The sequence below is a fragment of the Notechis scutatus genome, chromosome 1 (genome assembly GCF_049901735.1).
Source record: "Notechis scutatus isolate UNSWTSFEM ecotype Mainland chromosome 1, rNotScu1.2, whole genome shotgun sequence".
Lineage (NCBI taxonomy): Eukaryota > Metazoa > Chordata > Lepidosauria > Squamata > Elapidae > Notechis > Notechis scutatus.
Window position 1 is genome coordinate 154,244,530 of NC_142009.1, and position 72,089 is coordinate 154,316,618.

General features: G+C 38.1%; 1 long non-coding RNA gene across 3 annotated transcripts; it reads left to right on the forward strand.

Annotated features, from left to right (window-relative positions):
• Window positions 1–24,494: 24,494 nt before the first annotated feature.
• Window positions 24,495–46,382, forward strand: LOC148133055 (uncharacterized). 3 transcript variants are annotated; one of them, XR_015747059.1, is made up of 3 exons: window positions 24,495–24,634; window positions 41,344–41,423; window positions 45,599–46,382. It is a non-coding gene; the product is annotated as an uncharacterized LOC148133055 (long non-coding RNA). The 3 variants fall into 3 exon arrangements; XR_015747058.1 differs by lacking the exon at window positions 45,599–46,382 and adding an exon at window positions 44,981–45,286; XR_015747060.1 differs by lacking the exon at window positions 45,599–46,382 and adding an exon at window positions 43,314–43,473.
• Window positions 46,383–72,089: the final 25,707 nt, after the last annotated feature.

Here is a 72,089-nt window from a genome sequence, read left to right on the forward strand (position 1 = left end):
AACCTGCTTCTGTATGTAGCTGAACTAGAAAACCGGATGATATGAGCAATCATTTTTGTACCCAGTCTTCCTAGGTAAAAGTCAGTTGTCCTCTCACTCTGAATGTCCTACCCATGTGGCAATGATTTTTGCCCATGTGCTGCAGCTATGTGCAAAAGCACCATGGAGAAAAGCAGTTAATATAGGTGAGAGTTTTTCAATCTCTTTCTTTGCCAAATTAACAAGATATTAGCAGCTTTGTAGCAATACTAAATGTTCATTAAAGTATGTTGCATGAATAAATGGGGCTATAATCTTCTGGAGACACAACAATATGAGAGAAAACTGGCTAAGCCTATGAAAAAGCATCCTTTCCTTCTTCAAAGGACATACTGATGGAAGAGAAATTGCAAGCATAAAATCACATGGCTAATTGCATTGGCACTCGTGTTATCGCACAAATGCAGTAGGGTGTTAGAGTGGGGAGAGGAGGCAGGGTTTTAATTGATGGATTACTAGGGAGGGTGTGTTAATCCAACATGTCTTTTTAAATCAAATTTGTTAATTTCCTTTATAAGAAGGCGGGAGGAGGGGGGGAGGAGCAAATGGGAAGGTGAATTCTTCTTGTTAAACATTTACCAAATGCTGGGCTGTTTGAACCCTGGGGAGAAGTAAAGACATTCATTCCCCACTTAAGGTTGGGAGCATTTGGTCTTCTCAGCGGGGCATTCATTGTGGGCTGGAGCTCAATGTTTTTTCTGTACTTAGCAATGCTACCAGCTTTCATCATTAGATTCAAGGGACCACTGACTTATTAGAGCGGGACAATGGCCCACAGTTATAACTGAAGCTTTAGCAGACATCTGCACTATATTCTACCCTGTTACAGCACTGCAGGCTTTTAAAGAAAAAAATGACAATAAAATGAAACAGAATAAAGATCTTAGTCCAGAAATGCCATTCTGAAAATGGGTGGGGGAAGCAAAGGCACTAAGTCAATGATTATAAATAAGAGGCTGATCAATGTTCATTCATTCATTCATTCATTCATTCATTCATTCATTCAATATCTCACCTTTCCTCCAGAAGCTGAAAAAAGTCACCAGACGTCTTTTTATTTGTTCATTTATCATTGCATTTATGTCCCCTTTTTTCTCCTACAGCTGTGTTATATCCTAATTTTACTCTACAGTAACATTCCTATGAAGTGGGTTGAGCAGAGAGATAATGACTAGGTCAAAGTTACCCAGTGAACTTCCACGATTGAGGATGGCTTAGTAACCACTATATCACACAAATATCTAGTGTTGTATGAGCACAGAAATAGTAGACATGATCAGCTGCATTGGACAATATTTATACAACTCCCAAAACTTTCAGTGTGTGTTTTCACATCCCATGATCTTCATGTTAGTGTATCATCAAATCAAGATGTAGTGATAACCATTGGGCTAGATGGCTTTAAAGGAGATAAAGAGAAAATGTTGAATAGTGGATCTGTCTGTCAGGTCTGTTTAGTGCACATCTTCACGGACTCTCTCAGAAGCATTGGGTTCTCTATGGGTGGAAATAGAAGGCTGAATTAGATGGCTCTTTCATCTGATTGGTAGTGCTATGTTTCTATTGGTATGTTCTAGTTTCATGCTACTCAGTAGACAAAGCAATAGTGCTAGAGTATAACATAGCCCCGCTCCCATCCCTCTCTTGGCCAATGCATGCATTTCCCTGTAATCCCATTGCAAGTCCCAGCATCCCTCATCATTGGACAAGCTATCTAAAATTTCTGTGATTTGTAGTTCAACAATTTCTGATAGATTACAGGTTTTCCCACCCCATTCTAAGTATCTTAGAACATCAGGCTACAGAGTCAGTTATTATAATAAGGTATGTGGATCTCTTCCTTTCTCGGACTTCAAGAATTTTATATTATCCCAGTTCACTTAACCTTATCATTAAAATACTTTGCTCTGTGCATAAGGACTGGATAGACAGCACAAGGACTGCACAGAGATGAGGGAGCAGAATTTGTAATCGTAAGTCCCATTGTATTGTTCTAATATGGTGATGGCCCCATATTGAGTAAAAGGTACTTATAAACATGAAGACAGAAAGCAACGCAGAGATGCAAATTTGGACAGTAGTCCCCTTTCAAGTGCCATACCCTTCCACTATTTTTTTTTTAAAAAATAGTCAAATTTCTACTCTTTTCACTATTTAAAAAACAGCAATTTTTAAAATCTGGTCATTTTTATTCTTTAGGTTATGATGATTAGCTTATTCGTTGTTTTGCTTCTTCAATAGTTTTGATTCTTAAGCACTTCCTTGGTTATTTTATTGTGTTGTTCTCAAACATGATATCTTTGAGAGGAAAGGCAGTAAGTAAAAATAAGATCAAAACCAGAACAATGATGATAATATTACTGATACAACTAATAATAATAGATTCTCCGGTCTATTATTATACCTGAAAATGACTTTATGGCACTATAAAACAGAGTACCTGGTGGTCTGAGAGAGTGCCTATTTTACCTGAATTGTGTCAGACATTTGGAAATTTTCTCAAATTTACAGTAACACATTTTACCATGTAAGATCTAAATTCTTCTCCCCATTGCTAACACGCAAATCCCAGGCCTTTGTCGATGTGAGAAGCACAGATCAAAGTGAAACTTCATGTTAAGTAAAAAAAAAGAAAAAAGAAATATACATATAGCATCTCCAGCTTGTGCAGATTGTCAGAGGTTGCATGATTCCCTCCCCCCCCCCCGCCAGCTTTCTTTCCCAAGACATTAGCATCCACTGGATTGGAATGTGCATATCTAAGAAACCCAGCAGTATCTTTGGACATGCAGGGGGAGACATCTTGAAACTTCTAAAGCTGCAACTCAATGCACATTGACCTTAAAGCATGGTCCAGTGAACACAGTCTGTGCTATTTAAAGAAAAGTATCATGAAGGAACTTGCATGAATAAATAAAACATCTTTTCCTCTCCACCCTATTGATATGTATTGAAAAAAGGAAAGTTCTGAGAAATTAGAAGGTTTAAGTTAGGGGAAAGCAATCTTGTACCTGGACCTCAATTCTCCTCATCTCCAGCTATTATGACCAACACAAAGGATTGTGGGAGTTGCGCTCTGAAACATATGGAAAGCATCAGATTGCTTAGTCCTGGTATGGAGCAAAAGAAGAGGGGGGGATAAGGAAATGACTGGTTTTTGTACTTGGCTGCATCCCAGGTTTATGATTTCAAACAGCAATTGTTGCTCAAAGTGTATTGGTGGTTGAAAATCCAAATAACAGTACAATACTAAATATGCCTCTACTATGGTTAGCTTCATTGGATATAAATTATTTCTGCATAGACAAGCATAGGTTTATGTGGCTAATCTAAGTAATATTGATGAGTTAATATTGAACAAAAATCTAATACAGGGAGTTCTACAGAAATAAATGCAATTGCTTTGATTCTACCACCCAATTCTGTGTAGTTTGCTGATTTAAGTCTATTCAAACAGATGGATCCAAGCATGCCAATTTTGTCATAGAATTGCAGCCTTATTCTTCTCCTTCCATGCAGTCATTTCTCTGCCCAACCCCCATTTGTAAGTATGCCTGCATCTGTCTAGGAGTTTATTTTTCTCCCACAAGACTTCCACAGAATAAGCTAGCTTGCACATCTCATCAATTTCTCATTAGTACTGACCTCATGGACGTCTGTCAGTGTCACTTGCTTGGGAGTATGCAGATTTTGAAACTTTGGGCACTGAACGAGTTAGCTGGAAATTCTTCATCTCCTTTTTGAACAGGCTGAATATCAGAATGACAGAGTTGGAAGGACATCTAGTCCAACCTCTTCCCAAGCTTCTGCAACAATGCTATGCATGGAACTACCATTGAAGACTGTGTGAGAAATTGCTACTAGTGGAGAGTTGTTGTTTAAATATTTTATAGTGCTGGGCTGTTAATGTGTGTTGGAATGATTGCAGTTCTTCCAGGAGGCACACTTCTGTTCAAAACAGTACAGAAATATTTTAAATTAATAAATACAATTATTTGTAGGACCCCTCTGTCACTATCAAAACATGTGAGTTAGAGAATTCTCATCACAACTAAAATGGAATTAAATTTAAGAATAATTTAGTTCAAATCTGTGGGGGTTGTATTAATCTTAAGTATAACCCTAGTGATTTCTGTACATTTATTCCAAGTACCTCTAAGAATTTGTTTACCAGAGAAGAGATAACTTTTTTTTTTTTTTTTTGGTTAAAGGCTGTATTGGTTTATTTTATAAGTTCTCTTGGGCTTCTCAGGGTTTAACAGAATTAGTGATGAAATTCCCAGAGGGGAATGAAGCAAAAATTCTGTCTTTTATGAGGGACTGGGAAACTCTAGAATAGATGCTAGGCAGTAGTACCACTTCGGGAGAACCGGTTGTTAACTTTCTGAGCAGTTTGGCGAACTGGTTGTTGGAAGAACTCCTTAGAACAGAGAACTGGTTGTTAAATTATTTGAATCCTACCACTGATGCTAGGTGCTATTCTAGATTCTTTTTAAAGGGAAAAATATCATGCCCCTGAAAACCACTATTTTGCTACCAAATTCAGTGAAGTCATCTGAAGAAGGTATACAGCAGAAATAGATCTGGGAAGGTGCACACATCACTCCTATACTGTGAGTTGTCCAATCTTGACTTATAACCGCTCCTTTTAGTAATAAATAGATTATTACTTGATTAGTATTCTTGCTCACTGGTGGCAGTTTAGTGAGTAAGTACATGCCCCAACTCAACTGAAAGTTCAACTGCAGCATAGATTGGGGAAATTAAGGGTGTTTTTTAATTTACTTGAGGATAAAGGAAATGTCCAACCTTCCCTACTTCAGATTGAATGAACTCCATTGAGCTCCTCCTGAGCTAAATGTGCTGGATGGAGAGAATGATATTACACACCAAGAAATATAAGGAAAATGTTAAGTGCTACCTTTCTGCTCTTGCTGTCATACTAAAATGTGGACTGATAAGGAAAGGAGATCCCTCAAACCAGGTGAACTGGAGGACTTATCCACACTGCTCAATTATCCCAATTTCAGAATGAACTACCAACTATTTTTGGAGGGCAGGAACTCTTCATACCATTCCATTTCCATACATCCCATTCTCATTGCAACTGCAATTTGTGTCTGTGTTTTTTCAAGTACTTTTTTCCCTTTTTATTTTCTCAAGTATCCCTATTGCTGGTGTAGTGTTACAGGCTGACCCTAGCAATTTATAGGCTACTTCCCAGGGGCAGCTTCCCCCACTACCACAGCTGAAATCAATGATGATCATGTCTTCTAGAACTACACATTTATCACTAATGCCATAATAGCACATTATAAAACCTAAAAGTTATAAAAAAATTGCCTTATAAATAGAGAGTTGCTGGTATAATTTTTAATACTACCTTTTTTTCTTTAAACTTCATGCATTCAATGTTTAAAAAATATGTTCAGTAGTGAATTGTTGCATCATCTATCATTTGATAACCCAAATGACATCTTAGAGGATAAAGAAGTTATTTTTTATCTAGCCACATATATAGTGCTAAGGGCTTGGAAAACAAGATGAGATTTTAATATTTCCATACCGTAGCACATATATTGGAAAACTGCTCTAATGAGAAACTATGCAATTCTGATTCCAAGATAATTTAATTTAATTTTTTTTTTACTGTATTGTAAATAACATTAAAGGGGTTCTTTAAAAAAATTGTCTAATTTGAGCTTCTATGGGCCCAACTAGAAACACGTTTGGGAATTTTACTATAGCAAATCTATACAGTGATATGTAGAATGAAATCTATGTTACACATAAATACATAAATTATGAAAAAATGTATTTGTTTTGGTAGGTGGGAACAAAAGTGCAGCTGTACTTAGATTCTAGGTTGACCAAAACTTTCTTTTTAATCTTTTAAAAAATTGTTGAAGAGCTACTATTGTTAATTGTTAGGGTTATTCTCAGCAGAAGATTCATTAAAGAACAGAAAATTCTTCTTCTTTAGGACTACTAGAACAGTCTATATGATCACCCAACATTAACACTGATATAGCACTAGAAATAGATCAGTTTTTTTTTTTTAAAAAAAAACCCATTAAAGGTTGGGGTCAAATAGCAAAGAATGTAAAGGTTTTCTCTGTAAGAAGCTGTCAGCTCTACAAGATAGACCCGATCAAAAAACTGACTACATAGGAATGAATTTGCCTTCATCTGTGTACAGGAATTATCCAACTGTGTTTTATTGAGACAGACTATAGTAATAGAATTTTGCAGGAACTGTGTGTTTGTGTTTTACCTTCCCTCCCTCTTATACCTCACTGAATCAGGAGGGATCCAGCCTGAACTTTTTCCTGATGCTATCTCCTTTCTCAGGGCTTAAGGAAAGCTTCTGCCCTGAATGTATTGAATAGTGAATATTTTATTCAAGGCCATCTACATAACTCACTACTGATGTCCAACATTTTAGATAGAATTGTGGGCATGGTGTTACAGTTTCAGGGTTATGTACCTGATAGATGGTATTTTTGGAATTTTCTTTTGCTATTAATGGGGAGCTGCATAGAACATCTTTGCTTCTTTGTACCCTATGACTATCATTAAGTGTTGTACCTTATGATTCTTGACAAATGTATCTTTTCTTTTTATGTACATTGAGAGCATATGGACCAAGAAAAAATTCCTTGTGTTGTGTCTAATCACATTTGGCCAATAAAGAATTCATTCATTCATTCATAACAATGCGCTTACATTTGTTATCTACAGATAGCTGTTGTTCATCATAGGTATATATCTCATTTTTCATATTGACTTAGTAGTTCATTTAATTACTGTAAATTAACTATATAGGATGCTACAATGACAAATGTCATGACAATGAAATGAAAGAAAGAGAAAGAGGACGTTGTGTATCTGTGAAAGAGAAAGGGAAAGCGTGCATCAGACATGTACCTATGAAAGTGGTCTGATTTTTGTGCAGTACAGTTGATGAATTTATGTAGGAAAGTAGTGATATAAATTTAATTATATATGAATGGGCTAAACTGCATGTCAGAAAGAATAAATGGGTATCATCTAAATTGCCATAGATGTGAATGGAAGTTGGAATACACAGGTCGTGATAGTTCATGTTAAACTTCAGCAATTGGTGATAGTGAAAGTACCAGAAGTGAATTCATGCTAAACGGTATGAATAAATGAGTGGGAATAAAATGGGTATTACATAAAATGTGATTGGATCATTCAGAGACCAAAAAAAAAAAAAGAAAAAGAATGAGACAGATGAACAGTGTCCTATCTGCTTAGGAAAAGGTGGGTCTGAATACATGGTATAAATATGCCTAACCATAAAACCCATAGAACAAAATATACAGCTGATTTATTTGATTGCTTGTGATATAACATGGAGGAAACCATTGAGGAAAACAAAAGTGACAAGTGTGGGGAAAGAGGAAGAAAAGGGGGGATAAGTGAAAGAAATGAGAAGGAAATTAGAAAGAATGAAAGTATGAATTTTGTATGTAAAAGAATTAGAACATAGATGACTGTCCCAATAGAATAAAAATGAAGTGGCTATAAGGAGAGACATTGTGGAAGCTACTCGGCCCAAATTAATTATTAACATGGAGTTATGCCAATGCCAATACTGTGCTCCATTCAGAAGTATGACAAGGGAAGCTTGGTGGAATGATAGAGAAGAAGAATCAAAATGCATTTAAAAATATTATTGGGGATAATATGAGAGAATGAGAGAAAAATATTATAAAGATAGTTATAATAAAAGAGAGCAAGCAATATTAGAGCCATATTGGGTCACAGATTGGATTTTGATAATGAGACCCATGGATATTTACTGTTTTGGAAAAATTCTACTTTAAAAATAAATAATAAAATGTTTTGCTGGAAATACTGGGAGGAAGCTGGGATTGCAGCTTTGAATCAATTACAATGTAATGATTATTTTAAGGACTTTTTTCTTTACTTTGGACTGAATGTGGTTTTCTTAGTTCACAAAAGTAGCAGTATTTTCAATGTAAGCAGGTTTTAATGGTGCACTGTGGGGCAGATTGTTTGGTCTCTCCAAAGGCATCTCATATGCTTCCTTATTTTGGGGAATTCATGACAGAAGCTAAACCGTAAAATATTTTTATCAAAAATTCAAGAATGTTTTCAAAGTAAATGTAACTGGGATATATCAAATATGAACCAATTAATTGGAATATCAGTTATTGCCACATCAATGGCTTTATGTTCTTGAAAATGTTCAAAAGATTTTAACTGATTTGAGATTAATACTGATTAATCAAAATGTATTTAGAGGCTTCCAAAATCAACATAGCGTACCAAGCAGGGGTGGGATTCTACCAGTTCGCACCTACTCACTAGAACCGATTGTTAACATTCTAAGCAGTTCGGAGAACCGGTTGTTAGAAGAAATTACTGGCCTAATCCTGTAAGGAAGGCAGGAAGGAGACATTCTGGTGTTCCTTGCAGAAACTGCCTCTCCATTAGATTCTTGGCAGGACTGAGCTTTCTGTCTCAGGAACTTCTCTGGAGTTTTTTCCCCTCCTTTGCTGGTACTTTGCTTGTGTGGAGTGACCATTCAAAGTTACAATCGGACTGAAAAAAGTGACCCATTTTTCACACTTACGACTGTTGCAGCATCCCCACAGTCATGAGAGGCCAGGCGAGGAGATGCGTCCCTCGATGTGAGTGATATTGAGTTGGCCATGCCCAGCCAATAACATGACCACCAAGCCATGTTCACCCGGTCACATGACCACCAAGCCACACCCACCAACTAAGCCACACCAACAGAACCGGTTGTTTAAAAATTTGAATCCCACCCCTGATACCAAGCATACCAAGTTCTCATGGACATGACTATCTAAGAGCCTTGGTGGAACAGTGGTTAGAATGCAAAATTGCAGACTGACTCTGCATTCCCACTGCCAGCAGTTCGATCCTGATGCTCTCAAGGTTAGCTCAGCTTTTCATCCTTTCGAAGTTGGTAAAATGAGGACCCAGATAACAAACCATTTAGAGGGGGATGTAAAGCACTATTAAGCAGTATATAAGTCTAAGTACTATTACTACTACAAAGTTAATAGGAATCTGCTGGATCACTGGAATTACTGGAATTACATTTTTACCACTTACCTGATGCTATCAGTATAAGTAAAGTAAACATTCAGATGTAAAATATGTAATTCCAGGGGGGGAAATGCAGCTACAAGTGCATTACAAAATTCAAATAATGCAAAAGTTATGCTAGACAATGAAAAATGTGGTTAGCACACTTTCTGAAAGTAAAGGATCTTCAAAATCTGATCAGTTATATTATTTTGTTTTATCATCACTGGAAAGAAAAATCCTACTTACTCTGTTGCTGATTTCTTTTTCTTTCTTTCTTTTTTTGAAATTTTCACAAAAACAAAATACAAATAAAACATCTTTTTTGAAAATAGCGTGGTCCCAGGTTATCACTTCTTCATATAGACACAAAACTCAATTTCATGCTCATTTTTATATTCTATTCCATATCTTATTACCATTTTATATTTTCTACATAGTTTTTCCCCTCTTCTAATTTTCTCAACTTTGTTTTAATTATCTCATCTCAATTCAAATCATTATATTTATACTTTTGTCTGTCCTGTTACAATTTCATATTATCTTTTCTTATTAAACAAATTTTTCCCTGTAGTTACCAATTAGAGTATGACACCTTTATATCCTTTAATTTTATCCATTCAACCAGAGCATAAAATACACATGTATTTAACAAGAGTTGAAAGGGACCTTGGAGGTCTTCTAGTCCAACTCCCAGCTCAGGCAAGAAAACTGAGGATGCCAAACTCTGAGTAGAAATCCTGGGAAAGGTGTCAGAATAATACTTAGAAGGGACCTTGGGGTGAACCCTATGCCATTTCAGAGAAATGGCTGTTCAGTCTTTTCTTAAAAACTTCCAGTGATTGAGCACCCAGAACTTCTGGTGACAGGCAGTTCCACTGGTTAATTGTTCTCACTCACAGGAAGTTTCTCCTTAGTTTTAGGTTGCTTCTCTCTATTCAGTTTCCATCCATTCCTTCTGGTTTGCATTCTGCTTCTTTGGAAAATACATTGTCCCCCTTTCTTTGTGGAAGCCCCTTAAAAGCCTGTTGCCTATCACACTCTTGGGTAAAGCATGTGAGCCATTTCCTCCTTTCAGTGGTCCATGAAAGTACATCTATAGTATGCAGATAATAAAGTCAAAAAAGATGAACAACATTTTTACAGAACTATAGATAAGTTGAGGCTGGGTGACAAGGAATGGCTGGGAGGGGAGGGGCCAGGTGAGGCACCCCTTGATGTGAGTGACATTGAGTTGGCCACGCCCACCCAGTCACATGACCACCAAGCCACGCCCACCAAACAAGCCACGCCCACAGAACCAGTAGTAAAAAAAATTTGAATTCCACCACTGCCTTGACCTCAGAAACTCTCCCATCTGAAATCCCTCAAAGCTGCTGCCAGTCAGTGCAAATAACACTGAAGATTGAAAGCATCATTCAGTGCAGAATCCTGTTCTAGAAACTAGGATTATTTTCCTAATAAACTGTGTGAACTGTCAAACAAACTCAACAGCCAGTTGCATACATACAAGAAAAAAATGGATGGGCATATTGTGCAAATTATTATCATTGTATCTTTCTTTCTAAGAAGATTCTTTTGAATGTCCACAAAAGGGCAATAGTGGTGGCAAGGCAGAACAGTGGATAGAATCCTACAATTTGAAATGCCTGATAGAACTGATACTGCCCATTCAAGATAGTAAAATCAAGCAGTAAAACATGGGTTATTTCAGTGCTTTGCGTTTCTCACTTTGTCCCTTTTTCTATACCATTGTCTTCAACAGACATAAAAGAGTGGAGCAAACCTCACATAACACTCGGGCTATCAGATATAGATCTGTACAAAGATATGGATGCCCCCTAGATGGCAGCACAGAGACTGAGTTTCCTGCATCCCTTTCTGCCAACTAGAAGCTCTCTGGATTTTTGCAGACCAGATCTGATAGGTTGCCACGAGCAGGATGCCACGAGAAGACAGTGGGGACAGGTGCTGCAATTAACTCACTGCTGGGCCTCTCAGCCTCTGCATTCCTGAATGTTTTCCGACATATTTGAAGGACAAAGATATTTCTTGCCAGCCACTTGCACTCTCGTTCCCAGATATGTAGCCCTCATTTCAGTCAAAGAGATTGGAAGGAGCAGGTGCATGTTGCCGAACTGCTTTTAAATTCTGCTTTTCTGCAGAGACTTTCAATGAATTCTCCTCATATTAGATGAAGCATTTGTGTGTGTGTGTGTGTGTGTGTGTGTGTGCCAAGATGCCTATCTCCAAATTGTGTCTTGAATCTGCTGTTGATTGATGAACTCATTATAGAGCTGACCAGGAAGGTTTGAATCTGTGGCTTATTTGAAAGTTGCTTTGAGAGAACCACAACTGCATGCACTGCCAAAGCACCTGAGAAATTAAAGAAGGCTAGCATACCACTGTTCTCCAGCATATGAAAAATAATCCCTTGTTCTTTTCAGTTTGGGTTGACAAATGGGTAAATAATTAAAACACTTTCCGCATCTTACTAGCAACTGCAAAGGTTAAATTTATTTCGGTGCTATTAGGCAGGAAGAATAATTAAGAGGAAGCCGGCAAGTTTATTCTTTGAAAAGATGTGAAAAGCCAAGTTTGGGGAGGGGTGGTGATGGTTGTGCCTGAAAAATCTTTTGAATTCTAAAGAACCACCACGATAATAAATTGTGCTCTTTTTTTTTTTTTGCTGAAAACAGGAAGTTTGGCAACACTGAAAAAGGACAGTTAAGTTCTGGCTGGGCAACTCAAAACATTGTGTTCCACTCTGAAAATATTTCCAGCAACAGCAGCAAACACTAGCAATGAAAGGAGAGAGAAAGAGTAAAAGAAAAAGAGAAAAGAAAAAAAAAAGCTGTCTAAAATCTAAAAAAAAGCAAAAGCATTGTCCAGGTGGCTGGCAGTATTCACTGTCTGCCATGTTGTGTTGGATCACCAACTGGGGTTGCCAATTTTCAATGACTTCTTGCAAACACAACTGGAAGCCTGCATCTCTGAGGCTTCAAAAGTTTGAAAGAAAGAAAGCTCCCCAGGAGTTCTTTTGTTTTGCTTTTCCTCCAACCTGAGCAGGTTACATTCAAAATAAATTATCGATCAAATGAGGGCTCCAAAATTCAGCAACCCAACGCATATTCAGCTTATGTCACTTACATGTGTTGTATCTTGCACACAGGAATGAAGCCTCAGATTAATTCTTAGGGTCAAGTGTTGCCAAGTGCCATGCTTAAAGTCTTGCATTCACAATGCCTTGCCATCCAGTATTCTGTTACATTTAAGAGTCCCTGGAATATGGAGGCAAGATTCTTTCAATGGGTTTCTCCTTACAGTATGGGGATGGGGACTTTCTAAACCTCCACATTTGTTGAACTTAATTGATGCTAATGGAAGGGAGAACATGTGAAGATCCCATCCCCAATTTGAATCACGTTGCTGTTGTTAAGAAATTTTTGCAATAACGTCTGAACACAATCATGATATACTTCATTATGCATTCTATTGTCCTGACAAGCAAGAAGAAATCTTCATTCCCCCACCCTTTTTTTGGCAGTGGGGGTGGGGTGTGTGTGTGTGTATGTGGAGAAAGTCTACAACATCACAATTCTCTGCTGGCCAAGAGAAAAGAAGTCCAGAATCTACAAATGTTAGATAAATTGGAGTTATGTAAAATGGTTGCACGCTTCAAGTTTTTCAAGAATATGTCATCAAACAGTTTGGGTATGGTTAAAAAAAAGAGGAAAGAAGGGGGGGAAATGTGTGACTTTGGAGTCAAAATCTTGCAAGGAACAAGGAAGAACCACCAAATATGCAAATTATGTCTTACCAGGAATTGAATAATGTTATTTTACAATAAAGACTTTTCCAATATTTCATGGGAAGAAGAAGCAAGCTGTGTTTTTTTATTATTATTATTTCTCCATTTTTGGAAATATACACTCCAGCTGTTAGAGGCAAAATTCTTTGTGCCTTCCAGAATAGTGGAAATTCTCTCTTAACTTTTCTTACTGTGCGCGCACACGCACGCACACACGCACACACACACACACACTCATTCAGCTTCTTAGTTTCTAAAATAATGAAGATCACACACAGCTTGCCAATGTCAAGATGCTTATAAAACCTTTCAGACAGGCCACAGTTTTTAGTTTGTCTAGCAGGAGGAAACATCACGGAACAATGGTTTTAATTAAGCATTCTTTTTCCTTGAAATATGATTCAGCCCTCCTACTAGGAAGAGAGAATATGAGAAATAAAAGATTGAATTAATTGTGTCATATAGAGAAAGATGAAGAAGAAATAGAATTATGCATATTGCTAATATTGCATGCAGAGTGAGATCCATTACATAGTCTAAGAAATATGATGTTTTTTTCCCTCCTCCCAGTTGGCATAGGCTTATGCACTTTCTGAATATCTAGACATATAGTAGCTGGGTCAGGATGTTCCAGAGATATGCAGTCTGTGAATTTAGAGAATTCCATTCTTAAATCTTTGCATGTTACATTAAAACCCTAGCGGCTGAAGCCAAACCTACAGCTGTTGGTTTCAGTGTGATGACTATTCTATTTGGAATGTTGTACATCAGGCACCAATATTGGGTTTTTTTTTTTTTGGTAGATAGATAGATAGATAGATAGATAGATAGATAGATAGATAGATAGAGAGATAGAGATAGAGATAGAGATAGAGATAGAGATAGAGATAGAGATAGAGATAGAGATAGATAGAGATAGAGATAGAGATAGAGATAGAGATAGAGATAGAGTAGAGATAGAGATATATCTGTTTTAACTTGTCATCCACTCAGAGTCACACAAGGGAGATGGATGGCTACACAAATTGAATGAAAGAAAGAAAGAAAGAAAGAAAGAAAGAAAGAAAGAAAGAAAGAAAGAAAGAAAGAAAGAAAAGAAAGAAAGAAAAAGAAAGAAAGAAAGAAAGAAAGAAAGAAAGAAAGAAAGAAAGAAAGAAAGAAAGAAAGAAAGAAAGAAAGAAAGAAAGAAATCATAGTAGGATTTTTCAAACTGTGTTTTGTATAACTCTAGAGTTCCAAGATGGATTTCTGGCACTGAACATTTGCTTTTGATCAAGGATTACAGGACTTTTTTTTTTTTTTAAAAAAAAAACACCCTAACAGGGGTCCCTGGCCTGAAAAAAAAGGGAAACCTCTGCTCTATAGCACACAGTATGGCAACTAGGGACTCCTTCAGCCCCACAGCCCAGTTAAATTGGAGCAAAAGCAAAACAAGTTTAAGGAGGCGAGTAGCGTCCTTATTGTTCAACCACAGGGCACAGTGAGGAAAAAACTAAAAACAAGTCATCTGACTGTCTTTGCCTTGTATAACTAAGTTTCCAGACAAAGACAGTAAGGATATGAAGGTTATCCCTGGTGGAGATTCTAGAAGTTTGGTATCTGAGATGCCATACAACACTTATAATATATACTATACTGGAGACATTCAGGTGACAGTGGGAAGAAGTCTCAAGATGTGTTTTCTATCCAAAGGAAAAGGCAAGAGAGGAATGCAAGGATGGCAAGTGCTAGCAATAGCAATAGTACTTAGACCTATATACCGCTTCACAGTGCTTTACAGCCCTCTCTAAGCAGTTTACAGAGTCAGCATGTTGCCCCAACAATCTGGGTCCTTATTTTACTGATCTGGGAAAGATGGAAAGCTGAGTCAACCTTGAGCTGGTGAGAACTCATTTGGTTAGAATTAGCACTTAACCAAATGAGGGTGGTTCTCATACAGAGAAGAGCTGATGGAAGCAAATGGCTGACTTGAATACCAAAGAGTCTATCCAGTGTATGACAAAAGGAGGTATCATATTGTCCCTTGCTGCAAGAATTCTACCATCCTTGGCATTATGAGAGTCCCATGCCCCAAGGTCTTCAAATATGCTTCTTATAGAATTCATTTATCTTATATAGTTATACCTGTTGTTATGTAAAGACCAGTCCTATGAGTAGATGAAAAACAAACAAAAACATTTGAATGTTCAGAATAATTTGAAATTAATCTTCCTCTCCAATATGTATTTTTTTCAATATCAGATTCATGCTGTAGTTGTAGTATTCTGTTGTAACCTTTCTCTATTTTGTCCATTTACATGTTAAAAACTGGAACTCTCAATGTTTTTTTTTTTAAATCTAACTGTGAAAATGTTAATGTTATGGTTTGATTTTGAATGAAAGGATAGAATTATTATGATTAGTTGCACAGTCAACCAGATGTTTAGCCTGGATTTGGCACTTTTATCCACCTATTGAGTCCTTCCCAAACATCTGGGATAGGCAGATGGTATTGCTTGATGGTGTTAAAGTATCGTTATACTAAGTAAGCTGTTCCAAGTAAACTTTCCTTTTGTAACTGACTGATGGGGATTTTGTCATTGCCAATGGTGTTCAAGTAGTGCTCCAGATGTTTTGGGATCACAAACCAAGGTGCTTGTTATTGTTGGTGCTGTCTTTACTTTCTTTTGCCATAGTCATTCTACCTGTATTTTCAGGTTTTTGTATTTTGTGACTTTCTCCAGTTATTTTTCTTCTGGTACTCAGCTACTGCCATGTCCATTATTACTTTTCCATGGTTTAAATTAATAGCCACAATATTATATTAAATAATTTGGTTCTTGTTTTGTTTGAAATAGCTTTCTGTTGGAGGTTTATTGGAATTGGTATTCTCCCCCACTCTGTTTGTTCTGCCGCTATATCATGCAACAGTGCCTTCTGAATTAAAAATACAAAGTAACTACAAAATCACCAATGTTCTTTTCAACAAAGTCATGGAGACTATGTACAATGGCTTCCAAATGCAGGATTAATGTTCTCTATTGAATGTACGTGTCTACAGGCAAACCTATAATAGAGTATTTGTTGGTATTCTTGAAGCGCGTTGAAGGCCTACTGATCTCTATTCAGCAGATCACAAAATGAATGGTACAGGAAATCACACAAAACTCTTATTACAGTAGCTAGTCATTGTTCCTTTTTGAAGTGGGAAATTAACATAAATAAATCACTAACCGAACATGGAGTTTCAAGTGCCCCTTTTCAGTGTTTTTTGCAATCAGAGTCATATTGATGGAACAGCTCAAGGAAGCTGCCACTTTGTAAGCAAACACTTGGAAGAAATAACAAGTTGGGGAATGCAAGCAGAACACAGCTTCTAGAATTCTTCCCAGCCCCTTAACAGCAACTCTGCTCTGGGTTGTGAGATTAGGAAGGAAGAATACAAAAGTCAACAATATTCTGAACTGCTGTTCAACCACCTCTCCCAGAGGGTTGCATTTGGGGATCTTTTCCTGCAATACTTTTCTTCAAATTTCCATCAGGATCCAGATGATTTCCAAATTTAATCTTTCTTTTGCTGGCTTCGCCCCTCCCAACATCCAATTTGGCCCCAGTTTCTTAATTTTTTGGACAACCATCCTGCTGATGGACAGTAAAGCAGATAGACATTTCCCCAAAACTTATTTTGCATAATTTATTTCCAACATTCCCTTGGGTTGGAAACAATTAGAACTGTAGATTTTAGCAGGCTGGCGGTCAAGAATATCATAGTACGTATTTATAAAGAAAACTTATTTCCCGGTCATTTCCCCAAACCATTATATTATTTCATGTATCCCATAATAACCTAAACTGGTAAATATTTACTAATGTGTCCCTCATGTCTATCTGATGAACAAAAGCAACATAAGGGCACATTTAAAATATTGTATCCTATTTCAGGTATCACATTTTAAGAAGTGATAAACTCGTATTTAGAGGAAGGAAATGTGTAAGTGAGGAGTGTAGCAGCCAAGACTACAAAAAAAACAACAACAACATTTCAGTGCACTTTCCAAACAAACATATAAGATGCTAGCACCAGAAAACAATGGTTTTTTCCCCCTCTGATTTAGCTCTTAGCTAAGATTACAGTGAAATAGCTGATGTAACTAGGAAGTCTTAACATCATTCATGCATAAAATAATTTCATCTCTTGTTCCTGTTTTGCACACCAAAACATACCCCCCCCAATACACTAGTTAGTTCCAGTCATTTACAATATGTGAATATCTATGAATGTATTCTATATATCTGTGCAATATTCATATGATTCTATTGTTGATTAATATTCATGTAATTGGGCTCTTGATTAATAGAAATTCACAGAATCTGCATGTGCAGATTTATTGGCTGCAGGACAAATTTTTGGGGGGTATGAGATCTGTAGCACTAGTAGTGGAGAAAAGAGAAAAAGTAGCAGTGATTTTCATTTTCTTTCTGGATTGTGACCCTAGTTATCTTGGATAGACAAAGCATGTTTCAACTTAGATTTCTCCAGATTTTTTTAATAAAAAGAGAAGAAAATTGAAAGCAAGAAAGCCACTTCATGTGGAACCATTTGGCATGTGTGAGTTCATTGTTCACTCGCCTTACTAGATGACTATATTCAATCAACCCATTAAGATGAACGAGAACGTTATCAATCAAGATGAAGACTTCAAAAGCTCTAGGCAAACTGCTTGTCACATCAGTCTTGAGTACATAGAAACCAGTTCCTTAGACACCCCAGGTCACCGGCTCAGGACTGGGTCATGTTAATCGGCTCTTGCTTATAGGAGATTATTGTATTTACCTAAAGGACATCAACTCTGAATTCAAGAGAATTTCCCACTCTCAGAAGGAAGGTTACAAAGAAAATACGTCCTGTATCTCCCTAGGTTATGATATTCTCAGTGGCCCAGGGATTAAATTATTTGGGAGAAACCTTATTCTTCCTTCCTCACTTTCTGGTGACTACCTTATTGAGAAGCAAAATATAATTAGCTATTATAGCATTCTTTTTTAAATACCAGCCATTTGTGGGCTATAGACTTGGATAATGAACTTTTGTAATATTAAAATCTTCCTCTCCCTCTCTCTCTCTCTCTCCCTCTCTCTCCCTCCCTCCCTCCCTCTCCCTCTCTCTCCCCCCTGAGAACTGTAGTGAGAGAAGCCTTTGATCATTTGCTGATTTTTCCTATGCTGTAAATCATCCAGATTTTTTATTTTTTTTTGCTTAACCCAGTACAAGGCCATAATATATAAGGTTCATTAAATCCCCACCTCTCTGCTTTTGGCAAAGTGCAATCCTGTGCCGAGGCCAGCCTCTAAAACTGGAAGATTTCAGAATCTTAAGAAAATATATGACCATCCTCAAAAAATTTTTCCACTGCAACCACCAGAGAGGATACTATGTTTTATTAACCAGCCATGATATGATAAGAAATCAAAGTTCAACATTATCTTATCATCTATCTATCATCTATCTATCATCTATCTATCATCTATCTATCTATCTATCTATCTATCTATCTATCTATCTATCTATCTATCTATCTATCTATCATCATCTATCATCAATCTATCATTTTCTAAGATAAATTTAAATAAATGTATTAAGAATATTAAATAAACACCACATACACTTGAAGCAATTCATAAAGGGTATAATAGGAGCTGCAACAATAAGAGATGTATTAAGACATCAAATTAAAAATATGAAGACATTCCAGTGTATCTAGATAGACATACTGAGATGGAAAGAAAAATGAGAGTCACACTTGGCTTCAGCATTAACTCAGCATGGTGATGAAATGGAGTGTCCACCACAATAGCCGCTAGCTTCCCACACTTTTGCCATTATGGTTAAAGCATCTGCATTTCACTTTGTTGCTGTGAATCAGAAAGATGTCAACAGTCCCTGTCATGTTCTTCCTCCCTGGGCCTTCTCTTTATGATCTCTAAATGTAAGGATAATAACTGCCCTTGGCCTAGAACTGATAGTAGAAACGTTGAGTCAGGTGGCTATTCCAAAGTTCATACTGTTTGCCCACAATGCATATCTAGACCCTGGATAATAACATTAGAAGATCTCTAGAGGTGGGTAACCCTGGGAGACTTGTTATGAGAAGATTCCTAGCTCAAGATGCTTTTAAACCTGAGGCCAGCCCTGGAGCAAACCTGACATAGGAAACATCCTTTCTGGCACCAGAACCTGTGTATTGATCAATCTGAACGTTGGAAAACAAATTGCGGGCAAGACTCAACCTGTTTATCTTATTAGATTATGTTAAACAAATGCAACATACAGGATGTCTGTTTACTTTTTCCTTAGTGACTTAACAAGTGTCAAGAAAGAAAGATGTTCTGCCCAATTTGCCTTTCATAAGAATACAAGTAAGGAATTTGGTTTCTGAGAGAGGGAGAGTTGTGTGGTGCACTCTTTTTTTGTTTTTGTTTTGAGGACAATTCTATGGACATGAACAAATGGTGACTGAAATACAGAAGACCAGGCCCTAAATTTCTATTAATTCATAAAAACTAAAATAGAATCCATTAAGAGTAGTTTGGAATTAGTTGAAAGAAAATGTAAATTATCTACTATCGTGCTTGAAATGCAGCTCCTAATCATGTTTGGCACCAGGCCAGCTACCATTAAAGTAATTATTTTTAATTATCAGTACTTGGTGACATGAATACTCATATTTGTTGATTTACTGGGGAAAGCACTTTAAGTTGTAAATAAAAGAAGCAGAGAAAATATACATTTGGATTTTAGCGTGTACAATAATAATTATTCCTATGAAAGGGGGATTGTTTTTCAAAAGGCAATCCATTTTGCTTAAAAAATGAATCTTGAGTCCCTCTTGTTATAGCTCAAACTACTCACAGTCCAAAACATAGGCAGAAGTCATAACCTACAAATATTATCTCCAAGTACTATTGCATTATTGGGGAGCAAATGGGAAAGGTAGTTTTTTCCCCCTCATCTGCTTGTATGAAATTTCATTATGAGGTTCTTTTAAGAAGAGGGCTGAGGCTATGATTTGTTTTAAAACATGCAAAACAAAGGGACATATCCGGCCAGAGAACCCAACAATGCTTTGTGGAGAAGCCTGTCTAGAACCTGAATCTGCAACTTGATACTTGAGGATACTTCACATAGGTTTTATGACATCCTGGCATTCAATTACCCCCCGCTCCATCTTGTTTTATGTTGGATTCCATTGATTATTATTTAAAAGAAAATCAGAGCAAGTATACTATGAAACTAAGCACTAACCTCAAGCACGACTTCCCCTCCCCCCAATAATTCTTTTTTGGTTTTACAAAAGCATCTTTGGAAAGCAGAAGTGATGTGTCGCTTAAATCAGTGTTTTGTTTAGAAGGGGATCCACCTGATCCCCAAGACCCAGGGCAGCTCTAATCTATCTTATTTGCAGCTCAGTTTATCTTTGCTCAGCTGCTTCTTACTTTACTGCAGCAAGTATCATCCTGGCTTCTTATTAATTTTCAGGTTCTTGTTTCTTCTTCTAAACAATTATTTTTGTCTTGCACATATCCATATAGGTACCCAACTTAATCCAAAATTTACTTGCCAGTCTCATAGATTGGACAGATAGATAGGTAATCCATGTCTGCATCACCCTAAAAGCAAGATCTATTACAATAAAAGAGGACTAAAAAAACCACCTGTTTGTAAACAAGGTATATAGGCTGAGTTATACGAACAGGTGCAATTTGGAAATATTTATTACAACTTAAGTTGAAATATATTGCATCTCAGAACAAGAGGACAATCAATAACTTTACTCAGTGTGTTTACTGAAAGACAACTGAAGATCCCAATTTTCTTTTCTTAAGATGCATTGTGATTAAACAGATTGCTGTTGTTACCTTATCTGTAGCTTTTATCTTAATTCTTCCTCTATTTCATACTGATTCCTCTATTTCATACTATTTCGTACTGATGAAATAGAGAATGAGAATGTTCTCTATGAGAATAGCAGGAAAAAAACGTGCAGAAAAAAGAATGAACATTACACTTGCTTGAACTTGCAAACCAGCTATCTTCTTGAGCAAGATGATCAATTAACATAGGATTTGGTCAATATGTGTGAGCTATGTCTTTGCTTGTGGGAATACTGAATAAACCGACCTTAAATATAAAATGTTTCCATACATTATAGCTGTTAACAGATCATCTATGGCTTCTAGTCAAAAAGACAACTAGAAATAAATATTAAAATGTAAGAAATTATTAATCCGAAATGTCTTTACAATACTATATACTCATTAGCTTAAATGTGCAAGATTCTGTATTTTTCCAACTTGGCAGTCATATAAAGTGCATGGCTCTAGAATCTTAGGCTGATACCACTTCTATGTAAAAGTGCACACCTTTTTTCTGCTTGACAGGTACACATTATTATTATTTTTTAAAAATGCTTTGGCCTTTAAGGGCTACCAGAGGCCAGATGCAAAAAAAATGACCTTTGTGTATGTGTGTTTGGTAGAGACTGAAGAACCAAAACAGTTGTGTTGACACTTAGTTCATGCACATTGACCTTTTATAAAACATGTATAAAGCAGCTCAGCTGGATATCAGCTATTCTGTTGCTGAATTCTCATGGCAGAAGTTGGGGATACTTCAGGGAGGGATCCAGGCATAACCCACAGCCAATGGATGTAAGTAAATCTATACTACTGAAATATGTAAGGTAACATTTTACAAAACTGCAGGTGCCTCATTTTTGTAAAATGTTATCTTACCCAAAGAGTCAAGCTTTAATAATATGTTTTTATGTTGTGTCGTGCCAAAGAGCAATTTCTAATCCTTCTAGGAAAATTAACTGCAAGTAAAAAGCTATAATAACAAGAGCCTAGAAAAGGAGATCTCCAGAAAACTTGTGACAAGATCAGTGGCATAACTGAAACTCATATCTAGTTGTACAGTATGTAAACTGGAACAATGGTATTGAAAACATTTGTTATGAATCAGAATGTTTTGCAAATGAGTCCTCAAGTTACAACCATTCAAATACAGATTTTGATACTAGGGATTTTAAAAATTAATATTCAATTGAAGCCAGAACTTTTCTTTTTAGGCTTAATCGATAAACAGCTAGAAAAAAGCCATGAAAGTATTTTTTTCAATATATGATTAGTCGGCTGAGATTACTATACACACATAGATGGAAAGATTCAACACCAAGCACAATGGAGGAATGGTTGATGAAGTTGACAGATCTTGCTGAAATTTATAAATTGACTTTTTGGTTAGAGGAAAGACATTATCTGCATTTATTGGGGACAAGAAGTCTCATGTGTTTAAAAAAAGAACTTTTGATTTGTAGTTTTGCTGACTAGAGGGACAGATTATAGAAAGTAGTGTAATATGATGTAATTTGAGATTAAAATATACTTGTACCTATAACTACTGTGGAGATTATTGAAAGCCACTTCATTATAATTTTTTTCTTTCTTTCCTATTATTCAATTTTTTTCATTTTCTTTTTGCTTTTCTTTTTTCTTCCTTACTTTATATCAGTTTGTATTAACCTTTATCTCGTTTAAAAGTTTTAATATAATGTAAGGGAAATGGGCAGTTAAAATGTGAAAAATAAATAAAAATAAAAAAATTAATTGATATCTCTCTATATCTATCTATCTATCTATCTATCTATCTATCTATCTATCTATCTATCTATCTATCACATAGCTATCATCTATCTTTATTTATTGTTCAACAATTAGCAACAGTTATACTGAGGTGTCACTCTGGTTCCCACTATTTGCTTGTTTTGTTGCGCTTGTATGATCATTCTGTTTCTCTGTTTAGCTAAGGAAAGATCTCTGAAATGATGACCCAACTGGACACAGGTTGTCTAGTATCTATATTAAGGCAGTAGTAGAGTAAAATATGGGCAATATATTTTATAGCACCTGTTATCATGGACATAATTATCATGGACTTAATTATGTCATGGACATAATTAAGCAGCAAAGGATTTTTTTTGTTTGTATCTGTCTTCCAAAACAGCTAAAGGAAGAGCATTAAATCAAGAAGTGGTGGGATTCAATTTTTTTTACTACCGGTTCTGTGGGCATGGCTTGGTGGGCATGGCTTGGTGGGCATGGCTTGGTGGGCATGGCTTGGTGGGCATGGCTTGGTGGGCATGGCTTGGTGGGCGTGGCAGAGGAAGGATACTTTAAAATTTCCATTCCCACCCCATTCCAGAGGAAGGATACTGCAAAATCTCCATTCCCTCCCCACTCCTGGGGGAAGGTTACTGCAAAATCCCATTCCTTCCCCACCCCACTAACCTGCTTTCCAGCTCCTTTCTCCTGTGAAGGGCAACAAAAGAAGACCCAGCCGATCAGCTGGGACTCAGGAGGCAGAGAATAGATGGGGGCAGGGCCAGTCAGAGGTGGTATTTGCCAGTTGTCTGAACTACTCAAAAATTCTGCTACCACTTCTCCAAAACTGGTCAGAACTGGTCAGAACCTGCTGAATACCACCTCTGAAATTGAGCCAGTGTTAAAGCTCTTCTCAACTTGGATACTGTAATATTAAGTATCTCGCTGGTCTAAACATATAAGATTGGTGGCTCAGGAAAACATTTCCAGGCAGTAAAGCCTGATATTGGTTTTTTCCCCCACATCCAGAACAGGTTGTATCAAAGCCAATACTCGCAGAACTGTTTCCTGGCAAACATATTTGACTAAGTATTAGTGCACTCAGACCTTGTTTGGGGACTTCCCATTGTTATTCTCTTGGTCACTATGAAATCAGAAGCCTACATTTTTAGTCTGCCCCAAAAGACTTTTCTTAGATCTTTATGTTTTAGTAAGCTAGATATCTTAGCAAAGATTTACTGAACCAGGCATGTAAAGTATTTGTTTCAGAAAGGTTTCTACTTGGTTCAACACTCGAAGATCATGGAAACAGAATGTCTTATAAAATTGTACATTCAAATGTATCTTTCTTCACACACCCTCCCTTCCTCCTGTCCCCTTCCAATTTAATTTTTTTTATAGTAGAAAATATTTTGAATAAAAACCACACAATGCTGAACTCATTTTAACCTGTTTTTCTTTAACTCGGTTCATTGCCTCAATCTGTTGCTGGTTACAAAATTGTGGCCTCTTGAATGTTGAGTTTGTTTGGCAGATATTGCCCTTCAAAGGAACGAATCATATATACTTCTGTATATTGTTGAAACATTGCCCTGCTGCAATTTTCTTTGTGAATGAGCGTAGATTAAAATGCCACTTATTCATGGGCCCAGCGGGTGGGGGAAGGCAGCTAAAACATCTTGGCTGAGAAGATTCCCCACTGTCAGAGAGTGCAGAGTTACTTTGGCAGTTTCCCTAGAATCAGCTCTTAAAAACTCAAAGCAGGCTGGGCGTCCTGATGCCCATTGGCAGCAAAGTGTTGGAGAACCTTCTCTTGGCACCCGCCAACCTTTCTGCTGAAGCTGAGTTTCATTGCTTTTCAAGGAGTGGGGAATGAGTATGCATCAAAACAAAGGACCTGCCTCTCTCTTCATTTTCATGCGTAGGCTGTCCTGATATAGAAGAAAAATACTAGTCCCAAGCATCATCTTTATTCCAGAAAATTAAAAACAACAGCTTTCTGTGCTGAGGACAATAACATCCAAGGACAAGGTGGAGGTAAGTTGTACAACATCCTGAGGTCTCAAGATCATTGTGGATAACAACCTCCCCAGTTGGTTTTCTAGAAAATGGGAATTTAAGGAGCAAACCACATTCATTCATCATGTAGCCATAGAATGAACAGGTAAGCTCTATCACAGCAGTGATGTTATAGGAGTGCCTACAACATGTGTTCCCGGCCCTTACCATACCCTTATGATATGTATATGGCCCTTCTACATCATATACATACCCCACTTGTCTAGTATAACTGTATCAATTTGGGCTGCTGAAGTCTCTTCCTCCATGTCAAATCTGGAGGAAAACAAGTGTTTCTCATTAGTGGTGCCTACTCTGTGGAGCAGCTTCCCACTAGAAATCCAAATGGCACCATCTTGTTTGTCTTTTAGAAAAACTTGAATATCAGTGTTTTAATGGATTCAGAGGTGAACCTAAAATTGTTTCCTAGGATGTGGTGCTAAAAACCAGAGTGGCATGGAAGGCCCCTGCATTTGAGAAGAACATAACTTTGGAGTTTGGTAATCCAAACTAAGATAAAGTAAAAAAAAAATGTTTATCACAATTAGCCCTTGGAAGGGAGGCACTGCCCTATTCTAGACATACAAACACAAAGATACACACCTGCAAAACAGATATATCCCACTAAGTTATCTATAGATATGATTTCCAGAAGCAACCATTTCTTGATAGCACAATTCATGGAAAGATGAACCTGAATTTCTCCATGATATTTACAGGAAAGGAATTTTAAATTCCATAACCAAAACACTTCTTTTTGTAATTCATTAGGGTTTGGATCCCCCCCCCACAAGTTTAGATGGTACATGTAAACAGAAGGATGAATGTGTATAAATATAAACATACAGCCAATTGGTGCCCCTTCAGCCTCCTGTGATCATGTTATATTTAGTAATTAAGGTAGTAGATTTGGGAAGAGTTGAGTGTGCAAATTGTCATAGCAGCACTGCTCTGCTGAAGGTTGGCCCAATGTTGAGGAAGGGAGGGAGCCCAGAATCTGGGAGTTGTCATCAAAGGGTATATGTTCCAGTTCTCAAACTCTGCAGAATCCCAGCATTACAAATTGACATTGGACTTCTTGTCATTTCTGTTGTACTGCAGCCGACCCAGAAGTAAATCATCCTAGATACCCATCAGCAGGGATGGGGCATGGCACTAGGTATGCCAAAGCCCCATGGGGAAATGTCCATAAAGCTGGTGCAACTCCCAGTTTAGTTTGATGCATGTCTTTCTCACTCCCGTTCTTCTATGAGCAACAGCAGCAGCAAAAAAAGCAAAAAAAAACACAAAACCCACAGCCTTGACTGATCCAAATGAACTAGTGTCTATCATGCCAGTATATACCTTCAAACTATTTGCCAAACTGGAATGTCCTTCTGACATTCTGTGGAATGCATATTCTTTCAGCAATCTGGGTTAAAAAAAAGACATGATAAGGTATTTATTTCTATTCAAAGACTTAAAAGGAGACTCCTACTCTTGATAGGAACTGGGAACTGATATCCCTTTCTTATTCTTTCAGTACGCTAGTTCCATTTTAGTTTAATGACTCATATATTAAAAAAGTATTTTTTTGTTGAAATCAACATCCAAAACCATTTAATTTTCCATTGAACTGTGGCCTAATCTTTCCTTTGTTTCTTTCAATGTACCAAAACCTGGATTGAAGGTGCAAACAACCCTCTTAAGATGACCAAATTTTCCTAAGCAAAAGGAAAAGGAGAGTTGATTGCAAATGGACTATGAGTTTGAATTGTAGTTAAGTTTATATTCTTTGATGTTTTCGCTGCAATTATTTATGTAATAAGGGATTTACTATTCACTCAGACAATTTGCCATGTTTATCTTTCTGTAATATAAACGTTCCCACTTCAGAACAACTGACATGTGATGCCAGTTTCATGTAACAAAATGAATCACAGTCATCTTGCATTGTGTGAACCTGCTTTAGTGCTCCATACAGCTTGAATTCTTTCAGGGGGTTTTGGTTGAGAGAGCCCCTTGGTTCTAAAGGAGCCATATTACCTCCTGAAGGAATGGTGGATACCCATTTGCCTGTCATTCATTAAAGTTTTACTCTTTTTCATGTTTTCTTTGTGCAGCTTGCATTGAATAGTTCAACATTGTTTTGGGTGGGGGGTTGTCTGTGTGCATGTATAAAAAAAATATTATATTTAAAATTAAGAGACTATACTTGGTGACTAGGCTTTCTTGCTTTGCTGTTTCAGATTAAAACAGTCCTGGAACTGATAAATACTAACAAAGTGTAACGAATGATCAAAGCTGCATTTACAATGCATTGAGCTGCAAATGATTGATCTGGATGACACAATAATGATAACCAGTGAGGTGAGGCTTGCAACATTTCCCCTCCAGGTACTTGACACAGTAAGCAGGCAGGTACCACTCTTACCTCACAAAGTTCATTCCAGTTCCCCAATGAGCAGTCTAGCTATATAAATTGAAAGAGAAGCCCTGAAATAGATTTGGTCTGGTTCTGTTTCCTTGATAGTAATCTGTTGTTTCTGTTCAAAGGAAAACTGGATTTGCCATGGAAAGAGATTGTATGCACAATAGTTAAGTCATTGTTCTGTTTTGTATTTGCTTATTTTTAAATTGAAGTTCATAAATGCAAATGGTTTGGCATTTGATAATTGATGAAGGTTTGTTCAAGTTATGGATAATGGAAAATAGAATCCCAAGGTTTTGGCCTCATTTTATAGTAAGAACAATGTCAGAAGAAATGTTGTCCTGTGTGGGAAAAGAACTGGGACTAATCATGATAGATTATTTCTGCACAATTAATAGGAGCCTAACATGGGATGAAGAGCATGCATTTTAGCATGTATCTAGTGCCTTTTCACTTACTTGGTATGACTTCTGAAAATCTGAATGATTTACATATGGTTCTATGTAATTTTCACATGGACAAGCCATCTATTAAGAAATTAAGTTAAGAACTGCCCTTTGATTTATTTAAATGCATCCACCACTGGAAAATTAGTGTGTCAGGTAGAGAGATGTGGATATAGAGAGCTCTGATATGATAGTCAACACAGATCACAACAACATTGTAATAATATCTCTGTTTTCACAACAAAGGATATCACTTTATTTATTTCTTTACAATAGTTCCCCCCTCCCTATACATATGATTGAAATATCTCAGTGGCAATAAGTCTGTAGAGATTATCAGTCATGGTTGTACCAAAGGTACTTTTTCAGGAAGCAACTGGACTTTCTTGATTTTTCTTTTGAAGATGTTTTGCTTCTCATCCAAGAAGCTTCTTCAGCTCTGACAGGATAATGTGGAATGGAAGGATTTATATTCCTTGCAGACGGCTGGTCATTTGCATCCTTTTAGAGGGTCGTTGAAGCACTTGGAGGTTTATCTGTGTCCTCAGGGTTACCTGAATAGAGCTCCTGGTTCCTTTAGTCTGCAATTATTTCCTCTGGAAATCCATTCTTACTCCCACATCATTCAAAGAGTATCCATCCCAAATTGTATAGCTAAAGATCTGTAGAGATTCTCAGTCATCCAGGTCATGGTTGTCCAAAAAGCCATTTCCCCGTTATCTTGTCAGAGCTGAAGAAGCTTCTTGGAATGTCTTCAAAAGAAAAAAACAAGAAAGTCCAGTTGCCTCCTGAAAAAGCACCTTGGGGATGATCTGTGGCAATAGGTAGAATCTGCATTCAATCTTTAAAATTGACTTTATATCTTTATATATATATATGTGGGCTAGAAGTTGCATCTCCTCACCAGAGCAATAAGGCAAAGTTCTGGAGAAATGTCTACTTTCTGAAAAATGTTAACTGTAGTCATTCCTACCAACAAAAAGTTAGTAAAGTTTCTCCCAGATGCAAAGTTTGGGACTGTGATTAAGCAAGTACAGGGACCAGCAGTTAAGGTTTATCCTCAAGAAATTTGCTCATCCCCAGCATGTGTATGCTTAGAATTTATTTTTACATGAAAGGAAATTTAATTATGCAGACCCTGTCTTCATTTTCATTCTAAGATGTCACATTCCCAAAAGGGCAAAGCATCACTTTCCTTTGCTGTGTGTTTAATTCATCTGAAAGATTTGATTGTTTATGCCATATGCTGGGTTTTTGTTGGCTGCTTGCTGGTGGGCGAGAGCCACCATTCAGATGTAACACTGATGCTGCAGACTCTGCATTAGCGATTAATTCATTGTTTATTTATTTAATCAAGTTTCACAGAGCCACCCAACTCAGCCAATTTTGAGCTGCTTACAATAAAGGCAATCAATACCAAATCATCATCATCATCCAGTAAAATATCAAGACCAGATTAAAATGACAGAAACCAAAAAGAAGTCAGACCTAATAATAACAATAAATTAAAAAAAAAAATCTTCATCCCAAGATCTGGATGACAAAAAAAGTCAGGTCTTCAAGGCTCATTGAAAGGACATTAGGGTCAGGGCAACACATTCCCCTGAAGGGCTGTCATTCCAAGAAGCAGGTGCCATGTCAAAGAAGACACGGTAGGCTCATGGACCCAATTAAAAATGCTCCCTTTTAAGCCTTGCAAGATTAGGCACATTGGTATCTGCAAGACTCTCTCCTTCAAATAGATGCCACCTGGCTAGTACAGGTATCTCAATTTTGGCTACTGAAGTCCCTTCCCCCATGTCAAATCCAGAGGAGAACAAGAACAGTTTGTTTCTCATTAGTGCTGCCTACTTAGGCAACTTAGAATTACGCCGTCTTCGGTCTGACCAAAGCATAGTACATAAAATTATCCATTGCAATGTCTACTTCAACTTCAACCACAACAATACATGAGCACATAATAGATACAAACTCAAGGTAAACCGAACCAAACTCGATTGCATATGACTTCAGCAACAGACTGGTCAATGCCTGGAATACACTACCTGACTCTTTGGTTTCTTCCCAAAACCCCAAAAATTTTAACCTAAGACTGTCTACTGTTGACCTCACCCCATTCCTAAGAGGTCTTTAAGGGGCATACATAACTGCACCAATGTGCCTACCATCCCTGTCCTAATGTTTCCTTTTTATTTGTATCCATTTCATGTATTAATAATCACATTTATACTTATATCTGTTATCTAATACATGCTTGACAAAATAAATAAATAAAAAATACTTTGTGGAGCAGCTTCCCAGTAGAAATCCAGATGCCACCCTCTCTTCTAACTTTTACAAAGGCCTTAGAAATTGTATCATTTAGAAGATCATTTAAGCGCTGTCAACTGCGTACCGCTCATATTTATGATTTCTGGATGTGTCAGCTTAGGAAGTGTTGTCATGGTTTTAACTTTGATTTTATACTCCTGTTATTATTGTTTTGTTTTTATTATACACTGCTATGAGTCCATAGTAACTGTCTGTACATAAATGAAGTATGCAAGGTATTCAGTGACATTCAGTTATCATTGTCCCTTAGCCCAGGTTGTCCTTGAGGGCAGGGAAGAGATGCTGAAGGATGCCTTTGTACATCCATTGGTGAAAATTTTAGGGATGGCAAAAGGTATAACAGGAAACATAGGAAGTTCAACAGGGGATGATGGTCTGGAGCATATCTCATAGTTTAAACTACCATTGCACCACATTTTTCCAACCAAAAATTGATTGTGATTTTGGCAAAAGTCTTACAATTAATTTAATCAAAGAGCTGGCCCTACAGACTGATCTATCTCTAGAGTGTGAACTATATTCCCAGCCACAGATTAGCCAGTCGGTAATTCTGCATCGCTTTCTTTTGGCCTTTCAAATTTGCAATTCTCCATTGTTCAGTATTCATTCAATGGGTACATTGCTATGATAATGATCCTATGTGATGCATTACACATAGAAAGCAAGGGAGAAATGGCCGGTTATTTCCCTGCAGTGACTGGTGATTGAAAACTGGTCAATACAGTCTATATTCTGCAATAATACAAATAAATTTCTCCCTGCCTTTGGAATTCTCCTCCTCATCTCGGGCTAGCAAATGTTTAAAGTGGATGAAAGAATTTTTCCTATAGGCCTCTTTGCTGTCACACAGTCAAAATATATGAGCTATCGTAAGAATGGCTTCACATGCTCTCTGCTGAAATACCAGCTGCTCTTGTACCCCACACCCTCGTTTTCATTTAGTGTGGGAAATCTCATTTTCAAAGCTTTGTGATCATCAGAATCTCTCAGTCTGGGTGGGAACTGAATTTCAGCTGCGGAAACCCTTTAACAATTTTGATAGATGTATTAATAAATCAGTAAACCTGCTTTAAAATTATTAATTTTGCTAGTAATGTCTGTGTATCTTCTTTTAATTTGAGTCCGATTCAATCAGGCAAAAGAAAATGCTGGTATCTGTCCAATCCATCCCATGGACAGTTCGTTCTCTGCTTGGCTGCTGGTTATTGTTACAAAGCAATTCATTTTTAACATTTTCTGTGAGGAGGGAAAAATTGCTTTAATTATTTTTGACCATTACATATTGCTCAACTACATTACATTCAAATGTACAACACAGTAGGGTGTTTTTCTTTCTTTCTGTGAGTAATTAATTAGTACCCTGCTTGTGCTTTTGGAATAAAAGGCAGTTCCTATGTGGGAGTCCCTTCATTTTAATCTGAGAATAACAATCCTACATAGTAGGATGAACTAAGATACAGCAGCAGGTACAAAGTTACACAGAGTGAACTTCAGGTTCAGATGAGGACTTAAATTGGCTTCCTTAGTCCAAATTGAATACCTAAACTCTTACATCACATTGAAATGTGAATATGAACTCCCCCCTCTCTTTCTCTCTCTCTCTCTGTCTCCTTTCTTGTCTCTCTCTGTATTTGTACATTCATGTGTATGTGTATTAATGTAAGTAAGTAAGTAAGTAAGTAAGTAAGTAAGAGTTTATTGAATAGTCATACGACCTTATCAGTAACATAACATAAATATATAATAAGACAAAATACAGATAAGTTAGATATATAAGAATACAGTAATAAAAACATGTATTAATGAATCCTAATCACTTAGATACAGTTAATAGGGTGAAAATAATACCTAAACTTATTTGTAGAATATAGCTTTTTCCCTTCCCAAATTTTGAACTAGGAGAAGATTATCTTCTCCTACAGTTATTCTCACCACGATCATCATCGTAATCATTTCTTATCGGGAGTAAGCACCACTTGAAGTTGCAGAACTTATTTTTGAATCAATACCTGTAAGATGAAACCAGCAAAGAACCTAGATAAAAATATAATATTTCTTTCCTTTACTTTCAAATATTGCAAATTATACTTTCAGGATATCAACTGCAGTATGACGAATGCACATATTGTTCAGTGTGATGATTGTCATCAAAAAAGTCCTGGGACAGTGCCTTGTTATTTAATGGGTCATCTTTTTTCTGTGGTATCTGGCATTTCTATATGATCTGAACAGTGAGCATACTTTGAGTCCTGCTTTTCAAGCAATGTCATCCAATGGGAATCAGATGTGTCTTCTCTGTCATAGAACCTGCCCTCCCCGAGAACGGCATTTTTGGGAGATCTGAACAGTCCCAGTCCTATTCTCTTTTAGATAAACCTTCAAGGCATAGTTTTGCCCACAGATGTCAGGTTAAGAAATGGCATGGCTCCTTATATGATGCTTTTGTCTATCAACTTTCTCCCCCCCCCCTTTTATACTTTTGATTGATACTTGACTTTTTAAAAATGTTTTTAATCTGCATGCCATCCAAGTTGCTCTGAGTGGGCAGCCTATAAATGTGACAAACAAATAAATAAATAAAGGGCAAGAAGCATTTTGAAATGTCTTCGACAATGTGATGAAATTTCAAATCGTGTGCCTCCCACACGTAAAAGCACACAGACAACAAGAGAGAGAGAGAGAGAGAGAAAAGGAAGAAAAGTTGATATTTTATATTAATCTCAAATGAATGATGATGGTATTTTGGAAATGAACTGAAAGGTATTTTTTTAACCCATTCCTAGCCCCGCATGCTTTTTCTTCCTTACAAGACTACAGTTAAGACAGAAAGGTGACTTCATGGGGTTTATTTCTCAGTGACCCACCATAACATTGTTTTGTCAGGCTGCTCCCAAAGTACACTGTCCCTCTTCTCTTCTTTAAAAAACCATGTGGAGAAATAATATGAAACCCTGGACCAAAGCATACCATCTAGAGGTGGTATTCAGCAGGTTCTGACCAGTTCTGGAGAACTGGTAGTGGAAATTTTGAGTAGTTCAGAGAACCAGCAAATACCACCTCTGACTGGAGATTTTACAGTATCCTTTTCCTGCCATGCCCACCAAGCCACACCCACAGACCCGGCAGTAAAAAAAAATTAATCCCACCACTGATACCATCCTCACACCCAATCAAACTCTCTAGTTTTTGTGTGGTTGCTATGCAAATCTAGTTTTCGGGATGTTATAAAGATTCCCTATCATTTCCCTCTATTTCATTTATTTATGTATCTATCAGTTTTATGGACCACTCAACAAGCAACAATGCTTATGACTTAGAAGATCAATCCTGATTTACAAGCTAAAACATCTTAGAAAAGATATGCATTTGAAACGGGCAGATATCTGCAGTGGCGCAGTGGTCAGAGTGCAGTACTGCAGGATACTTCTGCTGACTTGCTGCCTGCAATTTGGCAGTTTGAATCTCACCAGGCCCAAGGTTGACTCAGTCTTCCATCCTCCCAAGGTGGGTAAAATGAGGAGCCAGATTGTTGAGGGCAATATGCTGATTCTGTAAACTGCTTAGAGAGGGCTGTAAAAGCACCGTGAAGTGGTATATAAGTCTAAGTGCTATTGCTACTGCTATCAGAAATGGATATAAGAAAATGCAATATCCAGCTCCCTAAAAGATTTACGCAGGAGCAAATGCCTTTCAGTTTGCTGGGAGTCACTTCTAAGTATGTTTGTACTGTATGCATGCTTTTTTTAAAAAAATCACTTTACCCATACTGTAAAGTGATAAGACTAGCTGATAATCAGGAGACTGGGTATTATTCCAACCTAGGCATGAAGCCAGGTGGGTGACCTTGTGTTAATTACTCTCTCTCAGCCCTAGAGAGAAGAAGACAAAGGCAAGCCACTTCTTGCCAAGAAAATAGCCAGGACTAGTCTAGGCATTTGCCAGGAAGCAACATTGACTCAAAGGCACAAATAACTTCAACACTAGTAAAGTCCTGAACATCCTTCAGAATAAACTTCCACAGGGTTAAAGCTGCATGTGTTGCACCTTTAATAAAACAGAATGCAAAGCCTTGATGAAGCCCAGTTCCTTTATGGCTCAAATCCAGTGAGAACCTATAGCACGATATCACTTCTTGGTTAATCCAGTTACCCCGTTTTCTCAGACTGGCTAATTCCTGAGCCATTTGAAAGCCAAAGCAGTTAAATGCTTAAATGGAAAGAAAGGGTGCAGCTTTGTTTCTTCATCATACTATTTTATCATAACGGAGAGTCTGTGAAAGTTGTTTTAAAAACACGATGGATGCCGTCTCTTATCACCAGAGGATTCTCTCCATATAATCAGCCTTTGACAATATTGATGATTCCACCTTCTATACCCCTCCAATGATCGATTGATTCAAATCAATACTGTTCATGCTAATGTCTCTTCATCCTCTAGATACTGAAGAAAATAGAGTGAATCCCTCCCTTCCATATTTTATAAGGCAGCAAGTTGGACATGTTAGTTCAGAAATACACTCCACGTTATATTCAATAGTGTTTAATTTCAAGCAAGTCAATCAGCAATAGGGCCCAAAATATGTGAACCTACTATATTCAGTATGTAGAACATAACATTGGCTATGGACCAAATTGTCAGTCAAATACAATGTGCTCTTTTAAAGCTGTAGGCTTCAAATATGATTTGCAGAACAGAACGATTGTCCTTTCTCCCAGTGAAAAATAGCAAGACGGGGAAATGCCGGTTTTTTTTTTTCCTGATGCCCACAGCCATTAGAAGGTGGGATCCCATTAGTTAAAGGGGAAAGTGTCGGCAATGGCATTGATTAAGTTAGTACAAGCGGGAGGGTCAACCTATTCTCCAAAGCACCAGAAGGCAGGACAAGAAGCAAAGGATGGAAATTAATCAAGGATAGAAGCAACCTAGAACCAAGGAGAAATGTCACGAACAATTAATCAGTGGAACAATTTGCCTTCAGAAGTCGTGGGTGCTCCAGCACTGGAGTTTTTAAAGAAGAGATTGGACAACCATTTGCCTGAAATTGTATAGGGTTTCTACAGAGTTTTATTTCTCCAGAGAAAGAGCCATAGAAAAGGTCACCTGCATCTATTAGAGGCTTTCTGCCATTGCTGTTAACAATGTCTGCTGAGCTGGCCCTATTCTACTTATCATTGCTGACATACCAACAGCTTGGAAAAGGCAAAACAACTGGTCAACCACATCTCACTGCGGTGGTGCAGTGTGTTAGAATGCAGTACTGCAGGCTATTTCTGCTGACTTCTGCTGCCTGCAATTTGCCAGTTCAAATCTCACTAGGCTCAAAGTTGACTTAGCCTTCCATCCTTCCAAGGTCAGTAAAGTGAGGACCCAGATGGTTGGGGGCAATATGGTGTCCCTGTAAACTGCTTAGAGAGGCTGTAAAGCACCGTGAAGCAGTATATAAGTCTAAGTGCTATTGCTATTGGTTAATGAAAAGCAATGAGCAAGCTCAAGAAAACAGCCAAATGCAAGGAAGAAAACGTTTCAATTTTTAACATCCTACTCAATGTCTAAGAAATAGAGGAAGCAGAGCCACCAGTGACATTGCAATCCAGGAATGCGATGTAACCAGTGCAACATCATTCATCATATTTCTTGCTAGCATTCCCATAATGTTTTTCTCTCTCTAGAACTGTTTAAAATAATTGTCCATATGGGAAAAGAAGAGAAACACTACTTTTTCCATAATAAATCCACTTGTTTTTAAGGTGTTGAGCCCCATACCTGGTGGCATGTGTGCTGTGGTACTTCCCCCCCCCACTCAGGTCTGGCCTTGGACCTTTGAGATAAGAAGTTAGTTTTAAGCCAATACTGTAAAGCAAAATTTCACATCCATATTTTCCTTGAGAGGAGGAAAGCCTGCCTTTTGAGATTTCAAGTGTTGTTAAAACTTGATATTCTGTTACTTGTGATAAGAACTTAAGTAACAGGACAGCAAGAGCAAGCTTTGATTTTTCTTTTCTTTTTTTTTTGCTTGTTTGGATTTCTTTTATGATTTACATTCTGAAACAAGTAGATCTGAATAAGCTGTTTCTACAAGAACCATGTAGGGTCATGGGTGAAACCACATCTGGGAGAACACATCTCTGGTATCAAATACTTTTCAGAAAATGATGACATCAATGGCTATAGAAAGCTGAAAGGAATGTGCATTTTCTGATTGGCTTCCAATTATGTAATTCTTAGACTTGCATTGCACAGTAAATGAGTTTTTCTTGCTTTTTATTTTTAGGCATACATTCCCTTTACTAATAGAACCCCAAATCCAGGTATGTTTCAGGTTGATTCACACATTTCTCAGAAGCCACAATAAAACCATTAGAAAAAAGAAATATTTTTTAGGATTAAAAACTGATGACTGTTCATATCTCTGATTGTTTTTCTTTCTTAATTTCTTCATATTTCATGTCAATGATTTTCCCCATAAACTTTGCACAAAACCTCAATGTTCATATGAACATCTCTCCTAATATATATTTTGTCTACAGTTTGGTCTAATGGAGGCATTCTCCTCCTCTAATTAAATTTTGTATGCTATATTCACTAACATACAAAGTTTGAGGGGGAAATATTAGCTTAATGTTGTACATGTAGTTTTGTATGCCTTCTGAATTGGAGAATTACCATGCAAAATTCAGAGAAACATGCATTTGAAAGAATATGTGTTTCAGTTCAAGAACTGCTCCTTGCTGTTGTCAGTTGCTTACCTGCAACTCATTCTAGCAAACTGAAATTTAGTATATGTTTCACATATGCTTCAGCATGGACATCTATTTTGTGATGAAAAAAGACACAAGCATAATGAGAACATATAAGGAGTAGACAGTAACAAAAAGTGTGGGAAGTTTTTCTTTCCATAAACTACAATAAGGAGATAGCAACTAAGCCAACAGTGTCTGCCAGTTTAAATTCCTAGCTAAAAAAGGAAAATACAGTGCAAAAATCCCTCCCAACAGAAGTGTAACAGGTGCCAAAACTGCAATATTTGTTAGGTCAGATCAAGAGCATTCTTGTTTGTCTGAACATCTCAACTGTTAATATTGTCAGCTCATGTTTGAGCTATTCCATATTGATGCTGTTTTATTGCTTACTGTATGTTACATAGTATATGACATTTATGATTATGCTGTTGTACTGGACATCTTGACAAATTTTAAATAAATGGAAGAAGAAAAACATTCTCTCTAGGGACATAGAGAAAACCTTATTCACCATCTGTTCCTTCTGACATTAACTATGCATACCTATGCAGGTTTAAGATGCATAAATCAATCCGTATATATTTTGTGGTGCTTGTTAGAACCCATTCCTAAGGACCTAGAGTGTGCCAATTGGTTTATCATTTTACACTACTCTTTAAGATGATGTTTCCTTGACATTCTTTAGGACTGGGAAATTCCCAAAATGGGATAATTCAATATGAGTGTGAAAATATATATCAAGTCAAACTTCAGGCAAGGTATTTCCTCTCAATTCAATTTCAGCCATTCAACCCACTTAGTTTTGGCATGGTTTCACAAATGAAGTATCAGGATTCACAAAATTATTCCAAATACCCCACAAGTGATTTTTTTTAATCCTTTATTATTATGTATAGCTAAAGTTGCCTCATTAATGTAGTTATATGGAGTGCAATTCATATTCCTTCCCCTGGAATCAATGGCAAAACATTTCACTGACTTTAATAGGCTATATTGTACTCTAGATTCAATTTACTTAGGAATCAAAAACCACTCCTAAATTTATGAGAAAGTTAAATCCATTCAAGTTTTCACTTATCTACACCCATGTTTGCACAGGTGTAAAAACGGAAAGCCAACCATATATCATTAACTATGCACAAAATCTGGTTTCAGTCCTATGGAAGTAGCGACTGTCCATGTTAATAAATACACATACACACACACACACACACAACTGAAATACTGTCTGTTTCAGGCACCGTAATAAGGTTTGAAGAAGGAATGATATGTTGATATCAACTAAAAATAAGTTTACCTAATGTTGGAGTAATATTTTTTTTAAAAAAAAACTAAAATACCTTATTATGACAGGAAAGGGAGGGTTAAAGTGCACTATTTCAACAGTTGCGCATTCTTTTTAAAAAGTTTGATCAAATTAGCAGTAACAAAATTATTAAAATCCAGAAGGATATATATGAGGAATTCCTTCCAATGATGGAATGGAGAATTTCTTCTTATGCTACTTTCCAGAGTATGACAATTGATCTTTCTGAAATTCTTTGCTGTGATTCCTACTTTTCTGTGATCACACACACACACAAAAACTGGGACACAGCAGACTATGTGATATATAATGCTGACCATCAAGAGAATGATACCCACATCTTTCTTTGGAGTAATTGTCACAGAGGTGGAAGATTTAAATGAAGTGGACTCTAATCCAGAAGAGTTTAAACCAGTATAAATATCCCATTCTCTAAGGAATCATGAGACTTGTTGCTACACAGTTTTAATAATATTGCAGTAGAAGAAAATCCATGGAAGCTTTCAGTATGATTTATATCCTATTACTGATCACATAACCCTTCCCCCAACCACATGTACCTTCTTCAAATTGTACCAAATCATACTCCAGAACTTTTAAGCCTAAATCGTTAATATTTCAAAGTGTTTTTTTGCAAAATCTCAGGCATGTCTAATCAGAAATCAGCTAGAATGAATTCAAAAAGACTCCAGGGTAAAGATGGGACCCTAATTTATCAATACGGAAATGGGCAAAACAATTTATTATCTGCTTGCAATAGTGGGAACATACGTATAAATCTGTTCCATTCAATTACTGCATTTACCTGTAATTCTATTTTATATTTTAATCTGCATAGAAAAGTTTGCTTAGTTATACAGTTAAACTTGTTCTACTTCAGTATACCTATTTGAGCACATGTTGATATATACAGGGAATGGAGAATGTCTTTGCAATAGAGAAATGCAACATTTTATCAATAACTATGTTCCCATCTGCGCATGAATGGAAAACATTGAATTCACTGAGAACGAATTATTTGAGCAACCTTAATTCTTCCAAGAGAAGAATTTCTTCTCGTCAACTAATACCTATTACAAGCTATGCTTCTGACCCCTTTAAATATTGTTGGGAAGCCATTCTTTCTCTCCTAAACATCAGCCCTGTTTTGCCTAGTGTTGCGTAGAGCAAGACTTCAAAGCATTTTATAGGCTCTGTTCTACTGAGCATAGTAATGGCATCCTTTTAAAGCACCTGCAACAAGTCATGGTGTTTCTCTTCCATTTTTCACTCTGCCAGGAGATTCCAGGCAATCTCTAGTGAAAATCCATATTCCAGCATCAGGGTGCTGGAAGGACCGTTTGCTATCAAATGAATCCACCTGGAAGAAATGCAACTTCTCTGGAGGTGGATTGTAAACGTCTTATCTGTGACTGTTAGAAGTCAGAATGTTTGTGTGTGGCTTATTTTTTGTGTGCTTTAAGTTATCAATCAAAACTGTCCCATTTCAATGGGACTTCTGGACCTAAATTGTGGTAGGTCTATGAGTCGAATAAAATTCATTTAGTTGGTTTTTCTACTGTTTCAAGTGTTGAACAATGACATTTTATGTTACTGCTGTTTAATTTGGCATATTATTCTTGGCATTATAATAATTGCATTAATTATATTTGGGGTGATATTTTGCACACTTCTATATTGTACATTTATGGCATTTTGGTCTTTGAGTTACCTTGAGTGGAAGAATGACAAAGGAAAGATTCCTCTCCACCTCTTTTAGCATGATTTTTAATGCTTTTCTTGAAAGCATACACATCACTGCTCCAAACCACTCAGAAGACTAGTGGGGCAAAGGTGACGTTTCAAAAACAAAACTTAGGATGAAAACATGACAGACCTATTAAGCAGCTAAGATAGGAAAACGAGACAAACTCAGGAGCAGATTTTTTTTTCCATCCTAAGGGTCCTTCTCATAGGTGTAATTTTGGGAAAATGGGAGTCAAAAAACATGATGATGTCTCCGGCTTGGTCCTTATGCCCTGTTTGCAGTCTCCTCTTCTCTTCTAAGTGTTTGTTGCAGAAGGCAACATGTTTCATCTCGCCAAGGAAAGGCCTTCTCTGGAATTCCTGCAAGATGACTGAATTTCTCTTTCTGAAAAAGAAAATGTTATTGTGAGCACCTTTTGTCTCATCCCCTCTAGACAAATGACTATGAGTTGGGTGTGATGCTTCCTTGAAAAATGACCTATGATTCAAAAGTAAAGTAGCAACAACAAAACCAGGCAGCCCAACTTTCCAAACTGAGTTGGTTTATAGCACACATCTACAACCGATGCATGTAAGAGCTTGCATAGTCATAGCCAGCTCTGGATCTGGCAAGATGCCATTTGCTCTTTTGCGTGCATCTCTGATCCCTTTAAATTTTCCTCTGGGTTACAGCATTAGAACAGAAAGAAGCAGACCCAGCAGTAGCTAGCCTGGCTCCATCAGGGTTTGGTCCTCCTGCAGCAAACCCAGCAGGCAGTGGAAGAAAGAGAGACTAAGTTCCCCATTATTATGGGGACCTCATTATTGTTATTTCCTTTTCCTGCTGTAGTCCTTGTTCCTTTTGTGTCATGGCATGCCCTTTTAAATCATCAGTCTGATGACAAATCTCTTTTAATTGGTCTGTAAGTGGTACTGGATGGATTTCCATCTAAAATATAGAGTAGAAATGCAGAAAATATATACAGTATAATCAATCCATCAAGTTTGTATATCAAAGATATGCAAAGAGGTCTCACCAGTATAGGCTATGAGAGATCTCATTCAGCAATAATGTTCTACCTATACCTATACCAGAGGTGGGATTCAGCAGGTTCTGACCACTTCTGGAGAACCGGTAGTGGAAATTTTGAGTAGTTCAGAGAACCGGCAAATACCACCTCTGACTGGCCCTGCCCCCATCTTTTCTCTGTCTCACAAGTCCCAGCTGATTGGCTGGGTCTCCTTTTGTTGCCCTGCACAGGAGAACAGAGCTGGAAAGCAGGTTAGTGGGGTGGGGAGGGAATGGGATTTTGTAGTCACCTTCCCCCAGGAGTGGGGAAGGGGAGATTTTACAGTATCCTTCCCCTGGAGTGGGGTGGGAATGGAGATTTTACAGTATCCTTCCCCTGCCATGCCCACCAAGCCACATCCACAGAACCAGTAGTAAAAAATATTGAATCCCACCACTGACCTATACAGTCTGTGGGGATAGGATTGGATAGGTTAGAATAGGAGAGGAGGGGAGAGGGTATAGGGAAAACTGTGATAGAAGGTCCAACATGTGAATGGGTAATTCATAAAATAATTAATCACACTTTACATTTCATTTTTCTATCACACGAGGATGGCTTGCTTACATTGTTATTCTTTTCTAAAAAGGACTCAGGTGCACCAAGAGAATAATAGTACTAGAAGAAAATCCTTTCCTTAAACTTTCTTTCTTTCTTTAGGGCAAATCCAGCTGTAGGTTTGCCACCAGTCAACCCCATGGCCCAGGCTGCAGGACAGGGAAGGACATTAGCTCAAGCAGGTGAGTATGTGCAGGAGGTACAGGAGGAGGTGGAACTACTATTGGCCAGGTATGGGGGGGGGAAAGGATCCTGACCAGAGATATGCAGGACTCTTTGCCAAATCAGTGCCTCCTGGGGAAAAGCTTGCAGATCTCTTTCCATTTTGAGTGGGTGCTATCACTTTAGCCATGAAAAGCTCTGTTTACAGAAAAGTAGTTCATGAGGAGCATATAGGATAATGTTATATTTAGAAACCGACACTGTGACACTGTGATTAAGGAACTCTCTCTAGGGAGACAACTGCTCACAGCCTCTATTTTAAGTTAGATTTCTGTTTTAATGAGTCCCTTGATTTACTGCACTTTTTTAAAAAATAAATAAATAAAGCTTTTAATTGCATTTTTTTTTTTGTTTAATTTAGAAGCTTCATTTGGGAAGGCTTTTTTTTTTTTTTCTAAAATGATTCCTATCTCCCACCTCCCACAAAAAGTTACTAGGCAGCTAACCAAAGCAACCCGGCCTCCATTTAGCCACAAATATGGTATCATAAGCTGAGAGATGCTGCCTGAGTATCCTGGCTATTTAGAGGCCATGATCTTATCTCAGTAATTTAGGACTGGGTCCATTTTCCCCCCAGAAAGTTCTATTTGGGTTTTGGCTGGCCAACATGTTGACATTCCAAAGAAAGGGGGAGGAAAGTGCAAGGATGGGGAGGGAACTGCTTCCATAAGATTCCTCAAGGACTTGTTCCTGCAAGCAAAGGAGGCTGTGAAACGCCCCGCCTGTTCGTGGGAGACGAGGCCCTGCATGCAGAGGTATATGCTCACCCTGCCCACAGGCTTCTGAGTGCTCTTCACTTCATGGGCTCTGCCCATTTTTAATCCCTGCTCTCCACAATTCCCTTGAAATCAGCCATTGATCAAACCCCATCCTCTCCACCTGCTTTCACAACCATCCCTCAATCCCAAGGCAGCTCCACCCCATGGGAGAAAAACATTTGACAAGACACTGGAATCCAAGAAGCCACGCAGTCATAAATTACTTTAAAATGGAATTTAGCAATAACTGGTTCATACATCTCCATGCAGAAATGGCACACCAGAGCTTTCCCCCATACAATATAAATCTTCTCTTTGTGTCAGGCGAGCTACCATGTGAAACCAATGTCCTATTTATGTATAAAAACAAACGGCAATAAAAAGGGTCTGCGTGCAACAGCATGCCTAGGTAAACCCAACTCTTAGGAGCTCTGGGTCTACGCATGTATTCCTTGAACTCTAGTAAAGTAGAATAAAACCTATTTCAAATATATTATTTGATGAAAGCAGATGTCAACAGATACTGCCTATGTAATTGATATTTGATTTATTCAAGATTTATGCATGCTGTGCCTTAGATTTATTAATGATAATCCTCTGCTCTTGTGTTTAATATAGTGGAACCAAAACATAATTTGCTGGGATCAGTCAGAAATGCATCAAAGTGATTAACTCTACATGCAAACCATTATCCAGTGACATCCCTACTGTGCATAGTGCAAAGGAGGCAATAATACAATAATTGGCTTCACTTAAGCAAGTTGGGTATTTGTAATGTTTGCTGGTGAAATTGGTCCCTTTAATCTCTGTGACTCTGTAGCTTGTCAGCCTCCATCCTCAAGCCTTCTTTCTCTGTTTCCCCAGAGTCACTGACTCTAACACTGATACCAATACTGAAAACTGAGAGGGTGAAGCAAGGCTCGAAACATATAGGCTGGATTAATACAGTACATGCTGCACCTTGAATACAGTTCAGGAAAGTGGGCCGTTCTTGGTTCAAGCTCCCTGAACACCTCCCACCTCCCTACCCCAATCAATTATCTTTGCTAAGTATGTGTGACCTGCTATGCAATCTCCTTTCTATTTACACAGAAAGTGATTGTGAGCTAACAAATCCTGCACTGGCTTACTTGGTTGAGAAGCTAGCATGAAAGGAAGAAAACATCCTATCTTTGGCAAGATCAAAGACCTTGGGTTTGCTCCTCCTTACCAGAAATCTTATCATATAATAAAATAGCAGAGATCCATACATGGGGCAGGGGGTAGATAATTTCTCTTTCTGGACAAGGGAATGAGGTGTGACTAAAACACACAAAGAAATGTCTTCCTTGTGCTGTCAAGGCTTTTGTTTCAGAGTAATAAATCTGGGACAGCAACTTTTGGTTCTTTTGTCTACTACCAATAGACCTTTTCCTTAACACCTTTTCTTTTTTAATTTTTTAATTTTTAATATAAATAGAAAGAGCAACATATTCAATATCCATATAAAGAGTGTGTTGTCTGGTTACAATTATTTTGAGTAATACTCATCATAGTAATGATAATAGTAATCATCATCACCATCATCATCTCTAGTAGTAATTGTGTAATAGTGCTTTTCCTTAATAATATTAATACATATTAATACTAATCAAAATTAATGTTACAATAATCAACCCTAATAATGAAATTAATTCTTCCTCTTGTGATTTTAGTAGTTCTAACTTCGATAGAACAGATCCCACATCTCAAAATATTCAGCGTCTTCCTTTTCTTTAATTTCAAGTGTTAGTTTATTCATTTCTGCACATTCTAAGACATGATACCTTTTCTTGCTTGCCTATTTCTAGCATTAAGGTTAATTCTCTTCTTTAGCCTGATTAATCTCTTGCTAGGGAAGAACATGACAAAACTTTCGCTCAGTTGGCAAACAGGACTGGCTGTTGGAATTTGGGCATGATGCTGATTTTCTAAGCACCATGAGTACATTTTTCACTGAAATAAGCAGGTGTTTGTTTTCTTTTTCAAAGAAAATTACTTATAGAAATATTAAAAATAGGAATGGTTGCAAGGAATAGGCAGAGGGAGGTAGCCACTTTAGAAGGCTGGTGCTGATGGTCAAAGAAGGTCATTTATAGGTGGGAGATGTTGTTTTTATTGATAGAGAAAATTTAGGGAAGGCACAGTAATCCTGGAATTTATGCTTTGTGAATGAAAATGCCAGTTCCGATATTGAAAAAGCCGCTGAAGGGAGAGGGTGAGGAAGCCTCTTTCCACATGTCTGTCTCCTTCCATTTAGCTGCAGCCTGTGTGGGCTACTCTGTACTTTCTGCTGTGACAAAATAGCAGTGGAAAATATCACGGAAGCCACAGAATTCATAGCTCAAGCTGGAGACAACCCATGACAAATGGAAATAGAAAGACATGCTTGAGGCCATGAAGAAAGAAGACCAGAAGACTCTTCCAGCCAAGTCCAGACAACAAACGAACATGATCTAAAAACTAAACAATTTGTTGACATCAAAGCACTAGTTACTGGAGACTGACGAGAAGTCTGTTTATGTCTCTCTTGCTGGTTCCTTTGGCTATAGCAAGCCAGCTCTTAATTGACAGCTCTGTTCCCTTGGGATCATTCAGTTTTGACTACATTATAGTTGGCCAGGCAACCAGACATGTACCTTCAAGCAGTTGTCTTGCTGCCTTTACGGCTCCCTAAAGCCCTTGGCATTGGTGCATTATGCTATTAGACCTTAATGTCATGGAAACTCCTTTTCTTTTAGGGACCATCAAAGCAGGAGATTTCTCCTGAAGAATGTATTAAAACAACAGCAATAACTCCCCCTGTCAACGACACCATTTACAGCTCAAAGGCATCTCAGGTTTGAAAAAAACACATTGCTACCAAGCTCATCATTAACTATAATTAAGCTTAACTGAAGCAAGATTACATAGGAACTCTGGATGTTTGTTTGAATGCAGCTGGGAGCAACCAAAAATGTCATAAGGAAAATCTGGCCCAGCTAGAAGGAAGCCCCATTTATATCATAAGACTGTGTAATGCAGAGAATGCCATCATTTTTCCAAGAACTGTGCTCGGTTTATTAATGCCATATGACAAATGACCACTAGTCTCTAGAGACTGGCACATGAGGAAGACATCTGTAGTAGGAATGTTACATCATTTCAACATGGAGCATGTCCACTAAAAAGAAAATGGAACTATACAATTGCATGGTATTTGGTCTCAGAGACTAATAACATATTGCAGGTTGGATCCAGGCTTAATTAAGCTTTCCATAGATCCACTGAAGCCAATAAAACTTAATTAAGTTAGGGCCTGCTTAAGGGCTGCTGATTCTATTAGACCTGTTCTAAGTACTGTAAATCTTCATTTTCAGCTGTCTATTTTTGTTCTTGTCTGCTTCCTGCCGCTTGGTAGAGATATGCCTGGCATCCACCACTGAGATTACAAAGACCCTAGCAGAGGCTAGTCTATTCAGCAGATGGAGCTCCTGTCCAAGTTGACATGACTGTTTATGAACATTCGTAACTTTATATCCTAGGGGTTTGGGGCACAGCTATCTTAACTGGCACACATTTTAAAAACAATAATATAATATATATAAAAACAAACTTTATAGCTTTATGGAAGTAAAGCTGCAAAGGATAACGGTCAAAAATATGTAAAATCTGCACTAAAGAAAACCCCTTGCAAAATTAAGCTTCATCCAAATGACTATTTTAAAAAGTTTGTTCCAATAAAAAGAGAAAGCACGTTTCAGTTCCTTCCCTCCACCCATGAGATGTGTCACTGGGAGGATTTCATTAATTTAGGGAACTTTGAACTAATTTGGGGATATTGGATTTGGAAGACAAAACAAGAACAGAGCTGTTTTCCTAAAATATGTAGGATCTTAGCCATTTTTGCCTCTACTTTATTATTCCCCCCCCCCCCGAAAAAAATCTGATATCTTCCTCAATTTGTCCTGAACTGAACTGCAGTCACTAATAGGATCATCCAGTATTATTGAAAAACAAAGCTAATGAATGCTGTCTGAGTTGCCGCCCAGAAAGAAAGCATTCTGCTGCTGCATTTCGCAGTTCCAGAACATATTTTTAAAAAACAATATTAGAGCTGCTCATTTCTGAAATTAAAAAGTCATGGATAGCGGTAGTTCCAAATTCCACTTTTTCCGATAAAATTAGAAGAAAAATACGTGGAGGAAAGTTTCAGTTCTCCAATTCTCCAGTTCCGATTTGTCTGAAATGGTATAGGGTTTCCTACTTGAGAAGAGGGGTGGATTAGAAGACCTCCAAGGTCCCTTCTAAGGTCCCTTATTCTATTAATCTGTTAATTCAGCAGGAGATGCAACTTTTTAAGTGTCCTTCTTTATCTCTGTATCATTAAGGTTTTGGGTTGGGAATTGCAGTATTAATAGCTACTAAATGTCCCAATATTGACTGAAAAGTGAAACAGTTGATCTTAGGGCATCTGGGTCATGGTATAAACATCATAGGCACTTACCCCTCATACTCTTCCTTTTCTGGGAAAATAGTACAAAGTATGGAAAATAAGTAAGCAGAAGTAAACCAAATATTAAAAGCAGGAAACAAAATTTAGAAATGAAAATTTGGTTTACAGTAATTCTATTAATCATGCCTCTCCATTCTTTTCTTGCTATGCATCCTTGGTTCTAATATATACATACACCAATCATCTTTCAATATGATAAGATAACCTTTATTGTCATTTTTTTAATTGTGAGCACACTGCCAACAGTAAAAATGAAATTCTGTTGCCTGCTCTCAAAAGAAAATCCATATCTACCCATATACATGCTATATACATACATACCTATACATGCATACCTTTATTTATTTATTTATTTATTTGTCAATCGCTTACAAGATAATAGGTATAAGTATAAACATAATTATGAATACATGGAATGGATACATATAAGAAAAATAAAAGAAACAATAGGACAGGGACAGTAGGCATGTTGGTGCGCTTATGCATACCCCCTACAGACCTCTTAGGAAAGGGGTGAGGTCAACAGTAGACAGTTTAAGGTTAAAGTTTTTGGGGTTTGGGGAAGAAACCACAGAGTAAGGTAGAGTATTCCAGACATTGACCACTCTGTTGCTGAAGTCGTATTTCCTGCAATCAAGTTTGGTGTGGTTAACTTTGAGTTTGTATCTATTGTTTGCTCTTGTATTGTTGTGGTTGAAGCTGAAATATTCATTGACATGTAGGACATTGCAATGTATGATTTTATATACTATATTTAGATTGGACCAAAGGCTGCCTAGTTCTAAGTTTTCTAGGTCTAGAATTTCGAGTCTGGTGGCATAAGATATTCTACAACGAGTAGAGGAGTGGAGAACTCTTCTAGTGAAATATTTCTGGACTTTCTCAACTGTGTTAATATCAGATATATAATGGGGGTTCCAGACTGATGAGCTGTATTCAAGAATTGGTCTAGCAAATGTTTTATATGCTCTAGTTAGTAGTGTGATATTACCAGAGAAAAAGCTATGTAGGATTAGGTTAACAACTCTTAATGCCTTCTTGGCTATGTAGTTACATTATGTGTGTGTGTGTGTGTGTGTGTGTGTGTGTGTGTGTGTGTGTGTGTGTGTGTGTATATATATATATATATATATATATATATATATATATATATATATATATATATATATATATATATATTACCAATGGGAATGAATATGAATGAATGAGGGCCTATCATGTGTGCGAGGGCTAAATTGGTTAAAGTTATATAAAGGCCAACATCTCTGTAATGGTAGCTTAAAACTCTGACTATGTCAGCAGAGGCTGATGAAAGCTCAGTAAGTACATTAAATGTAATTTTAAGTTCTGGAGATCGCAGGATGTCTGTTTCTTCTTTTACAAATATACCTGGAACTCGTATTTTAAGAATAGTTTGATATATATGCAGCACAGCCAACCAGCCCAGTGCACCAGCCCCCCGCCCCCACCAGTATTTATAGAGAGACGGCAGCTCCGATCACACACTGCTTGCACTGGCATGAAGCCGAAAGCACCAGCCTGAGGATGGCGAGTGGGACCTCGCCGAAACGTCGCCAAGATACTCTTAATCTTACACGGGAAAAGACCCGAACACACCAAGACCTGCATATATATATCATTTTGAATATATAGTGGAAAGAGGTAGCTTGAGAGTTCACAAGGTTGATGCTTTATGGAACAAAACTGTTACTGCATCTGGACTTTCTGCTTTGGATACCAGGAAGCCTGTCTTTGAGGTTCTCTGTAACTCAATCCAGCCATGGTTTTCTCCATCTTGTCCTCAATCCATTCACTTGCCTTCTAGCATTTGTTTGTTGTTTGATCCTCACTCATTTTTTCTGTATAGCCAAACTATCCTAATGCACTGCTGTTACATTGGCCACTGTCTTTGACATTCAGTCTACATACCTTCATCACTCATCCTTGAATTGATTGCTTCTTGCTTTACCACATACATTGCTTAAGTAGCTCACTTCCACTGCATTCAACTTAGGTTTTATGTTTCTCCTGATATACCCAGCTCTTACTTTCATATAATAAAGTGGCCAAAAACACACTCTTACACATAGCAATTTTCACAGCCTGTGACAAATTTTTCATTCCTCCTGACAATCTACATATTATCCGTTACCTTTCTAGCAACATTTGCACATCTTAAAAGTTGTCTTTTTTTCTTTAGTAAATATTCTATCAAGATATAAACATTCATTTATTTGCTCTATTTTTTTCAGCAATTATATATAACTTGCACTTATGCACTCTGTTTTCCCTGCAAAACACATTCATCTTTGTCTCCAGTGCATTAATTTTCAGATACATAGTTTTCATAATATCATTCAATCTAATATTCACTAGAAATCAATCAGGTTTTGGCATCATCTGCATACCGAAGTGCTTATATATTCTTGTCCTTAACAGACATAACTTCTTGCTATTATAGGCAAACCTTATCCACAAATGCATTTTAAAAAGCCAGTGAGACATCATATATACGAATCTTATTTTCTACTCAGGATTGAACTCTTCAGCAGTAGAATTCTAAGAGGGAAAAGGTCGACTCTATGCAATATATTAGAAGTTAGAACATCTGCATATTTCTCCTTTATCCGGAAAAAGGGTACTGGCCCACTGCAGCAGCGAGATTCTGCCTTTTAATAATTCCAGTGATGAAATATGCTGGGAATAATAACTTAACAATATCTGGATTCCATTAGGGGTAAACACTACAGGTTTCCATTAGGGGTAATATATAGTCTTCTCCAATTGATTTATTTGTTTACTTTATTTGTACCCTGTCTTTCTTTATTTTTACAAACTACCTAAGGAGGCAAACATATTCAACATGATTTCCTCCTCCTATATTCCCCACAAAAACAATCTTGTGAGGTGTGTTGGGCCGAGAGAGAGAGGGAGGGAGGGAGGGAGAGAGGGAGAGAGAGAGAGAGAGAGAGAGACACTGGTCCAAAATCACCCAGCTGGCTTTCATAGCTAAGGCAGAACTTGACTTCATGGTCTCCTGCTTTCTATCTTGACACCTTAACCATTAAATCAAGTTGGCTCTTTTATTAAAAGTTTTACAAAAAACATTTAAAAATAACACAAACTAACTAAGAGTAAAGGGAGAAAGAAAGAAAGAAAGAAAGAAAGAAAGAAAGAAAGAAAGAAAGAAAGAAAGAAAGAAAGAAAGAAAGAAAGAAAGAAAGAAAGAAAGAAGGGAGGGAGGGAGGGAGGGAGGGAGGGAGGGAGGGAGGGAGGGAAAGAAAATAGAGAAAAAGAAAGAATACAGAAAGAGAGAAAAAGAAAGAAGAAACTTCCAATTTCTTCTGCAGCAAATACAGGTACATTTACATTTACAAATTAACTTACTCTATGATTACAAAGAAGGGAAAGTACAACTTTCTGCTTTTGTGCTTACATAATCTACCATTCAAAATTTTGTCTTGATCTTTTATTTTATTTTTATTTATTTTATTTTGTCAAGCGATTATAAGGTAACAGGTATAAGTATAAACATAGTTATGAATACATGAAATGGATACATATCAGAAAAATAAAAAGAAACAATAGGACAGGGACGGTAGGCACATTGGTGCGCTTATGAACGCCCCCTACAGACCTCTTAGGAAAAGGGTGAGGTGAATAGTAGACAGTCTAAGGTTAAAGTTTTTGGGGTTTGGTAAAGGTAAATTGGAAGTATTTGGTGGAAGGGGCAGTGTTCTGAAAATGCAAGAACAATGTGTTTATTTCATGCGTTTATAGCATGGGATTTTCATTCATGGCAATATCACTATTTCATACCTGTACCCCGTCCATCATCTTGCATTATTCAATTCATACATTATTGAATTACCATTCTTGTTGCCTTGCCAGAAATGGGCATGCTTCCTTGGCTCAAGCGAAAGCAGTGTGGCCTTATTTGAATAAAACTACATTCCTGCTCTGCCAGGCTTAATTGTCAGAAAACTCCATTAGGCAGGTAGCGCCGTACGGATGAAAAGTAATGAAACGGGACTTTTCAGCCAGACGTTGTTCCCCTGACTGCTTTTCATGACAGCAGACTTCCTCTTTGGCATTGATAAGACAACAGCAAATGCAGATAGCAACCCGAGAGCAAAATCATTCTTTCTAATAGGTTCCACCTGTGCCGACTGCGGCTCATTTACATGGGCTGCAGAAAAATTAGAAATCATGCAGCAATTAGCCTGTTCTAGATTATGCACTCTGTCAACTGATACCACTCCAGAGAGCAGTAGTGCTAAAATGGTTTCAGAAGATAAATCTACCAGCCTATACAAACATTTTTAATTACCTGGAAAACTGAATTGCCTGTTTAGAAACCTCCACTGTGAACCTAGGCTGCCCAAACAGCCCTGGCATCAGATGTCAGAACATCCAAATGTTTATAGAATTGACTTTTACAATGTTTGATGACTTGTTGAAACTGAAATTATGTCTCCAATTCTGCTGCTTTTGTACAGCTGAGTAGTTAAAAGAAATGCCTGTTCGGGGACATGGAGGTGCAATATGTTAGAAAGACACCCCCTACCCTTTCTCCCCTCTCCTGGCCTAAATATGTTTATTCCTTGTAGTCCTGGACTTGAAAACCTAATCAGGGTAAAATGATCCCTTCCATCCCAAAGCTCTATGTTGCCCAATGGCAGACAATATCAATTAAAGTCTCTGTTCTCTTTGGGAAATAATTCCTCATCTAAACAGGGCAGCCCAACCGAAGGAGAGCAAACTAAGAAAGGCCACTTTGGGCATTTGTGTAGAGAATAGAGGGGATCCTATCGTGACGTAGACCAAAAATCAACCTTGAATGCGGCTACCAGGATTTCTACAAGCCATCATCTAGGAGGACGAGGAGGGCATCAGATAGAGAATGAGCTTGAAGGAGAGAAAAAAGAAGGGAGAAATGGAGGTAGGAGAAAGAATAAAAGGGCTATCAGGTATCCCCTTGGTTATGATTCCACTCAGTGCTGGGATTCAATTTTTTTTTACTACTGTTTTTGTGGGCGTGGCTTGGTAGGCGTGGCAGGGGAAGGATACTGTAAAATCTCCACTCAGAGGTGGGATTTGCTGGTTCTCCAAACTACTCAATATTTCCGCTACTGGTTCTCCAGAACTGGTCAGAACCTGCTGAATACCACCTCTGGTTCCACTCCTTATTTATTTTAGCCCAGTCAGTACACAGTACTCACAAAGAGGAAATCTGGTCTTAACAAGTAGAAATGGCTGCCAACGGCTGTTTCTAAACTGGACAACAGGCCTGTTTATTCAATTAGTCCTTTCTACCAGACCCTTTTTCTCCCCAGTTCAAAAATGACTTTCCCCCCAGAGTGAGTGTCACAATTACATGCTGTAATTTTGGATTTGATGGCAATATAGCTTTGACTACATGAGTGTTCACTAAGGTGTGTGTGTATGGAAGGGGAAAAATAACGAAGGCCTGAGTCCAACTATGTTATTCTCAAACACCATGGCTTGCATTACATCTCAGTGCATCATCATTCACATATAGCCTTTTTGGAATCGCTTTAATATTAATCCTATCAAAATAAATTTATTGATCTTATGATTTATTTGCAGACTTGGTTGGACTTTCCCCTGCCTGACAGTTAGACCTTAACTGAACCCAGTAAGGGCCCTATGACCTTTTCCCCTAAATTTTTGCTATTTTCCTTTCACTGAAATCATAGAGTCGTCCTGTTCTGTGAATATAGTAAGGAAGTGAATCAGCCAAAATCCAATTCAGATTTGAAATTCAAAGCTGGCAAGATTCAATTTGAACTTATTCATGATTTGGTTTGAGAAATGATTTTAGCACAGGCTGAAATGGAGAAGCATCTGATTCTGAAGCCTGCAGCAACTTCATATTTATGGTGGATTGCGATGAAAACAGAAGGAATGATAGACATATTCACATTTTTTTAACCCGCTGACTGAAATAATATTTTGAATTAGTTCCTTTTTGCCTCTTTAAAGGCAAAGATGACAAGGATGAGAAAAAGAACAGAAGAAAATCTATAAACTCTCCAAAATATAACCATTAGGGAAGCTACACTTCAGTTTAGAACTAAACATTTAACAAAAAACTGTTCAAAGAGTAAGATTTTACAAAAGATCAACATTTCCAATTACTCATTTTTGGGGATAGCAGATTGTTGTTGTACTGATACCATAGCAGATACAATTTATTGATAGCACTAACGTTTTCTAAAACGATGCATGTAATTGACAAGGATTTTTTTTTTAAAAAAATAATCTGACAAGTATGTGTGTTATCACTACTGCACATGTAACAAAATGATATAATGCAATATCAAAATTATATGGAACTACTTAAAAGTAAGCATATTTATCTCAAAACTACTCACGCAGTGAAGATGGTACACACAGTACAAGATAAGACTGAAATTGACAAGTTGGTGAAAGAAAACAGGAATGAAGAGGGAATGAAAGGCAAAATTGAAAGAGCTAAAGATATGCAATACAAAGACATTAAGAATTGTTGAATAAATCAGACAAATAGCCTGAGAGTTAAGGAAGGATTAGGATAAAAGGGAATGATTTTGGGTAAGATAGCCACAGATAGATACTATTAAGAATAATTCAGGCTTTCAAAATTCAGCAGAATAAATCCAAGCCTCTCTTTCTCTTTTTTCTCTTCAAGTATATCTGGCTCAGAAAATTCTGTTGGACAAGTGAGATACATGTATCCTCAAACTGTTTCGGGTTTATTAAAAACTGGACATTTTTGATGGAATCACCTTTCATTTTAAGTAGCCCTCAGAAATTTGCACAGTTTAGTGTAAAAGAAACACTGAGCAAATATCACCCTTTTGCACCACAACTTCAGGCTTGCCTTTGAGATCAGTCAGTAAGGGTGGTTGAAGCTGGTGAGGAAGGAGCACCTGATTGACACGCCTAGGACCAATGCAAAGAGCTTCCTGGAATGAAAAGGAATGGGCAAAAATCAGTTAAATTGATACAGCCAGAGGAAGAGGCTCAGGGTTTGAACCTTTGGGTTAGCTGAGTGATAGAGGGAGAAAAGCAGGATCCCTGTGTAGTTCTTTGTGTGTAATGGATCCCTATTTCTTGCAATAAAACTATGTATCTCTCAGACTTGAGTTATAGAAATCCAGTCACAAGATGAGTGAGACATGAGTGACCATCATCAATGCCTCCTCATCTAGGTAAGGCTGCAACTGGATCTGAGCAAAGTCTCATAGCTAGTCTCACATGTCTTCAACGAGCTGAGAGTTCAGGAGAACCCCAAGTTGTGGGCTTATTCTCTTCTGGAATACAGTCCTTTCAAGAGTGAATGCTGGTATTACACTGGGTGGGCTTTATTTATTATGCACTTATAACTAAGCACAGTATAGACAGAATAAAATAACAATTGGTACGGTAATATATTGCAATCAATTATAACATCAAACAGGCTTTTGGATCATTGCTAAGTTAATTGACAATTATAGTATAGTAAAGTCTGCCATTCAAAATTCAGAATCAAAAGATTCTAAATGAACAGCTGCCCCATCTTGCTTGGATTGAGCCTGTTTTTCCTCAGAAGCTCTGTCACCTCTCCCTTTGGCTTGGGATACAGATCCCTAGCTGGACATCATCAGCATATTGATATACCTTACTCTGAACAGTAAATGTTTTTTGCCAGTTATTAAACTGGATTGGTAATAGGACCAATGGGGTCCTATATCCTATGGGGCATCCACTGATGAAATGCCTGGGGTGTGGATACCTTACCATTGCTACCATCCATGGAAACCATTCATTTCCAGGCAGAATAACCACAAAAGGGTGTCTCCAACTTCCAACCCCCACAAGTGGCCCCAAATGCCTCTGCTTGTCAATATATGAATATTGCTAAGAGATCTCACATCTATGACAGCAATTTCTGCCCAGACCTGAATCCTGCTTGCCAAAAGTTAAAATAATCCATACCCTCACCCCCCACACACAACTTTGTATTTGCCCCCCCCTTACCACTTTCTCAACAACCTGCCACAGAAGAGGGAAATTGGAGATAGGACAGGTCATTGTGAAAATGGAGATGGCTTACCTGTTCACTCATTGATGTTTTCTAGAACCATGATTTTCCAAATGATTTCATCCTGGATAGAGACCAAGAACTCATGATGTATATTTTGGAAAATTATTTCATATGTTAGATGTATGACTCATTCCCAATTGGATGGCAAATCAAAGGGAAAAAATACTACTTTGGAGCAATACCTTCATTGCTACATTATTTAGTAACAAGACAATTGGTTTAATCTTCCATCTATATATATATCTGAGTTGGCTTATAATAAAACTCAGAGAGAAAGCAATTGTGCAGGAAGCATTTTAGTTTGAACATACAGAACTGCAAGATAGCATAGATAAAATACAATAACTTATCCACACAAATATTAATAAAACATAACGCAAAATTATGAACATTAAATCTATGTTATAACCCAGTGCAAGAATTTATTTCAAGGCATGTATGGTTATCGCCTGCACTTGTTCCCTAATGCTTGCCAGCCTTTCTCCGTGCTTAGAAGCCTCCTGTTATCTCCAAAAATTGCAGACTGCACACCAACTCCCTCAAAGATCCTAATTGCTAAGCCTCCTACAAATATTCTGCTGACCTATTCTTCCAGGAGAGCATTGCTCTTGTAGACCACATTGTGTTTCTTATCATTATATCCCTTAAGAAGCTGGATCACTGTAATATATCCTGTAGTTGCCTTTTTGTCTGCAGTTTCCACCCAAGCTGAAGTTACATCCTCTTTTCCCAGGATGTAGCCATGCTTTTTGGACATTCAGGAATATCCAGTGAATTGGAACAATACCCAAGAAACAGATCACAAGAAGCTGCAGATGAGATACAAACCTATGGCCCTTTTAGTAATTTCATTTGGAGTATCCTTACAAGACCAAATCATGTTCAGATTTTAACTAATAGTTTTGATTCTGAGGGGATTGATTAAAATGGGGGATTGAGATATCACAGTGAATACAGATGGGGACTAGAGGAAGTTATTTGGGAATGTCTGACAAGGGTAGAAAAGACTATAAAGGGAGATTCTCCAACCAGATAAAGAAACAGCTGTTCAGTCCTGAGATTTCAGCCAAGGAGAAAAAAGGGTTGGAAGAGGTGAAGGGTAGAAATTGTGAGCAACCTTTCTTATTGAAGCCAGAAAAGAAATCAATATAGCTGGGGGTGGGGGGGGGGGACGACTTTGTCAGCTTCAGTTGATTGTCTCCAATGGATAAAGGGAGAGAGAGGCAGATATTCCTGGACAAAACGCTTCTCTCTCCAAAAGAGGAGTGGGAGATAAAGATAGAGAGATCCATGGGATCAAACTTAGAGCTGGTGAGACAAGTGCCCTTGATTCTCATGCCAGAGAGCTTTTTTTTTCCTGCTCCAAACAAGAGACAGCTGAGCAAAGATATTAGGCTTGGAAAAATGCAGCCAAATGTCCTTTAACTTAAAAATACAGGAAGCGGCCTAGAATTTAAACCTTGGGACTGACAGGGGACTTCATGTTTCTGACTTTTTATATTTATTTAGCGTATGGCACACAGTGTCAGGGAAATCTGTACATGGTAGACACCCAATGCAGTTCTGACAGCCTAGAATGCTAGTTTATTCTGTTCTGCATTTACACGCCCATCCTTAGTGCAGGCGGCAAATGACCTTTACACCAATTAACTTGTGGTGCTCGTGTTGTTTCTCTGTGCCTGTCTCGCCTCACCTTGCCAACTGTTGTGATGCCTCATGTCCAGCCAAGTCCAGCACCATGTTCCACTCTCCACACACACAAACACAGCTAGGTTTTTCCCACTAAACTGATACCCATTTATCTATTCACAATATTGCATACTTTCAAACTGCTGAGTAAGAAGAAGCTAAGGGGTCAAGTGATGGGAACTCACTTTGTCTCACAGATCATGCTTTCATACTGCTGGAGTGCAGACCATTTTAGCCAGTGGTTCCAGCATCATTAAGCCTCTGCACTACCATGTGCTCTGTGTTTCTGACTGGGAACATGGCACTGAGAAATGGTATTTATCACTGTACTGACTAGTATGGAGACTTGGCTCCCAATCTTCCAGGTTCTTATGCTAATCTCAAAAATTTAAATGTGTGAAGAAGGAGGACTGATCCAGTGAAGTGCTGCCCATTCTTTTCCATTCAAGCTATTGATCATGAGACTGAGACGTCACAATCTCAGATAATACTTGCATTATCTGTTAGACCTAGTGGTAAGCAAGGTAAATTGCTGCCATAACATCCACCTGGCTCCCTATCAGTAATCTTTCTTGAGCCCCTGGATCTCATAGCTCAGCTGGTGTTGGAATCATCTACTCTTTGGGGTAGAATATTGATCATGAGAGCAAAATTAAGTTCTTGAAGTAAATTTGATCATTTACATCAACAAATGATGTAATCCAATGGGTTTTTAATAGTTCCTTATTGGTAAGAAGTTTTAATGGTCTCCTGAGTTGTACAGTTACCTGATATAATTGACACCCCTGCAAATAAAATTGATTCATCCAAGGCATAATACACAAGCATCTTGTAAGAGACAAATTTTCTTAGGTAGGACAGAGAAAATATTCAAACATATCCTCATCTTTTCAAATAGACAGAATATTCTATCTTTTTAAAGAAAGTGATATCTTCATTCGAAAAATTCTCTTTTTATAGGCTTCCATAGAATTTCCACTATATTCCAGACTTTGTTATATCCTAAGAATAGTACAATGCAGACTGATGCCAGTTCATGCTCTGGAAAAGCTGTTGACTCCAAGCAATCTTAGCAGTCCTTTCTTCCTGTCAAATCTGATATCCATTGTTACAATGCAGAGGAGGGAGTACATGAACTAAAGTCCAGATGTTATTCTCTAACATCATTGTATGTTACACTAGGTAAGACTGAATCATCTTTCTATACCAACAATTGATCAAATTAATAGGGCATCACAACTCTGATATGCTAGATAGATACGAAATAATATTTAGACAAAATACTTGCATTATCTGTTAGACTTCAAGGTAAACAAGGGCAATTGATGGCATAACAACCACCTAACTCCCTATCAGCAATCTTTCTTGTGCCCCTGGATCTTATAGCTCAGCTGGGGTTGGAATCTTCTACTCTTTGGTGACTCCAATCTCCATGCTGTGGAGTAAGGTTTGGAGATGTTGTTCCCTTCATGGCAAGTGTAGATGGTCCCAGGTAATCTTAGAAACTGCATGCATAAAGAGTCACATGCTAGACCTGATTTGCTGATGAAAGAGCAGAAGAGATGCATTGAGGAACAATGGCAGAAAACAATAGTGAAGATGATCATACATGACTGCAATGGCGACAGTATGCAATGCTGATTAGAAGAAGGCTTCATTATTACTTTTTTGCACTTATTGTGTATCTACAGATTCTTGTCCAGTGGTCTTATTCAGATTTAGGGGGGTGGGGAATCTATACCTGCAGAATATCAGCCTTAGAATTTGAAACTGACTCCACCAGCTATGATCAGAAGCAGGTGAAGGAAATGTCAGCTTTCAAAGATCCTGATTCCAAACCACAGCCTAAGAGAAGTCCAGACAGCTGAGCAGAGATACTTTTCTCAGGTTCTTGAGAATGGCAGTGGCCTTCATTGGCCTACAGTACATCATGCTAAAGCAACCACTGGTTGTTGACTTCTCCAGTGGGAACAACTATTGCAATCTCAGCAATGTGCTCTTAGATCCATAAATCTTGTGGACTTCTTGAGTCTTGGTGCCTTGAACTCAGAATAGATTAATTACATCTACATTCTCGGACTCTTTCTGGACTATGCTACCCATATAAAGATTCTGTTTAGACTATATTTGCTCAGGCAAACTCTTATTTTCTTTGGAGTGTTTTTGGTGTAGGCTTGGAATGCATGCCAGTGCTTTGCTTGCCCTTGTAACTGCTTGCAATCCAAAATTGCTGCACAACTTTGCATACAAATGGGACAAACTGTATCTTCTGAGAAAGTGGAGATAAAGATATTCCAATGGTCACTATCACATGTGAGATTATTCTGAGACCTATAGGGAGATTCACAGAGCTCCCAATTTGATTAATATTTCCAAGATTGTAGAGACCATTTGTTATAGCTGTAAGTTAGAGGATGGATGCCCCTTTAATACATTTTGGTTTTCTTTTTTAAAAGAGTCAATCCATTTTACATTGAATTGATTTTATTTTTATTTTTTTATTGTTTATTGTTTTGGTTTTATGCTAATTGTAAAATGTCTTTGCCTTGGAATTTGATGTTATATAATTGATATTTAAAGAAGCAAAGTTTACATAACCTTTTAAGAACATTACATAAAAACAAGAGCATCTAAAATTATATATGGTAATACATAAACAGTGATATTTTCTTAAATAAAGAGCACAAATAAAATGAATTAAAAGACTCTTGCAGGCTGAATCTTACAATATTAATATATAACTCACTAAAGCCTTTTATAAGATTGATACAATATTTATTTTACTATTGAGTTGATCCTCAATGGTCATTTTTTATGCTGAGATTTATTTTGAAGAAAGATGGTGATTGGAATATAGGAAGCCTAAAAATTAAATACATTTTCATGGCAGCACCTTAAGTGACATTATCTCATGGGATAGATCTAATTTAGTATCTTCCCTGCTCAGCTTCTGGAGGGTCATAGAAATATTCTTTTTTTTTTTTTTAAATAAATAAACTTTATTAATTTTACAATTAAAACAAACCGACAACACACATACAAATGAAAGAAAAGAAAAGAAAAGAAGGAGAAGCAAATAGAAAGAAAAAATAGAAAGCAGTTAAAAACATTCTCCTCTTCAACAGTTTGTAAGATCTCTCTTTTTTTTTATAACCCTTAATTTATGTCATATACACACACCTAATCTTTACATATATCTGTATGTCACTGCTATGGGTTTATCCTGTCCTCTTTTGCCTTATAGTGTAAAATCTATCTTTGGTTTATCCATTTGTACCAGCAATTCCAGCTATTGTAGTATATTAAGGTGTCTTTATTTTTTAGTGCCAAAGTTAGTTTGTCCATTTCTGCACAACTTGAGATTTTTTGAATGATCATTTCTTCTAATGGAACCTGAGGCTGCTTCCAACATTGGGCGAAGACTAATCTGGCCGCTGTCAAAATGTGTATTATTATGTATTTCGCTTTTTTTGATATTTGTTTGTCAAAGATCCCTAACAAAAAGGACTCTGGTTTGTATTCGATCTGCTCTTTTGTCATTTCTTCTAGCCAAATTTCAATTTTCTGCCAATATTTTTGAGCCTCTGTACAGGACCACCACATATGGAAAAAAATTCCTTCTTTTTTTTTGCATTTCCAGCAATTCGGACTTATATTGGGGTGCATCTTCGCTAACCTCAAAGGAAGAAGGTGCCATCTATAAAACATTTTATAGGCATTTTCTTTATATGCTACTGATTTTGTAATCTTATTGTTTCTACCTCAGACCTTTTCCCATTCTGTTAAGGTGATGCTACGTCCTACATTCCTACTCCAAGCAATCATGTTCCCTTTTACAATTTCTTCTTCTAATTCGACTTCTAATAAATAATTATAAAATTTGGTTATATTTTTTTTGCCTGATCCTAATAAAATTTTATCTAATTGCTGGAGTTTATTGTTGATTCTGAATTCTTTCTTGTCCTGTTTGTATCTACTTTGAATTTGAAGGTATGCCCACTGATAAATTTTTTGTCCTCGCTCTTGGAGTTCTTGCCTCAATTTCAAATTTCCTTGTATATCCAATAGGTCCTTATATTTAATCATTTTAGTGATATCCAGATTATTTGGGTGGATCATCGTCTCCATTGTAGAAATCCAGGTTAGTACTTTTATATAGTGTTTTTTCCATATTTTCTTCCAATTAGTTAATAATGAGTCTCTGATTAGATGTCTGTGGAAATATTTTTGACTAGTTTTCCCTACATCCTATAAAAAAGCGTGCCATCCCCTCTGCAGATCATGGCCTTCTAAAAATGATATTCTCTTGTTAGTTAAATTCACCCATTCCTTCAACCATACTAAAGAGGCAGCAATATAATACAACTCCCAATTTGGAAGTGCCAGTCCTCCCCTGCTCTTCATATCCTGCATTGCCTTTAAATTTATTCTAGGTTTTTCCCCTTGCCAAATAAATTTAACAGATATTTTGTTGAGTTCTTCAAAAAAAAATTGTGTAATTTAATTGGGATCGTCTGAAATAAATATAGAAATTTTGGAAGAATATTCATTTTGATGGCAGCAATCCTGCCTAATAATGATAGTTGCAGCTTACCCCATGATTCTAAACCCTTCTTTACCTGTTGCATCAATTTATCATAATTATTTTCTTTGAGTGTCTTACAATGTGCTGTCATCCATATTCCTAAGTATTTAACTTTCTTTGTCACTTGTATTTCCATAACTTCTTCTAACTGTATTTTCTGTTTTTCTGTTAAATTTTTAGTCATTAATTTAGTTTTCTTCCTATTAATTTTGAGTCCTGCTACTGCTCCAAATTGTTCTAATTCATTCATCAATTTTTGTCCTCTTTCTATTGGTTCCTCAATGAAAAAAATCATATCGTCTGCGAATGCTTGCAACTTATATTCTTCTTTCTTAACCTTTAATCCTTTTATATCTGGGTTCTGTCTAATTTGCATTAATAATGTCTCTAATGATAATATGAAGAGCAGGGGTGAGAGTGGGCAGCCTTGTCAAAGGCCTTCTCTGCATCTAAAAACATAAGTGCAATTTGTTTTTCGGGGTGAGCTTCATAATATTCTAAGACATCTAGTACTGTTCTTAAATTGTTCCTGATTTGTCTAGTCGGGAGAAATCCATTTTGGTCTTCATGTATATGCATGTTTATCATTCTTTTTAATCTGCTTGCTATAATAGAAGTAAATATTTTGTAGTCAATGTTTAACAATGAAATCTGCCTATAATTGTTTATATATCGGGGATCCGAATCCTCCTTCGGGATCAGCGAAATCAATGCCCCCCTCCATGAGTCCAGCATCCTGGCTGCCAATAAAACATCATTAAAAACTTCTACCATAAGAGGTCCAATTTGTTCTGCAATTGCCTTGTACAGCTCCCCTGGGATCCCATCTGGGTCCGGGGTTTTGTTGTTTTTCTGGTTCTCTATTGCTGATTTCAATTCCACCCAAGTAATGTCTTTGTTTAATAGTTCTACCATTTCTTCCCCGATTGCTTTAGCCTTCACTTCATCTAAATCAGGGGTGGGCAATTAATTTCTGTCGGGGGCCACATGGAAAATCAGATCTTATTATATATAAGAAAAAGTAACACCGCGGCTGCTCCTGCTACTACTTTCCACGCTTTCCAAATGCGAGTCCCAGGAGAGAACAAACAGCAAACCGTGCTCAGGAGCATCCAAGCTCACCTAAAGCTAGGCCACTGCTGGTGGAGCCTTGCCCTCCCTTGGTGCCCCGTTTCCCGGCTCAGCGGTCCTGCTCGGGCGGCACTTTAAAAGCCTGCTCCCAGCACCCGAGCAACTTCCCAGCAACTTTCGGCTTCCTTTTAACTCGCTGGGCGCTCGAGCCTGGCCCTGAGCCACGCGGTGGAGGAGAAGCCTGGGCAACGCCACCGGGTCGCCTCCTCCAAGCAGCCCGCCACCGCCGGCTGCCCGCGCGGAACCCTGCAAACTTTGCCTGTGAAAAGTTTAAGCCTGGAAGCCCCGAAACCCGAGCAACTTCCCAGCAACTTTCCGGCTTCCTTTAACTCACGGGCGCTCACGCCTGGCCCCGACCCGTGCGACGGAGGAAGCCCGGAGCGCCGCCGGGTCACCTCCTCCAAGCAGCCCGCCCGCACGCCGGGCAGAACCCTTCCGCTCCTCGGCGGGAAGACACTCCCTGCAAACTTTGCCTTTGCAAAGTTTAAGCCTGGAAGCCCCGGAAACCCGAGCAACTTCCCAGAAACTTGCGGCTTCCTTTTAACTTGCGGGCGCTCGTGCCTGGCCCTGAGCCGCGCAGCGGAGGGGAAGCCCGGAGCGCCTCCGGGTCACCTCCTCCAAGCAGCCTGCCCACCCGCCGGGCGGAACCCTTCCCACTCCTCGGCGGGAAGATGCTCCCGCCTGCAAACTTTGCCTTTGCAAAGTTTAAGCCTGGAAGCCCCGGAAACCCGAGCAACTTTCCAGCAACTGTCGGCTTCCTTTTAACTCGTGGGCGCTCGCGCCTGGCCGCGAGCCGCGTGGCGGAGGGGAAGCCCGGAGCACCACTGGGTCGCCTCCTCCAAGCAGCCCACCCGCCCGCCGGGCTTCCCTCCACCGCGCGGCTCGGGGCCAGGCGCGAGCACCCCCAAGGAAAAGGAAGCCGCAAGTTGCTGGGCAGTTGCTCGGGTTTCCGGGCTTCCAGGCTTAAACTTTGCACAGGCAAAGTTTGCAGGCGGAGCGTCTTCCCGCCGAGGAGCGGGAAAGGTTCCACCCGGCGGGCGGGCGGGCTGCTTGGAGGAGGCGACCGGCGGCGTTCCGGGTTTCCCCTCCGCTGCGTGGCTCGGGGCCAGGTGCGAGCACCCGCGAGGAAAAAGGAAGCCGCAAGTTGCTGGGAAGTTGCTCGGGTGCTGGGAGCAGGCTTTTAAAGTGCCACCCGAGCAGGACCGCCAAGCCGGGAAATGAGGCACCAAGGCAGGGCAAGGCTCCACCAGCAGCGGCCTAGCTTTAGGTGGCTCCAAGCAGCCCGCTCCAAGCAGCCCGCCCGCCCACCGGGCGGGAAGACACTCCCGCCTGCAAACTTTGCCTTTGCAAAGTTTAAGCCTGGAAGCCCCGGAAAAAAAAGGGGGATCAGTGGGGACTCACCTTCGGAGAGGTCGCACTCGAAGGTGATTTCGAACTCCCAGCCGAGGCCTTTGCAAAGTTCTTCTTTTCTTTCCTACCCCGAGAGTGCTCCACACTGTTTTGCAGCTTTGGGGGCCATGTGGCGCAGGGCAATACGCCACGCCCAGCAATTTTTTTTCAGGGGCAGGCCGGATTGGACAGACCAACGGGCCGAATGTGGCCCGCGGGCCGTAGTTTGCCCACCCCTGATCTAAATAGTTTCTTATTCTATCCTCATTAACATCTTCCTTTTTATATAAATCTTCAAAATACTTATGAGCAATTTCTTTTTTCTGTTCTATCTCCTGCTGTATATCCCCCTTACCATCTATTAGCTGATATATCAATCTCTTTTCTTTCCTTTTTTTTAGTTTATAAGATAGCCATCTTCCTGGCTTATTAGCATGCTCAAAATAAGTTTGTCTGGTCAAATTCAAATTTATAATCATTTTCTCTTGTTCAATTAAATTCAATTTATGTTTAGCTATCATTATCTGATTTTGCAATTTTGAATCCTTTGGGGTACTGTGTAATTGCATTTCTAGTTCCTTAATTTTTTGTTGTAATTTATTTTGCTGGGCATATTTTTCCTTATTCCTCTTGGCATTATAAGAGATTGTTATACCTCTTATTACTGCCTTAACTTAACTTAACTTAGTGTTTGATACTTGATTCTTTTCTCATAGAGATTCTAATCTAATCTTCTCATGGAGATCCATTTGTTTTGCTCTTTACTTTTGTGTTAATGTACTACTTGAAGCTTGTTTAGGACAAAAAGGGAGGTTACAACTATTTAAACAAGGGGAAGCAAAGATAAATAAAGTTTCATTAAGCAGGATATAGAGAACAAGTTTGATGTAGCGGTTAAGGCACAAGAATTCTAGCCCCTCATTCACCACAAAGCCATCTGGTAACCTTGGTCTAGTCCCTCTCTTTCATCTCTAGGATGGAGGCAAGGGCAAATCATTTCTGAAATCTTGTCAACAAATTTCAGGGACTAGTCCAGCTCATCATCAGAAGTCAATCATGACTTTAAAAAAAAAAAAAGTAGGATCAGACCTATGTTTCCTGAGGCTAGAGAACAAGCTAAAAGCTCATTCATTTGTGGGCCATTGTGTTGAAAATTAGTTAGCGCCCATTTTAGAAAACAGTTTTGTTCATCTTAACAAATATTTCTAGAGCCCTTAAAACATTTTTTTAAAGCTGAAGGGTGAATCAAATTGGTAGCACAATCCAATTTTATATAATTCCCTTCAAAGAGTTAAAGGCCTTCATGGTTATAGCAATGAAGAAGAGAGCAGAGATACAGAAAAACAGCTGAATATAAAACTGCGAGCAACTATCCTCAGTTCAGTAGAAGAGATTAAAGGCACTGAGAAATTGAGCAAGCTATGTGATAACAACATCATCAACAACAACAGAATGTGACATTATTGAAGAAAGAAGTCAGAAACAAATAATGTTATATAGAAATAATCCTTTAAAGATTTATATCTCAGAACTTCTATTTAAAGGGAAGTGTCCTATCTGCAGTCAATGTCAGTTACATTAGACAGACCATATCCATAAACAGATGCCATGGAAGACTAAAACCTACTTTTACTTAGATTAGCTATAGTAAGAGAATCAGGCAAGTTTGATTTTGCCTCCCCTCTTCCATACTGATGTGAATTAAGGAAGAGTCTGCCCGAGAGCTTTCACAAACCTTAATTCTTTAGATTTAAGCCATGTTTAGCTCCTTGTCACTTTGACAACAATCTTGCTTATCTCCCTCAAGGTCATCTTCTTACCTCTCAATAGGCAGACTGTTATTTGTCACTAAAGAAATTGAAAATGAAATTATGACACAACTACATGTAATAGAAAGTGTCATAAAACATAAGTTATGTTGCACTGCACACTGGACTCTTATTATATCTCTATATTTTACCTCTTAGTGTCTTAGTAGTTGAAAGAGGAGAAGGAAGAAGAGGAAATCATAACATCATTAATATGAATAGTACATGCAAAATCCTGTGAAGTGAAGAGAAAACAAAAACTTACTACGCCTATGAGTTGTGAATGTGACTATCCACTTGGACTATATTCAACCTAGAATTGGGATGGAATTTACTTTTTTGATTAGAGGAAGAACAATATTATTTACATTTATTGGTGATTATGGACTTTTTGCATAAAAGGGGGGAAATGAACTTGTAATTTGTGATTTTGATATTTAGATTATACAAAGAAGCGATGTAACTTTAGAGAATGGGGTTAAAATATAATTGCACTTGTAATTGCTGTGAAGAATATTGGAAGCCACTTCTTTGTATCTTTTTCTTTTTCTACTTTTTCTACTTTTTTCTTATTGCACATATAGCCTTTTTAAATATCTCTCTTTCCTCTCTATATATAAAGAATTGGGATGGAATTTGTATTAATTTGTATGGCAATACCTAGCCATACAAAGTAGAGGGAAGCCTAGAGAAGGACTAAAACTTTAGTTAGATTTTCAGCTGAAATGTGTCTCCTAAATCCACTAGTTGAAGCTTCTCTTTTGGGTCTGAAAGATTTCTGTAGTTGCCACTGGAATATATACATGCCTACTTTTAGGACAGATGCTAGATTTTAAAAAAAAGTTAAGTTTCATCTGAAAGAAACTTAACTGAAATCATTAATGCAATGTAATCATTGACTTAATTTCCACATAGGAAGAGATTCTGTGTCACAGAAGAAGCATTAAATAACAATAGCAATAGCACTTAGACTTATATACCACTTCACAGTGCTTTACAGCCCTCTCTAAGCGGTTTACAGAGTCAGCCTATTGTCCTCAACAATCTGGGTCCTCATTTTACTGAACTTGGAAGGATGGAAGGCTGAGTCAACCTTGAGCCTGTTGAGATTCGAACCGCCAAACTTCTGGCAGCTGGCAGTCAGCCAAAGTATGTATGTATGTATAAATAAATCATACATACATACACGAACACATACATACATACATGCATACATACATACATACATACATATTTCGATCTGGCTGCTTGTGTTGTCAGGGAGCCCATCACACACCTTTGTTTATCGAAAGGGTAGGGTAGAAAGACAAGTAGAAAACTGTGTGTATATGTGTGTAAGAGTTCCAAGAAGATGGGATGCTCCCTCAACACAGAGCAGGCACTGACCTCATACTGGTAGTTAGGGCTTCACTTTTATATTCTGCTTTTGGGGTTCCAGAGATTGCAAGGGGCAGGACACTGAGAGAGATAGTGACCAAAATATCCACCTTATTTATTTTGAATTCTGATTTTTTTTAAAGGTTCAAAATAGGTTTGTTGAGACTATGGGTGCTTTACACACACCTATTTTGCAATTCATTCTGTTAGGAAAAGTCACCTCAAACCATATACAAATATAATAAATAAGTAATAAATAATTCCCCCCCATTGATATAATTGTGGGAGGCTCTGGAAGTTGACTGAATCATGGAATGAAAGATTGCTGGTCATTCACAAAACCAAAGCAGCATTAAGGAAGACTGATACTCATTCACTCTTCTGCACTTTTTTATTTTACCCAATTACCGGTGGAAAAATCACCACGTATCTGGAATAATTTAACAGTGAAGAACAATGGTGTTAATATGGAGACTGAAATTTAGAATCTTTCAAGGAGAGATGGAACTTTTTTCCATTCCAAATGCACATTTTGTAGGAAACTCAAAATCCAGGGAGGAGAAGGGAGCTAAAGGCAGACTCCTGATAGTCTCAACAAGTCAGTGATTTAGTAGCTGTATCTTACGGAGAATAAGGGCAAGATTTAAAACTCTCCGTGCTCGTAATCTCTGATTTGGAGGAGAGCAAGGAAACCTATTGGGCCCAGCCTGCCTTAAGGCATAACATTAAACTGGGGAGAGACATTTGGTTTAATCTCTGGCATGACAGATATTCTTAAGGGAATTTTATGTAAATATGCAATGCAGTCTCTCTGCCCACACCTCTACCACCTCCTTCCTTCCTTTCAACCAGGGAGATGAGTTCCTGCAGTCACATCACAGTACTGCACATTTTGCTCTGCCTTAAAGGAGTCTCAGTTCAGTTTAATGTGCCCCTTCGGGATTCTATTGTACAGCAAACCCCTGGGCCAGTGTAAATCTGGGGCATTACAGGAGATTATTTCTCAAGGCTATATATATACATACACACACATACGCGCACACGCACACACACACCCTTAAGAAGCATGGGCATGCACACACATGCACACACACATGCCTGCCTGCCTGCCTGCTTGCCTGCTAAAAGATCTCCTGCTTCGAAATCGAAAGTCATTTGGAGGTTTCTATCAACACATCTTCTAAACTTAGAGGTCCAGCCACTTATCAGCTTTATATCCCAGTGGCCACAAGGATCATTCTGTGTCATCCTAATTTTAAAAGAAGCTCCTATTGAAAATCTCAACCGGACAAAATATTTATTTTGGCTCTCTCTGAGAACTTTTGCTATGCTATGGCACATGCTCAAGAGATCTACATTTTTTTAAAAAAAATGAAAACTGTGAACAGACTCTAGGAGAGCATCTAAGTTCAAGGGTGACACCAAAAAAAGTGGGGGACCTCTCTAATATTTAAAAGGTAATCTGTACATTTGTTTTTGCACCAATCATAAATTTCCTTTGGCGGGGTGGGGGGGAGAGGGAATTGCATTTAGGTTGCTTTTTGATCTGCAAAAAAAAAGGCATAATCAAAAAACTGTACCATCAGCACAAATATTCAATGGGTACTGGATTCACTAAGCCTAGGTAACCGATGGATTTGAAGGGTTATGTCAACTATGTGACATGTGATACATAAAAAGCCACTTTACCTTTTATTATATTGAATTTTCTCACTTCTCTGCTAACTGGACTGGAACAAAGAACAAATTACAAAGGATATATAGTATTCACAGAACTGCATTCCATTTGCCCCATCATTATGTTCAGAGGCCTTACTCTGACCTACACACACTATTTGGATAGCAAGAAACATATTTAAATGTCATTCTTTTTTAATTGTATAACTAAGTAAGTTTACAGTTTCCAAAAGGAGATTCTAGACTTTCCAGTTTCACAGTAATATCTGCATTAATATCAGCAAGGCTGCCTTTTGGAAAAAAAAGTTCCTTCTCTTAAAAGGCATGTTATTCTGAGCATTTCAAAGGAGAATATTTCCTTCTTCATCCAACATACAAGGAGAAAATAACAAAGTAGTTCAACATACCTGAACTGAAAGGGATAATTTCTTGGGCTTTTAAACAGTTCCAAACAAAGATAAATTCTAAAGAAGCAAACATAAAGTAAAACATTAAAAGAACTACAAATCTTTCTTTTAAAAAAATTCAACCCACATTTTTTTAATTCCATCACATTTGTTATATCTAAATCTTAAGCAAATTTACTTTGGAAATAATGCCTGGTTCACAAAGTCACTTTTCTTCTACATATAAACAGCCACAGTTAATCCTCAGCCACCTTTGTGTGTACAGTTGTATGAAGAAACAAACTGTAGATAAGAATGGTGAACCTGTGACCCACCCAGGTGTTGTGGGACTACATTTCCCATCAATCCAAAATCTTTGGCTATATGAAGTGGCTGAATGCTGGAAATGTAATATCAGGCAAGTTTTCCTGTCTTCTGGGGTTTTCAACTCATAATCCCCAATTCCATATTCAGTTAGCATCTTAGACTCCCAGAAGATCACGCTGCTGAAATGTGATGGGAAATTGCCAAATGTATTTTAAGGGAAAAATGGGTGCATTAAACCTCCAAAGCTCAGTCCAAATTGGAGCAGTGGAATGAGACTTTGGGGTTGATATTATAAATTAAGTCTAGGTACATCAACAAGAATGGCTGAAAAGCCAGGATAGCTTTCGCACAAATGTGGAAAGGTCCTAATACTCCAACAGAGGACTTAGTCCTACAAAAAAATATAGAATGTGTGGAAATGGACATGCTTATGTTAAATGCTGTTGAAACCGGGAATATGATTTGTATTGGTGGAAAACAATAAAAATATAACAACAACAACAACAATAATAATAATGATAATGATAATAATAAGGCTGAAAATACAGTCTTCTTGGTGGAAAAGGGTTGCCTGTCCTGGGATCATCACTAAAGAACTGGGAACTTTTTCTGTGATCTTACATATATCAGCAATAGGGAAAATCCCTATGTAATTGAATGAGGAGCATTCCCACCCTGGTGGTATTTTGAGGAGGAATCAAAGTTACCATTAAAATACAAAGAAGGTTACAATCTTTGTCCATGTTGAATGCTTGACACCTATTGGCTTCAAGATGCTTATAGTGATCCTAGATATTGCTACTCAGAAGTATTTTCCATTGGGTTCAAAGGGATTTACTCTCAAGCAAGTAGGTATATAATTTCATTCCTAATTAAATATAGGCAGGACTGCAGCCAGCAAACCAGGAGACGCATATTCATCACAGTTCTGATATATTGATCCAATTTTATTAAAACAATCTGTTGGGTCTTCTGCACTCACATCAGGATTCTTGACTGCTAAGGGACTCAACACCATTCATAATTATAAGGATAATCAGTGAAAGGAAAGGCTCTTCATTAAGAATACTTTTGGGGATGTCCTTTTTGATGCAAAACAAAAGGCAAGGCCAGTTCTTAGTGGAGCCAAGTCAATAATTCAAAGCAGTTTAAATGAAGGTTCATTTTATAAATCCTCTGTTCACGTGTCCATTGAAAGATCATTACACATAGTGCCATTTCTCAGTGCCTTATTAGAAAACATTGTTTTTCAAAATTCTTTTGTTGTAAATTCCTTAGGAATGAGGATATAATAAACTGTTACAAAACATATAACACAGAGAGATCATTAAAACAATATGAGTTCCTATTAAAATCAGAAATGTTTAATTTTATTCTACAGTATGCCATAAAATGCATGCTATCACAATAACTAATAAGCAATGCTAAATCCCACATGTCAGTTTCCCCTGCCCCCATTTTTCTTCTTTTAAAAATGCAGATGTTGAGGGAATAAAATATAAACGTATTTATAACTGGTATAAAGATTGGAAAATGTTTCAATATATTTATTTTTCTTTCTTTTCTCTTTTATTTCTTATCACTTAACTTTTTTCCTGGAAACCTGTACTGTTTTTACCATTGTACTATGTAAAAAAATATCTTCAATAAAAATTATTAGAAGTTGAAAATGCAGATATTACAAGACTTCAGCATCCATAAGAGTGCAATACAGGAGGGCGGAGCTGGCGTCACGACGATACGGCATGCGATCTTGGAGGTCTGACGGCTCTGGCACGGCCCTGGCAGGATGAGCGGAGGGTCCGGCGGGGAGGCAATCGCTGCCCGCCAGGGCCGCGCCAGAGCCGTAAGGGCTGGGCAAAGCTGGGAAAGTGAGCCGCGGGTGTGTGCGTGCCTCCTCCTGCCCCTCGTTCCCAAATCTCGCCCGGGCTGGCGGGCGCTAACCTCGCTCGTTCTCCCCGCGTCGGGCTACGGGTGGTGGCTGTTTCCGCTGCGAGCGGCTCAGACCCGCTGCTGCTGCTCTGCAGCCGCCCGCCTGGCCTTTCTTTGAGGTGGAAGAGCTCGCTGGGCTGAAGGGAGCGGCGCGTCAGAGGCGCGCAGCGTAGGGAGGTCGGGGAGGAACGGAAGAGGCCCCGGGAAATTAGCCTCCCACGTGGCTGGGCTGCCCTCTCGGGCAGGGGAGGCTTTGTAAAATAATTCGCTTTACCTTCAAAGCAAAGGGAAGACGGGAGCGCCTGAAGCCAAGTGTCTCCTCAGGGCTCCGGTTGCAGGGAGGAGCCCTGACTGGCCGCACGTGGCTGCGCCAAACGCTGCGGCAGCAAGGGAGAAGGGGCAGCAAGGGAGAAGGGAGAAGCAACGGTGGAAGGTCTCCCGATATGAAGTGCCCCACCAACGTAGGCAGCACCATATCCGGGCATGCAACAAAGTACTTACTAACGGAAAGCCCCCCGCTCTCCCCCCCCATTTCGCATGTTTAATATGGGGCTTAATTTGGGGGGAGGGGCTTAATTTGATTTTATGCCAATAAAACATGGTGGGGCTTCCTATTGGTGGAGGCCGTATTGTTGGAGAAACACAGTAGCATTAAGAAATACTAGATTGTTGACATTAGGAGGACATGTTCTGTTGTTGGGGTGGCATGCTTTTTTATGGTATAAAGGAACTAAAACACAGGGGTACTTTAGAAGACATTATATACGGGAGTCTCTGTGATTGAACTGGGAGAAGATTAAAAGACAATGTTATTTGAAAATTCCAGTCTGGCTATTGACTATTGAAGCATTTTCTTATCCTATAATATACAAAAAGGAACAAACAGTTAGATATGGTGAAATATTGAATGAAAAGGGTGAACTTAAATCTATACAAAAATTAGAGGAACAAGGTATAAAGAT